The sequence below is a fragment of the Pistacia vera genome, unplaced genomic scaffold, assembly GCF_008641045.1.
Source record: "Pistacia vera cultivar Batoury unplaced genomic scaffold, PisVer_v2 Contig189, whole genome shotgun sequence".
Classification (NCBI taxonomy): Eukaryota; Viridiplantae; Streptophyta; class Magnoliopsida; order Sapindales; family Anacardiaceae; genus Pistacia; species Pistacia vera.
In genome coordinates this window covers 10,030-82,118 of record NW_022195989.1, presented here as the reverse complement: position 1 = coordinate 82,118, position 72,089 = coordinate 10,030, and the positions used below count along the sequence as shown (strand labels likewise).

The 72,089-nt window shown below is 36.6% G+C and overlaps 3 protein-coding genes and 1 long non-coding RNA gene across 4 annotated transcripts; 2 read left to right on the top strand and 2 right to left on the bottom strand.

Moving 5' to 3' along the window:
- The first annotated feature begins 11,184 nt into the window (after nt 1-11,184).
- Nucleotides 11,185-11,541, top strand: LOC116127096 (uncharacterized mitochondrial protein AtMg00810-like). The gene has a single exon (XM_031412768.1). The coding sequence runs from the start codon at nt 11,185-11,187 to the stop codon at nt 11,539-11,541; it is 357 nt and encodes a 118-aa protein (XP_031268628.1).
- Nucleotides 11,542-53,596: 42,055 nt separating this feature from the next.
- LOC116127095 (cyclic nucleotide-gated ion channel 1-like) lies at nt 53,597-54,716 on the bottom strand. The gene is made up of 4 exons (XM_031412767.1): nt 54,711-54,716; nt 54,537-54,620; nt 53,832-54,343; nt 53,597-53,714 (listed from the first exon to the last, which is right to left on the bottom strand). Exons 1-4 carry the CDS (start codon nt 54,714-54,716, stop codon nt 53,696-53,698), a joined length of 621 nt encoding a protein of 206 aa, XP_031268627.1. The 3' UTR covers nt 53,597-53,695.
- Nucleotides 54,717-54,786: 70 nt separating this feature from the next.
- Nucleotides 54,787-55,795, bottom strand: LOC116127063. Its single transcript, XR_004127569.1, has 4 exons — nt 55,530-55,795; nt 55,248-55,448; nt 54,896-55,167; nt 54,787-54,822 (listed from the first exon to the last, which is right to left on the bottom strand). It is a non-coding gene; the product is annotated as an uncharacterized LOC116127063 (long non-coding RNA).
- An 8,421-nt stretch (nt 55,796-64,216) lies between these two features.
- On the top strand, nt 64,217-64,847 carry LOC116127094 (21 kDa seed protein-like). The gene has a single exon (XM_031412766.1). It carries the CDS (start codon nt 64,224-64,226, stop codon nt 64,845-64,847), a length of 624 nt encoding a protein of 207 aa, XP_031268626.1. The 5' UTR covers nt 64,217-64,223.
- Nucleotides 64,848-72,089: the final 7,242 nt, after the last annotated feature.

Genomic DNA, 72,089 nt, shown 5'->3' with positions numbered 1-72,089 from the left:
CATTCTGCTCTTTCAGCTCGACGAGCCCCCCAATGGCTTCCAGTTGGGTCTTCTGTTAGGCCAAGTGCATGGCAAGAGCAAAGACTACATAGCAAAGGAAACAGGGGTTAAATTCAATTGCACTGAAAAAACAAGGGAAATATAGGAAAGTCCTCAATGAGGCACAAACTCTCTTACCTGACTTTGCGCTGAAACGCACTGGTCATCTCGCCCACCGTCTCTTTACCCGCCTCATCCCAAGAGCCGCGGTCTCCCCTTACCCTTTATGCAAGCCCTCAAAGCAAGTGTAATGCAGTCACGTGCCTGGAGGGCCCTCCAAGCGAAAAGCCTAGTAAGGCTATAACCTCCTAGGCTGCATGCCCAAGCCCTTCAGCTCAACTCTGATTCCTCAACCTAAGCTGCTCTTTTTCTTGGATTTTTAGGTCGCAACCTTCTACTTACGACGAGTAGCCGTAGGCTGGAAGCTTCCGTTGGCTGTTCGGTGGGTGTTTGTGCCCCTTCCTATGTTCCTTTGATGGGGGTACTACTGGGGCTTGCCTCGGCTGGTCCCGTGGCACTAACCTGGAAAGATGAACCCCTTGGCTCTTACAACCTGGGCACTTTGGTGGCATGGTCGCTGCATGCAAGTACCGTTAGTAAAGAGTTCGCTACGTGCAAAAATAAGATTAGCTAAGGCTACGGACACTTACAAAGTAAGGGTTCCAAGGTCGCTTCTGAATTAAAAAGGCCGTACTTCTCAATAGCGGTCGTCACGAGCAGTTTTGCATAGCGACTCTGCTTGGCCAGGTGACCAAATGCTGTTATTCAATTAAAGTCAATGAGGCCGTCAACCTGGTCGTCTTGTTTTCTAGCAAAGAAACAGAAGAGTTCTTTAGCAAATTAAAAGGAAAAAAAATTCACCAAGTAAAAGAAGGGAAGCCTACTTGACTCCCTAAAATGGCAAATGCCATCATAATGGAAAAAGAAACTTCGTCTCATATGCCCCGACATTACTGAGGTAATTGAATATGTCCTCCCTTGATCGTGGTCACTTCAAGAGGTAATAAAATCCTTGTCATTGCTCTTTTCAATATACAAGCAAGCAAGCTCTAGCGTAGTCAACTAGCCGAGACCATTCTCGCCACATGCATATAAATAGCCCGACTATCATATCCGCGTTGGGCGTCAACTGTAAAGGCGCGACCCTAAAGTGATCAGGATCGACCTAATAAGGGATGGAGGGGAATCACGCTCCGCATTTGAATATATTCTCGAAGATCAAGCCATTCCCTACGGATTCTGAGTTGAATGCGACCTGTACTAGTAGATGTCTATGCTAAATGCGTATTGGTCTACTGCCTTTTGTATTTCTTCTCGGGTGGCCACTGATAGAATTTCTTGTGAGAGACCCGCTAGGGCATCCTGCACCGGTGAGCTCGTCCCCTCGTTTGTTCTGGTCGTTGAAGTTCCATCTCTTCTACGGTCTAAAAAAGAGCGCCCGCCAGGGATTACTCAGTCTTCATACAAAGTTTCATACAATGACATGGAAGAACAGAAAACCACAATGTGTCTTCCTTAAACCCTAAAAATCCTTGGGGACCACCCCAAAAGATTCATGCCCAAAAGAAACCTTTGCTTACAAAGAAAAAGGAAAGTAATAAGGACTTCCTTCCCTCTTGGATGTGGTTGAACTCTGCTATGAACATCAAATACGCACCAACTTGAAGGATGAAAAATCTAGTCTCGCGAGAGTTTCTTACTTTTTCTGAAAGTGATTGTTGTGACATGTTTAAGGCGAGCCTGGGGTTTTATAGTGGGAGAAATGGCAATTGGTTTTCCCAAAGCCAAGTGACTTTTGGCAGAATACGCCTCTCACCATTGATCGCAACCATGCGTCACCAATCGATGAGAAAGAGTAACTACCACCCGCTTCGAGAAATTCAATCGTCGCTTCCCTCCATTGAAATAAATGAGCGCCGGCTCATTCCCTCCTCCCAATTAACTGCACTCACATCCCATTTAATGCCCTGATAGGGAATGTCGTTTCAGTATGGCTTGCATTTAATGTGCATGGCTAGCATTTAATGCGCACAAGACACGTCTGTCAAAATAAAGGTCGCTTTATTAATGGGTTTGTTGTCTAGCGCAACGGATAACACCTGAAGAGGTTGTTGAATATACACTCTTCGTCGCATGTCAAATACGAATGAGGTGATCCCTTGTCTTCAATAGAAATGCACCAAGTTCTATCAGGTCGCGGACCTAGGTCGAGGTACGAAGCACATTGGTACAGCGCTGAGCAGGGTCAATCCAGGTTCACTGACTTTTGTGGAAGAAGACCATCTTAGGTCACTCATAGAAGTGTGTACCGCGACCTCCCAGAAGTTAGTCGGTTCGACCAGGCATCATTTGGGACATGTCAAATCAAGACATAATTATAAGTTCTCAAGGTTCGATCCTCAAACCTTAAAAACATGTGACCATCCAAACGCAGCCACATCGCGTAATGGCGCAAGTTGCATGCCCCCATCAGTGTAGGGTGAGTACCAGGCTAGCAGGTGGTTGGAAATCGTCCACGTGTCCGAACCCTGCATAAGTCGAGGAATCCCTTGGGCAGGTGAACAATGGGACGCAGAGAAGGATTTGCACCGTACCCACCCACTTGCGATTTAATATCATCACCTTGGTTTCTCCACTATAAATAGAGGCCTTCCCTCTCTTTTGTAGGATGGGCTAATTCTTTTCTCTCTCTCTCTCTCTGTATTCTCTCTAAATCGTAGCTCAGCTCGTTGAACGCTACCTGACCTTTATCCTCTTGTTAATACAATAGCAGTGGACGTATGATTCGCTTTTGGCATCCGAACCACTTTATATTGCCTCTCACTCTTTTTTTAAAATGGGTTTTTAAAACCTTTGGTCTCTTTTTTATTTATTTATTATTTCATTAATATTTAGCAGCTCCACTAATGATCTTTGCACACATTTTACTCTTATTTGGAAAAGAAAAAAAAAAACCCATTTTAGTGTATTAGAATATATCATAATCCAATAAAAATACAATTCCAATGCTATAATATCATAATTCTATAATGAGTAATATTTCTAATCATACCTAGCAAACTTAATCCTAAACTACTCCACTTCTAATAATAACTCTAGAGTAATAAAACTTGACTAAATTAATTAATATCAGAAAAGACCCTACATCAATTTTGCTTATGAATAACATGATCTTTAGACCATACAGGCGGTTGTCTCATCCTCTTTGGAACACTTACATTCTTTTGGATTGTCACGTACTAAAATACACAGTATATATCATAGAAAATTAGAAAATTGGGTAAATTATGCAATTCAAGCTACCCTTGAGGTGGGTGTTTGATGTGGTTTAGTTAATACTCTACTTAGTTTAATGTGTCATTTCTAATCTATTGCAGTAAGAACTTCGACTGATGTAATTGATTCAAACTTTTAATTTTATGGGAGTGAGAATATATATGCATGTAAATGATGAATATGTATTAGCTTGAAATTATATAAAAAATCAATTACAATATTTATAGTTATGAAAAAATAATATAAATTTTATATATTAAGATAGACAATTTTATTATTTTTATAAGCATATAATAATTATTAATTAAATAGATAAAAACCTAAAAAAAGTTTAATTGAAAAGTTTGGGTCGTTAAATCAATTAATACAATAAGCACATATAAACAAGTGAAAAAAAAAAAATTCTATATTACAACATGAAAGAGAGTATACAATCGAAACAAATAAATTATATTTTGTTTGTTATGTATGCTTGAATTTTGTTCTTAGCCCAACACTAAGTAATTAATATTAAAAAAAATGAATACCAACCTCATCTAGTTTTATTAATTAATATTACTTATTCAAATAATTTAATCATGAGTTTGGTTAACTCAATGAACATTTTATATTTTAATCAGAGAATTATATTTTCTTTTATTTTGAGGAGGCCATGTAAAATTTATAAATTATGAAGGGCCAAATAACATAATTTGTGTTGAATATGGTGTATACTTCTCTAGCCTTGACAGATTATGTGCCTACAACGACACATTAGAGGGTCCCGCTCCCCGATGAGTGTGGTGGTCCCACTCGCCAGTGAGTGGGCAGGGGTGAGAGGGCAGCTCCTCCTTCACAGTAAGCCCAATGTTTAATTGGGTTTAGACCTAGGTCGGGTTAGATTCGGGTAAGTCCAATATCTAATTGTTCTTATAAATGAAATTGTTGAGTGGGAAAATTTTGGAGCCAATTATAAGGAGGGCGCAATTTTATTTTTAAATTCACTCCTAAATGTAAAATTAAAACTCTAAACTATTTTCAAGTATCTTTCCTATTTTAATATCTTTCATACTTTAAGTCAATTATATATTTACAATTAATTTCTAAACTATTTTCAAGTATCTTTCCTATTTTAAATATCTTTCCTACTTCAACCTAGTATATATATCCAATTAAATCGAATTCTATTTTTAAGTGTATTTCCTATTTTAAATATATTTCCTATTAAAGTCAAGTATATATTTAAGAAATGAGTAACCTATTACTTTTATTCTGTTTCCTTTTCCTAATCTTTCATCTTCTGTCATTTTTTTTTTTTTCAACATTGTTATCATCTTTCTTTGTTATACGGACAATCATGGCATTGATCGAACTCAAAGATTATCTCCAGAACCAAATACCAAGTCTTTCTTTTTCTATCATCCCATTTGATCAAACCAAATACCAAGTCTCCTCGCCGCTTTTTCCATTTCTCAAACTATATTCTTCTCTTATTACTTCACAAATTTTCTCATCATAATAATAGAGGAAAATGAGCATGGAATAGTGGAGAGAGCTCTCAACAGCCTGGGAAAAGGCTTTGATAACTTCGGATTTTAAGCTACGTATGCAAAGGCAAGAAAGGTTAGTCTTCATATGAAATGCATGACATTAATTTTCCTGATTTTGGATCCATCAAAAATGTTTCTATTAATATCAAATGTGACAAAGGTGATCTTACTCGTTACCAATCCGATATTCTCAAATTCATAAGTATATTTTTATTTGTTTATTTCAGTATATCAACTCTTATCTCCTCATCATTTTCTTCTTCATTGATTGAGAGAGAGAGAAATTAATAAATTCTGTGCAACCAGAAATGGTTTTACATAATAACGATGAATTTTGCCTTGTTGAAAATAATTGTCATGTGTTTGTCTGACATCTTTGTTTTCCTGTGTTTTAGCTACGAAACTTGGTTTGGGCCACTCAAAGCACGATGTCTACCTTATGTCACATTTTTCAGTCGTTCATTGGTCTTGGAGAGCGGGGAAAATTCCATCAGTTATTTCAACGCCATGTTTAACTTGGAGAGCGGTTCATGGGTGACTGATGTAGCCCACACAAAGTATTGGAGACTTGATGGATATTTTATCACACTCTTATTGATCGCTATCCCCTTGTTCTCTCTAATGAAATTCGTATTGAAGTTCCTTCTTTTCTTGGGATCTCCGTGCCCTATCAAGGTAATGTAAGTTCAAATTAGCACAATATTTTTTTTATTATCAGAAAGTATATTTTAGTTTTGATATTTTTAATAAATACTATCCATAGAGTTAGTTTTTTTTTTTTTAATTAAATAAAAAAATACATATAGGTCTACAATAAAGAAGATTAATATTTTTTTGTATATTTAATAAGAAAAAAGGTTTCCTATCGCAACATTTATAACACTTCACAAAATAAAACACCAAGGAGATGACGTTTTTTAGTTTTCTTCTTTATTTACTTTTTGATATAATGAACGTAATAAAGAAAATATGTTTTAATTAAAAGCTTTTCTAGTATTAATGTATATTAGGTTATTGTTTATTTTTTTTTCCTTCTCTCTATATATTTTTATGACCATTTATTTATTATTATTATTATTATTTTTTTTTTTTTTTATAGAATGAAAAAATGATCAAGAAGAGACCATCAACACATGGATGCTTTTATATTTTTATCAATAAATAGCCATAGTAGACTATCTTTAGCTTTTATGTGTTAAACATACATTAAGGGCATTAAATTTTAATGTTGTTGACATTAATATTTAAAATAATCTTTTCTTGATATAATTTCATCTTAAGCTAAATTGATATATAGATTTAAGTTTTGATAATGATAATAATCCACATTCCATTGTGGGGAAAAAAAAAACAATTATTTATAATTTTATTTATTAAATGTAAATATATATGTAAAACTATCAGATCAAATTGTTATAAAATACTTTTTCCATCTTTTAAATTACTAACAAAATACTTTTGCCTATTTTAATATATATATATATATATTATATAAGGACTCAAAATTTGACTTAAATTTTTGTCACTACACTTTTCACTTTTTTACAAAAATATTTTTGCCTATTACAAAATTTGATAAATATATTTATCATGATTTTAACTTCGGCTAAATCATTTTTTTCACTTGAATATTCTTTTCACGAAAAGATTCATCACACTTTAGAAGTACAGACATGAATATTTTTATCATTATTGAGATAGCAAAATATTTGTCACGCCTGTATTATTTGACAATAAAAAATTGTTATGTAAAAATATTTGTATCAAAAATTATTTGTCTGTTATTAAATTTTTTTTAATTATTCCATCATATACAATTTTTGACAAATAATATTGTCATATAATAAACATGTGACAAATAAATGTTGTCATATGTTAGGAAGTAATAAATCTGACGCGTGATTGTAGATGATGTGTCAGGAGTTAGTTTTATTTCTGTTACAGTGCACATGCAAAATACATGCAATGCGCATGTAATATAAAACACTTTACCATGTATCATTAATGATCATCATCAATAATACAGATCTGAATTTCTCTCTCTCTCTTTTGCTCTGTTTTTCCTGCGTTTTCTGTTAGTGTTCTAAGTTGGTATCAGAGTCTTTGACCAACGTCGAAAATGGCCGATCCCTCACCAATTTCTTCTTCCTTTGACAAAGCAAATAAGATTCAAGTCTCAAATACTCTTTTGATTCAGTCAATTTCTCCAATTCTTCTTCTCTCTCTCTTCAACACTTCCGGTAATCTCACCAAAATTGACAAGAGTAACCACCGTTTCTGGAAATCACAGATCCTATTTGCCGTTGAGCTCATGGACTCGAAGAACACCTCACTGGACTCGTATCATGTCCAGTACCCTTTGTTCATGTTCAAGTGGATAGCTCAAGTTCAGAGGTACACAAAAAACCTATTCAGAGTATCTACTTTGGAAGAATGATAAATTGCTGGTGAGTTGGTTATTATCTTTAATATCAAGTCTATGTTTCCTGTGATCTCTAAGTGTCAGTTTGCAACCGATATATGGTCAACCTTGGAAAGGAATTTCACCGATCGAAAGCAAAACACTGCATGTTAGAGTCTACTGCAAAACATGAAAAAGGATAGTTTAAGTATGCATGATTATTTTCTAAAGATAAAGTTATGCTGAGAGTTTGATTGCTAGTGGTGTTATTATCACCGATGAAGAGTTGTTGAATTACATATTGGATGGTTTAGATTCTGAATATGATGCGAGTTGTTAACATACCACTAGGCTTGAATCTAAGGTTGATCCGATAACGGTGCAAAAGCTCAAATTGTTTTCCAGAAGCTGAACTTAGGCGGAGAAAGCTAATAGTACGATGAATTCCTTGGTTCATACTGAGTTTCATAGCAGTTCACAAATATTGCAGTCTATCTACGAACAATGAAAAAACGAAGTTGCAATCTGTACCATAGTTCTCAACTGATCAGCTCCAACCTCACAACCTCCTAAGTTCACCAATCTGTTAACCAATCATACTCTGCACCTAATCAGAATTCAGTGGTGAATGACCCTCTCAGAATCAATTCATGCCACCTCAGAATCAATTCTTTACATCACAATTTGCTGGAGGGTATTCTGGTGGCAGAGGAAGAGGTCGTGTAGGAGGAAGAAACAGATTTATCTGTCAAGTATTGGTAACCCTGGTCATCTGGCATTGAACTGTTACCATCGATTTGATGTTAATTTCTCAGGAAACTCTTCAATGCTAAGGAACAATTTTAATCCTCATGGATTTGCAAGAGCACCTGAACCTTATCATGGGGTTTTTAATCCTTCCATACCTCCTCAACACTACTCACAAACTGCCAATACAGGCCAGCTACTACCATTTCAGAATGTCTATCAGCATCAACCCTCAGTTTTCAACACGCTCCGGGAACTTCCTCAGCAATACTGGTTTCCGTCTAATGTTGGTTCCTCAAACATGTCTAATCAGGTGTTTTGGCTCAGTCTCAGCGTATGATTAGGCACATAATCGACTCCTGCAGCCATTAACTACATAGTCACACCATCCACTGTAAGAATGCTGCATGGCACATGGACTCTGGAGCACAGACCATGTTACTTCTGATTTTCCTAGTTGACAACACCCTCCATTCACAAGAGAGAACAGCTTCAGGTTGGCAATGGTGAGTTGCTAACTATCTCACATATTGGTTCTGCTATATTAGCCTGTTCACTAGGATTTTGTATCTTAGAAATGTTTTGTTTGTTCCTAAATTACCAAATTTACTTAGTGTTTCCAAATTAACTAGAGATATGATGTCTTGGTTGAATTTTAAATGATCATTGTGTTGTTAAGGACAATCCTCCAAAGCAACCCTTCTCCAAGGAGTTCTAAAGCTGGTCTGTACTAACTTCAAACTCCAGTCTGCCCTACCTCTACTTCCATTGTACTTTGTCTCCCTCGTTGTCCTCTTCACACAATGTCCAGCATCAAAGCACCAGCTCTGTGTCATTTTCTTGCTCTTCGAATCAAGGTCTTCTTGATTTGTCTCAACAATCACCTGTGATTTCTTCAACTTTCAATAATGTAATGCAGATTTTACTTTCAATAAGGGCAAAATTGTAGAGAATACACTGATCTTACCATGTATTCTGATTGTCTATCCCAAGCAATGTACCCTGTGCACCTATTATTAATGAAAGTACTGTTTTGCATCTTCTGTTCTTGACAAGTCTGTTAACAACTAGTTAGATAGTTTTCAATCTTTTCCTACTAGAAAACTGACATTATGATATGGCATAAAGGTTGGGTCTCCTAACTTCTTAGTTCTTACTAAAATTCTGAAAAATTTGGACATTCCCTTTCACACAAAAACTGACCTCACATTGTTTCAGCTACCAATATGGAATTGCATCAATCTACCTATCCAAAGTCTACCTTTCAGCCTCTAAACCTCTTGAACTTATTACTCCGACCTTTGGGGACCTTCACCTATCCCTTCACCTAAAGTTTTAAATACTAAATCCAATTCTTAGATGATCATACAGATTCACCTGATTTTTCCTCTAAAAACCAAGTCTGAAACCTACCCATCTTCACTCATTTCATAAACTTGTTGAGAAACAATTTGACACCCCTTGAAATGTGTTCAAACTGATTAGGGGGGTGAATATAGGAGTCTAGTTCCTTATTTTAAAGCCAATGGTATCTTGTTTAGACATCCTTGTCCACACACCCATCAACAAAATAGGAGGGTAGAGAAAAACATAGACAACTAGTTGAACAAGGTTAACTTTTCTTGCACAAGCTAGCATGCCATTAAATTTTGGTGGTATGCATTCCAATAGCTGCCTATCTACAACAACTTCCCACACCTGTTTTGAACAATTTTTCACCCTTCAAAATTGTTTCATCACTGTCCCTAACTACTCTGCCATTAGAGTTTTTGGTTGTGCCGTTTATCCTTTTCTTAGACCCTATAACACTCACAAGTTTAACTTCATACTGTCAAGTGTACTTTCATTGGTTATAGTCTACATCATAAGGGCACAGTGCTTAGCTCCTTCAGGCAAAATTTTACTTGTCAAAGTGTCAAGTTTGATGAGTCAATTTTCCATTTCAAAATGTTACCAATTCAGCTCCAGTTTCATCTATTATATCATCCAGTTCTAGTCATTTCAACCTACTGCTTCATCCTGGTGTGTACCTATTACAATACTTATTCTTCTCCTATATTACCTACAAACTCACAATGTCAGTCTGCCATGATCATTGGAACAAATCAACAACCAGGATACATTCTCCAGTTTCATCTCAGTCCAGTTCACTTCAGACTTCCACACCCTCATCGTACTGATGCCCAAGTTTCTAAAAATGTTGAGTCTTCACCTGTGTCCACAACCTCTAAGACTGAAGAATCCTTGATGCACCTGTAACCATCTCCTCTAAAAACTCCTTGAAACTATACCACTTGCAGTTCACTTGCCTTTAGCAACATCCTTGCCTTTTGGAACAAATACACATCCTATCTAACTAGAGCAAAACCAAGCCCATAACACTGCCCTACTGCACCTCTTCATCGCTTGATACCAGAACCACACCTGTGTCAGAAGCTCTCTCTCATCCATCCTGAAACTGCTATGTAGCGGAGTTATGATGTTTGATATCCAATCAGACCTGGAGCGTTGTTCCAGCTACTCTGATATGAATCCATAGGTTGTAAATGGGTGTTTAAGGTTAAAACTAATCCTGTGGTTCTATACAAAATTAAAGCCAGTGTTGCCAAAGAATTCCAGCAGACCCCTGGTATAGATTTCTAGACATTCATCCAGTGGTTAAATCTCCAACTATCATAGTGATTTTGAGCTTGGCTGTAAGGTATGGATGGGATATACAGCAAGTAGATATTATAATGCGTTTCTTATGGGGATCTTCAAGAAAAAGTCTATATGGTACAACCTGAAGGATTTGTTCATTCACATATCCTCATCATGTTTGTAGATTAACCAAAGCTCTTTATGGACTTAAACAGTCTCCTAGGGCCTGTTTGATGAACTTAAGAAAGCATTCCTTGGGGGGGTTTGTTCATCTCTAGCAGATCCTAGTCTATTTGTGTATCAAAAAGAAAGCATATTGATGTATGTTCTAGTTATTGATGATATTTTACTCATAGGAAATGACTCCAATTTGGTTCAGAAATAGTCTCGATCTTAATACATAGTTTGCATTAAAGGCTTTAGATCTCTCATTATTTTCTTGGGTTTGAGGTGACAAGAAATAAGGCAGGAATTCATATGAATACAGGGAAATATGCAAAAGATCTACTGGTTAAAACAAATATGGTTGATTGTAAGCCTTGTAATACCCTAATGGCTGTTGGACCTAAACTTGCACTTGAGGACAGTGAACCTTTTGATAATCCAGCACTCTACAGAAGTACAGTGGGTGTACTGCAGTATTTGACATTGTCCAAACCTGACATTTCTTACTCAGTAAATAAGCTCAGTCAATTCTTAAAAGCCCCTACACAACTGCACTGGCAGGCCTGTAAAAGGCTACTGAGATATCTTAAAAGCACCTCCAATTATGGCCTTCAATTCTGTCCTAGTCATAGGTTTAATCTAAAGTGTTACACAGATGCAGATTGGGCCTGCAATCCACTAGACAGAAGGTCAACTGGTGGCTGCTGTGTGTTTCTCGGGTCTAATCTCATTCAGTGGAATTAAAGGAAGCAAAAGGTTATGGCTCTCTCTTCCATTGAGGCAGAATATAGGGCTCTTGCACAAGGGTCCACTGAAATAGCCTGGTTCTGTAGTCTTTTTTCTGAAATTGGTCTTAAGTTGACTGAAATTCCTGTTATCTGGTGTGACAACCAGAGTGCAGGTTCTCTTTCCTCCAATCCTGTCTTTCATGGTAGGACTAAACATATTGAGCTAGATGCTCACTATAGACGGGAACAAGTTACAGCAAATACGGTTAAGGTTCAATATGTTCCAACTGAGTATCAAAAAGCTGATATCTTCACTAAGGCACTTTCAACTTCCAAGTTTGAAACACTTCGAGGAAAACTTACTGTACAAGCACCTTTTGGTAATGCAGAATGTGTTATGAATTTTGCAAATTGATATTTGAGAAGTTATGCTACTGTGTTGGGAGTTTGGTAGTGCAGGATCAGAATGTGTTAAGAATGTGCAGGATCAGATGAAGTTCGCCACGAGCTGCTGCATTTGCATGAGACGAGCTGCTTGTAGCAACCAGTTCATCACAAGCTGCTGATGCATGAGACGAGCTGCTTGTAACAACCAGTTCGCCACAAGCTGCTGCTTTTGCATGAGACAAGCTGGTTGTCATGGGCTTTTGCATTTGCATGAAATTGAGTGAGTTTTCATTGTTCGTGAAGTTCACCGAACAGTGTGTTCGTGAAGTGCAGCAAATAGCAAGCAATAAGTGTTCGTGTGTTTGTAACGTGCAGCGAACAGCAAGCAATAAGTGTTCGCGTTTTGTTTTCGTAGCGAGCAGCGAGTTTTAGTGTGTTCGTGAAATGGAGCGAGTTTTCACGAAGTGCAGCGAACAACGAGCAATAAGAGCAATAAGTGTGTTCGTGTGTTTGTTAATCAGTTGAGAAGGTTTTGTTGAAGAAGGGATGTTAGAATGTAATGAAAGAACATAATGAAGAAGTAAAGAAGTGTGAGGTAAAGAAGTGTGGACGTTTTGTTGATGAAGGGATGTTAGGAAGTAATGAAATCTGACCGTTGATTGTAGATGACGTGTCAGGGAGTTAGTTTTATTTCTATGCAATTCAAGCTACCTTGAGGTGGTGTTTGATGTGGTTTAGTTAATACTCTACTTAGTTTAATGTGTCATTTCTAATCTATTGCAGTAAGAACTTCGACTGAGTAATTGATTCAAACTTTTAATTTTATGGGGTGAGTGAGAATATATATGATGTAAATGATGAATATGTATTAGCTTGAAATATATAAAAAAAATCAATTACAATATTTAGTTATGAAAAATAATAATATATATTATATATTAAAGATAGACAATTTTTATTATTTTTTATAAGATAAGTAATTTATTAATTAAATAGATATAAAAACCTAAAAAAGTTTAATTGAAAAGTTTGGGTCGTTAAATCAATAAATACAAAGCACATATAACTAAGTGAAAAAAAAAAAAATTCTATATTACAAACATGAAAAGAGAGTATACAATCGTACAATAAAATTATATTTGTTTGTTATGTATGCATTGAATTTGTTCTTAGCCCAACACTAAGTAATTAATATTAAAAAAAATGAATAACAACCTCTATCTAGTTTATTAATTAATATTCTTATTCAAATAATTTAATATGAGTTTGGTTAACTCAATGAACATTTTAATTTTAATCAAGAGAATTATTTTTCTTTATTTTGAGGAGGCCATGTAAAAATTATAAAAATTATGAAGGGCCAAATAACATAATTTGTGTTGAATATGGTGTAATTTCTTAGCCTTGACAGTTATGTGCCTACAACGACACATTAGAGGGTCCCTCCTCCCCGATGAGTGTGGTGGTCCCACTGCGCCAGTGAGTGGGCAGGGGTGAGAGGGCAGCTCCTCCTTCACAGTAAGCCCAATGTTTAATTGGGTTTAGACCTAGGTCGGGTTAGATTCGGGTAAGTCAATTCTAATTGTTCTTATAAATGAAATTGTTGGAGTGGGAAAAATTTTGGAGCCAATTTATAAGGAGGCGGCAATTTTATTTTTTAATTCACTCCTAAAGATGTAAAAATTAAAACTCTAAACTATTTTCAGTATCTTTCCTATTTTAAATATTTTCATACTTAAGTCAATATTATATATTTACAATAATATTCTAACTATTTTCAAGTATCTTCCTATTTAAATATCTTTCCTACTTCAACCTAGTTAATATATACAATTAAAAATCGAATTCTATTTTTAAGTGTATTTCCTATTTTAAAATATTTCCTATTAAAGTCAAGTATATATTTAAGAAATGAGTAACCTAATTACTTTTATCTGTTTCCTTTCCTAATTTTATCTTCTGTCCATTTTTTTTTTTTTCAACATTGTTATCAATCTTTCTTGTTATACGGACAATCATGGCATTGAGTCGAACTCAAAAGATTATCTCCAAGAACCAAATACCAGTCTTTCTTTTCTATCATCCCATTTGATCAAACCAAATACCAAGTCTCCTCGGTACTTTTTTCCATTTCTCAAAACTATATATCTTCTCTTTATTACTTCACAAATTTTCTCATCATAATAATAGAGGGAAAATGAGCATTGGAATAGTGGAGAGAGCTCTCAACAGCCTGGGAAAAGGCTTTGATTTAATTCGGATTTTAAGCCAAGTATTGACAAGGCAAAGAAAGGTTAGTTCTTCATAATGAAATGCACATATAATTTTCCTGATTTTGGATCCATCAAAAATGTTTCTATTAATTCACAATGTGACAAAGTGATCTTATCGTTACCAATCCGATATTCTCAAATTCAATAAGGTATATTTATTTGTTTTATTTCAGTATATCAACTCTTATCTCATCATCATTTTCTTCTTCATTGATTGAGAGAGAGAGAAATTAATAAATCTGTGCAACCAGAAATGGTTTACATAATAACGATGAATTTTGCCTTGTTGAAAAATAATTGTCATGTGTTTGTCTGACATCTTTGTTTTCCTGTGTTTTAGCTACGAAACTTGGTTTGGGCACATCAAGCACGATGTCTACTTAGTCACATTTTTCAGTGCTTCATTGGTCTTGGAGAGCGGGAAAATCATCAGGGTATTTCAACGCATGTTTAACTTGGAGAGCGGTTCATGGGTGACTGATGTAGCCCACACAAAGTATTGGAGACTTGATGGTATTTTTCACACTCTTATTGATCGCTATCCCCTTGTTCTCTCTAATGAAATTCGTATTGAAGTTCCTTCTTTCTTGGGATCTCCGTGCCCTATCAAGGTAATGTAAGTTCTAATTAGCACAATATTTTTTTATTATCAGAAAGTATATTTTAGTTTTGATATTTTTAAAAATACTATCCATAGAGTTAGTTTTTTTTTTTTTAATTAAATAAAAAATACATATATAGGTCTACATAAAGAAGATATATATTTTTTGTATATTTATAAGAAAAAAGGTTTCCTAACGCAAATTTATACACTTCACAAAAAAAACACCAAGGAGAGTGACGTTTTTTAGTTTTCTTCTTTATTTACTTTTGATATAATAACGTAATAAAGAAAATATTGTTTTAATTAAAAGCTTTTCTAGTAATTAATGTATATTAGGTTATTGTTATTTTTTTTTTCTTCTCTCTATATATATTCTTATGACCATTATTTATTTATTATTTATTATTTTTTTTTTTTTTTATAGAATGAAAAAATGATCAAGAAGAGACCATCAACACATGGATGCTTTATATTTTTATCATAAAATAGCCATAGTAGACTATCTTTAGCTTTTATGTGTTAAACATACATTAAGGGCATTAAAATTTTAATGTTGTTGACATTATAATTTAAAATAATCTTTCTTGATATAATTTCATCTTAAGCTAAATTGATATATAGATTTATAGTTTTGATATGATAATAGATGCACATTCCATTGTGGGGAAAAAAAAAAACAATTATTTATAATTTATTTATAAATGTGAAATATATATGTAAAACTATCAGATCAAATTGTTATAAATACTTTTTTCACTCTTTTAAATTACTACAAAATACTTTTGCCACTTTTAATATATATATATATATAATATATAAGGACTCAAAATTTAATGACTTAATTTTTGTCACTACACTTTTCACTTTTTTAACAAAAATATTTTTGCGCTATTACAAAATTTGATAAATATATTTTATCATGATTTAACTTCGGCGTAAATCATTTTTTTACTAATTAATCTTTCACGAAAAAGATTCATCACACTTTAGAAGTACAGACATGAATATTTTTATCATATGAGATAGACAAAAATATTGTCACGCCGTATTATTTGACAATAAAAAATTTGTTATGTAAAAATATTTGTATCAAAATTATTTGTCATGTTATTAATTTTTTTTTAATTATTTCCATCACTATACAATTTTGACAAATAATATTGTCATATAAATCACATGTGACAAAATAAATGTTGTCATAAGTGAGGCTTAAACCCTAAAAATCCTTGGGGACCACCCCAAAAGATTCATGCCCTAAAAGAAACCTATTGCTTACAAAGAAAAAGGAAAGTAATGGAAGGATCTTCCTTACCTCTTGGATGTGGGGATTGAACTTCCTGCTATGAACATCAAATACGCACCAACTTGAAGGATGAAAAATCTAGTCTCGTGAGAGTTTCTTACTTTTTCTGAAAGAGTGAGTGTTGTGACATTGTTTAAGGCGAGCCTGGGATTTTATAGTGGGAGAAATGGCAATTGGTTTTCCCAAAGCCAAGTGACGTTAGGGTAGAATACGCCTCTCGCCTTTGATCGCGACCACGTGTCACTAATCGGTGAGAAAGAGTAACTGCCACGCTTCGAGAAATTCAATCATCGCTTCCCTCCATTGAAATAAACGAGCGACGGCTCGATTCCCTCCTCCACATTAAATGCACTCACATCCTCATTTAATGCCCTGATAGGGAATGTCGTTTCAGTATGGCTTGCATTTAATGCGCATGGCTAGCATTTAATGCGCACAAGACACGTCTGTCAAAATAAAGGTCGCTTTATTAATGGGTTTGTTGTCTAGCGCAACGGATAACACCTGAAGAGGTCGTTAGAATATAACACTCTTCGTCGCATGTCAAATACGGAATGAGGTGATCCCTTGTCTTCAATAGAAATGCACCAAGTTCTATCAGGTCGCGGACCTAGGTCGAGGTACGAAGCACATTGGTACAGCGCTGAGTAGGGTCTAATCCAGGTCACTGACTTTGTGGAAGAAGACCATCTTAGGTCACTCATAGAAGTGTGTACCGCGACCTCCCAGAAGTTAGGTCGGTTCGACCAGACATCATTTGGGACATGTCAAATCAAGACATAATTATGAAGTTTTCAAGGTTCGATCCTCAAACCTTAAAAACATGTGACCATCCAAACGCAGCCACATCGCGTAATGGCGCAAGTGGCACGCCCCCGTCAATGTAGGGGGTGAGTACCAGGCTAGCAGGTGGTTGGAAATCGTCCACGTGTCCAAACCCTGCATAAGTCGAGGAAATCCCTTGGGCAGGTGAACAATGGGACGCAGAGAAGGATTTGCACAGTACCCACCCACTTGCAGATTTAATAATCATTACTTTGGTTTCTCCCACTATAAATAGAGGCCTTCCCTCCCTTTTGCAGGATGGGCTAATTTTTCTCTAAAATAGCTTACTTTCTCTCTCTCTCTCTTGTATTCTCTCTAAATCGTAGCTCAGCTCGTTGAACGCTACCTGACCTTTATCCTCTTGTTAATATAATAGCAGTGGACGTAGGATTCGCTTTTGAGCGTCCGAACCACTTTAAATATTGCCTCTCACCCTTTTTTTTAAAATGGGTTTTTAAAACCTTTGGTCTCTTTTTTTATTTATTTATTTATTTCATTAATATTTAGCAGCTCCACCAATGATCTTTGCACACAATTTACTCTTAATTTGGAAAAAGAAAAAAAAAAAAAACACATTTTAGCGTATTAGAATATATCATAATCCAATAAAAATACAATTCTAATGCTATAATATCATAATTCTATAATGAGTAATATTTCTAATCATACCTAGCAATACTTAATCCTAATACTACTCCAACTTCTAATAATAACTCTAGAGTAATAAAACTTGACTAAATTAATTAATATCAGAAAAAGACCCTACAGTCAATATTTGCTTAATGAATAACATGATCTTTAGACCATACAGGCGGTTGTCTCATCCTCTTTGGAACACTTACATTCTTTTGGATTGTCACGTACTAAAATATACACAGTATATGATCATAGAAAATTAGAAAATTGGGGTACATTATGCAATTCAAGCTACCTTGAGGTGGGTGTTGATGTGGTTTAGTTAATACTCTACTTAGTTTAATGTGTCATTTCTAATCTATTGCAGTAAGAACTTCGACTGAGTAATTGATTCACTTTTAATTTTATGGGGTGAGTGAGAATATATATGCATGTAAATGATGATATGTATTAGCTTGAAATTATATAAAAACATCAATTACAATATTTATAGTATGAAAAATAAATATATATTTTATATATAAAGTAGACATTTTTATTTTTTATAAGCATAAGTAATTTATAATTAAATAGATATAAAAACCTGAAAAAAGTTTAATTGAAAAGTTTGGGTCGTTAAATCAATTAATACATAAGCACATATAAAATAGGTAAAAAAAAAAAAAAAAAAAAAAAAAAAAAAAACAAATTTATATACAAACGTGAAAAGAGAGTATACAATCGTAACAAATAAAATTATATTTGTTTGTTTGTTATGTATGCATTGAATTTTGTTCTTAGCCCAACACTAATAATAATATTAAAAAAAATGAATAACAACCTCATCTAGTTTTAATTAATATTTACTTATTCATAATTTAATCATGAGTTTGGTAACTCAATGAACATTTATATTTTAATCAAGGAATTATATTTCTTTTTTTTGAGGGGCCATGTAAAAATTTATAAAAATTTGAAGGGCCAAAAAATAAATTTGTGTTGAATATGGTGTATACTCTCTTAGCCTTGACAGATTGTGTGCCTACAGTGACTCATTAGAGGGTCCCGCTCCGATGAGTGTGGTGGTCCACTCGCGGTGAGCGGGCATGGGGTGAGGGGTAGCTCCTCCTTCACATAAGCCCAATGTTTAATTGGGTTTAGACCTGGGTCGGGTTAGATTCGGGTAAGTCCAATTAATTGTTTTGTAAATGAAATTGTTGGAGGGGAAATTTGGAGGCAATTTATAAGGAGGCCGCAATTTTATTTTTTAATTCCCTCTAAAGATGTAAAAATTAAAACTCTATTTATTCAAGTATCTTTCCTATTTTAAATATCTTTCATATTTAAGCAATTGTACATTTACAATTAATATCTCAAACTATTTTTAAGTATTTTTCCTATTTTAAATATCTTTCCTACTTCAACTAGGATATATTATAACAATTAAAAATCGAATTCTATTTTAAGTGTATTTCCTATTTAAATATATTTCCTATTAAAGTCAAGTATATATTTACGAAATGAATAACCTAATTACTTTTATTTGTTTCCTTTTCCTATCTTCATCTTTGTCCATTTTTTTTTTCAACATTGTATCAATCTTTCTTAGTTATGGACAATCATGGCATTGGTCGAATCCTAAAGATTCTCTCAAGAACCAAATACCAAGTCTTTCTTTTTATCATCCCATTTGATCAAAACCAAATACCAGCTCGTTTGGTTCAAAATTTGGGGGTTTTTTGGGAAAGTTTTTTGAAAAAAAGTTAAAAAAAAAGTTGAATTGGGCGGGTATTACGATGAGGATTTATTAAAATAAAAGACCCCCTATATTTGTTTATTACAAAACACACCCTATAATAAAATCTTAAAATTAACAAAACACCCACAACCCAATGTCAAATACGGACAGCCAGCCACCACCGCCAGAGGGTGGCCAGGTTCAGTATTGGCGCATGACCGGCTGGATCTTGCCGGTCATGCGCCGATTATGGCCTTGTCGGCCAGATCACGGGGGATCTGGCGACAAAGGCCAGATCTACGGCCAGATCTGGCCGTCAACGGCCAGATCTGGCCGTATTTTCTCGTCAATGATGACCAACAAAGATCGTCGTTGATGGTCAACGACGACCGTTGTTGGCCGTCGTTATAAACCGTTACGGCCAAAGATCTGGCCGTCAACGGCCAGATCTTTGGCTTAGATCTGGCCTTTTCGGACAGATCCACCGTGATACTGACGGGAAAGGCTAGATCGGCGCACTACGGCAGATTCAGCCGGTAGTGCGCCATCCTAACAGATCCGGCCATTTCCGGTAGTGGGTGGCCGGAATCGGTAATAATGAATTACTGGGGTGTTTTTGTAATTTTTAAAAAATATTTAGGGGTATTTAATAAATATCAAATTTAAGGGGTTAAAAAGTTGAATAATATTGGGAGTAGTATTCCCAAAAATCTGAATTTTGGGTATTTTACTGTTTAAATTTTTGGGAATACTAAAAGTGTAGTATCCAAAAAGAAACAAATGCAGCCCAGTCTCCTCGGTCACGTTTTTCCATTTCTCAAAACTATATATCTTTTTTATTACTTCACAAATTTTTCATCATAATAATAGAGGGAAAATGAGCATTGGAATAGTGGAGAGAGCTCTCAACAGCTGGGAAAAGGCTTTGATTTAACTTCGGATTTTAAGCTCAAGTATTGCAAAGGCAAAGAAAGGTTAGTTCTTCTAATGAATGCATGACATTAATTTTCCTGGTTTTGGACCATCACAAAATATTTCTATTAATATCAAATGTGACAAAGGTGATCTTACTCGTTACCAATCCGATATTCTCAAATTCAATAAGGATATTTATTTTTTTTATTTCAGTATATCAAACTCTTATCTCCATCATCTTCTTCTTCATTGATTGAGAGAGAGAGAAATTAATAAATTCTGTGCAACCAGAAATGGTTTTACATAATAACGATGATGAATTTTGCCTTGTCGAAAAATAATTGTCATGTGTTTGTCTGACATCTTTGTTTTCCTGTGTTTTAGCTACGGAACTTGGTTTGGGCTACATCAAAGCACGATGTCTACCTTATGTCACATTTTTCAGTCGTTCATTGGTCTTGGAGAGCGGGGAAAATTCCATCAGGGTATTTCAACGCCATGTTTAACTTGGAGAGCGGTTCATGGGTGATGATGTAGCCCACAAAGTATTGGAGACTTGATGGATATTTATCACACTCTTATTCATATTGATCGCTATCCCTTGTTCTCTCTAATGAAAATTCGTAATGAAGTTCCTTCTTTTCTTGGGATCTCGTGCCCTATCAAGGTAATGTAAGTTCATAATTAGCACAATATTTTTTTATTATCAGAAAGTATATTTTAGTTTTGATATTTTTAATAAAATACTATCCATAGAGTTAGTTTTTTTTTTTTTTTTAAATTAAATAAAAAAATACATATAAGGTCTACAATAAAGAAGATATATATTTTTTGTATATTAATAGAAAAAAGTTTCTATAACGCAACATTTATAACACTTCACAAAATAAAAACACCAGGAGAGTGACGTTTTTGTTTTCTTCTTTATTTACTTTTTGATATAATGAAAGTAATAAAGAAAATTAGTTTAATTAAAAGCTTTTCTAGTAATTAATGTAATATTAGGTTATTTATTTTTTTTTCTTCTCTCTATATATATTCTTATGACCTTTTTTTTTTTTTTTTTTTTAGAATGAAAAATGATCAAGAAGAGACCATCAACACATGGATGCTTTATATTTTTATCAATAAAATATGCTCAGTAGACTATCTTAGCTTTTAGCGTAACACGTACATTAAGGGCATTAAAATTTTATTGTTGTTGATTATATATTTAAAAAATCTTTTCTTGATATAATTTCATCTTAAGTTGAATATTGATTAAGAGTTTTGATAATGATAATAGATGCACATTCCATTGTGGGAAAAAAAAAACAATATATTTATATTTATTATTAAATGTGAAATATATATGTAAAACTATCAGATCAAATGTTATAAATAACTTTTTTCACTCTTTTAAATATAAACAAAAACTTTGGCACTTTTATATTAATATTATATAATAATATATATATAATAAGGACTCAAATTTAATGACTTAAATTTTTGTCACACACTTTTCACTTTTTTCAAAAATATTTTTGCCGCTATTTAACAAAATTTGATAAATATATTTATCACGATTTTACTTCCGCGTAAATCATTTTTTTCATTGAATATTCTTTTCACGAAAAAGATTCATCACACTTTAGAAGTAAGACATGAATATTTTATCATTATTGAGATAGCAAAAATATTTGTCACGCCTGTATTATTTTGACAATAAAAATTTGTATGTAAAAATATTTGTATCAAAAAATATTGTCATGTTATTAAATTTTTTTAAAAATTATTCATCACTACAATTTTGACAAATAATATTGTCATATAAAAAACATGTGACAAAATAAATGTTGTCATAGTTAGGAAGTAATAATCTGACCGTTGATGGATGACGTGTCAGGGAGTGTAGTTTTATTTCTGTTATAGTGCACATGCCAAATAACATGCAATGGGATGTATATAAAACACTTTAGCATGTATCATTAATGATCATCATCATAATACAGATCTGAATTTTCTCTCTCTCTTTTCGCTCTGTTTTTCCTGCGTTTTCTGTTAGTGTTCTAAGTTGGTATCAGAGTCTTTGACCAACGTCGAAAATGGCCGATTCCTCACCAATTTCTTCTTCCTTTGACAAAGCAATAAAGATTCAAGTCTCAAACACTCTTTTGATTCAGTCAATTTCTCCAATTCTTCTTCTCTCTCTTCTTCAACACTTCCGGTAATCTCACCAAAATTGACAAGAGATAACCACCGTTTCTGGAAATCACAGATCCTATTTGCCGTTGGAGCTCATGGACTCGAAGAAACACCTCACTGGACTCGTATCATGTCCAGTACCCTTTGTTCATGTTCAAGTGGATAGCTCAAGTTCAGAGGTACACAAAAAAACCTAATTCAGAGTATCTACCTTTGAGAAAACTGATAAATTGCTGGTGAGTTGGTTATTATCTTTAATTCAAGTCTATGTTTCCTGTGATCTCTAAGTGTCGTTTGCAACCGATATATGGTCAACCTTGGAAAAGGAATTTCTTACCAATCGAAAGCTAAAACACTGCATGTTAGAGTCTACTGCAAAACTGAAAAGGATAGTTTAGTATGCATGATTATTTTCTAAAGATGAAAAGTTATGCTGAGAGTTTGATTGCTAGTGGTGTTATTATCACCGTGAAGTTGTTGAATTACATATTGGATGGTTTAGATTCTGAATATGATGCGGTAGTTGTAACATAACCATAGGCTTGAATCTAGGTTGATCCGATACGGTGCAAGAAGCTCAAATTGTTTTACAGAAGCTAGAACTTAGGCTGGAGAAAGCTAATAGTACGATGAATTCCTTGGTTCATACTGAGTTTCATAGCAGTTAACTAAATTGCTAGTCTATCTCGAACAATGAACAAACGAAGTTGCAATCTGTACCAAGTTCTCAACTGATTCGCTCCAACCACAACCTCCTAAGTTCACCAATCTGTTAACCAATCATACTCTGCACCTAATCAGAATTCAGTGGTGAATGACCCTCTCAGAATCAATTCATGCCACCTCAGAATCAATTCTTTACATCACAATTTGTGGAGGGTATTCTGGTGGCAGAAGGAAGAGGTCGTGTAGAGGAAGACAGATTTATCTTCAAGTGTGGTAAACGGTCATCTGGCATTGAACTGTTACCATCGTTTGATGTTAATTTCTCAGGAAATCTTCAATGCTAAGGAACAATTTTAATCCTCATGGATTTGCAAGAGCACCTGAACCTTATCATGGAGGTTTTATCCTTCCATACCCCTCAACACTACTCACAAACTGCCATACAGGCCAGCTACTACCATTTCAGAATGTCTATCAGCATCAACAGCCTCAGTTTTCAACAGCTCCTGGAACTTCCCTAGCATACTGGTTTCCAGTCTAATGTTGGTTCCTCAAACATGTCTAATCAGTGGTTTATGGCTCAGTCTCAGGCGTGATGTTAGGCACATAATCAGACTCCTGCAGCCATTAACTACATGCACACCATCCACTGTAAGAATGCTGCATGGCACATGGACTCTGGAGCAACAGACCATGTTACTTCTGATTTTTCCTAGTGACAACAACCTCCAATTACACAAGAGGAACAGCTTCGGTTGGCAATGGTGAGTTGCTAACTATCTCACATATGGTTCTGCTATATTAGCCTTTCACATAGGATTTTGTGTCTTAGAAATGTTTTGTTTGTTCCTATATTACCAAAATTTACTTAGTGTTTCCAAATTAACTAGAGATAATGATGTCTTGGTTGAATTTTAAATGATCATTGTGTTGTTAAGGACAATCCTCCAAAGCAACCTTCTCCAAGGAGTTCTTAAAGCTGGTCTGTACAACTTCAAACTCCAGTCTGCCCTACCTCTACTTCCATTGTAGCTTTGTCTCCCTCGTTGTCCTCTTCACACAATGTCCAGCATCAACAGCACCAGCTCTGTGTCATTTCCGCTCTTCGAATCAAGGTCTTCTTGATTTGTCTCAACAATCACTTTGATTCTTCAACTTTCAATAATGTAATGAGATTTTACTTTCAAAGGGCAAAAATTGTAGAGAATACACTGATCTTACCATGTATTCTGATTTGTCTATCCCAAGCAATGTACCCTGTGCACCTATTATTTGAAAGTACGTTTTGCAATCTTCTTTCTTGACAAGTCTGTTAACACTAAGTTAGATAGTTTTCAATCTTTTCCTATCTAGAAAACTGACATTATGATATGGCATAAAAGGTTGGGTCATCCTAACTTCTTAGTCTTACTAAATTCTGAAAAATTTGGACATTCCCTTTCACACAAAAACTGACCTCACCCTTTGTCAGCTACCAATATGGTAAATTGCATCAATCTACCTATCCAAAGTCTACCTTTCAAGCCTCTAAACCTCTTGAACTTATACTTGACCTTTGGGGACCTTCACTATCCCTTCACCTAAGGTTTTAAATACTACATCCAATTCTTAGAGATCATACAAGATTCACCTAGATTTTTCCTCTAAAAACAAGTCTGAAACCTATACCATCTTCACTCAATTTCATAAACTGTTGAGAAACAATTTGACACCTCCTTGAAATGTGTTCAAACTGATGGGGGGGTGAATATAGGAGTCTAGTTCCTTATTTTAAAGCCAATGGTATCTTGTTTAGACATCCTTGTCCACACACCCATCAACAAAATAGGAGGGTAGAGAGAAAAATAGACAACTAGTTGAACAAGGATTAACTTTTCTTGCACAAGCTAGCATGCCATTAAAATTTTGGTGGTATGCATTCCAAAGTTGCCTATCTTACAAACAGACTTCCCACACCTGTTTTGAACAATTTTTCACCTTTCAAAAATTGTTTCATACGTCCCTAACTACTCTGCCATTAGAGTTTTGGTTGTGCCGTTTATCCTTTTCTTAGACCTATAACACTCACAGTTTAACTTCATACTGTCAAGTGTACTTTCATTGGTTATAGTCTACATCATAAGGGAACAGTGCTTAGCTCCTTCAGGCAAAATTTATACTTGTCAAATAGGTCAAGTTTGATGAGTCGATTTTCCATTTCAAAATGTTACCTTCAGCTCCAGTTTCATCTATTATATCATCCGTTCTAAGTCATTTCAACCTACTGCTTCATCCTGTGTGTACCTACTTACAATACTTAATTTCTTCTCCTATATTACCTACAAACTCACAATGTCGTCTGCACATGATCATGGAACAAATCAAACCAGGATACATTCTCCAGTTTCATCTCAGTCCAGTTCACTTCAGACTTCCAACCCCTCATCTATGATGCCAAGTTCTAAAAAGTTGAGTCTTCACTGTGTCCCAACCTCTAAGATGAAGAATCCTTGATGTCACCTGTAACCATCTCCTCTAATAACTCCTTGAAACTATACCACTTGAGTTCACTTGCCTTTAGCAACATCCTTCCTTTTGGAACAAATACACATCCTATGCTAACTAGAGCAAAAACCAAGCCCATAACATGCCCTACTGACCTCTTCATCTCTGATACCAAAGAACCATCACTGTGTCAGAAGCTCTTTTCATCCATCTGAAAGCTGCTATGGGTAAGTATGATGTTTTGATATCCAATCAGACCTGGGGCTTGTTCCAGCTAACTCTGATATGAATCCGTAGGTTGTAAATGGGTGTTTAAGGTTAAAACTAATCCTGATGGTTCTATACAAAGTTAAAGCCAGGTTGTTGCCAAAGAATTCAACGCAGACCCTGGTATAGATTATCTTGAGACATTCAATCCAGTGGTTAAATCTCAACTATCATAGTGATTTTGAGCTGGCTGTAAGGTATGGATGGGTATACAGCAAGTAGATATAATAATGCGTTTCTTAATGGGGATCTTCAAGAAAAAGTCTATATGGTACAACCTGAAGGATTTGTTCATTCAAATATCCTCATCATGTTTGTGATTAACCAAAGCTTTTATGGACTTAAACAGGCTTCTAGGGCCTAGTTTGATGAACTTAAGAAGCATTCCTTGGATGGGGGTTTGTTCATTCTCTAGCAGATCCTAGTCTATTTGTGTATCAAAAAGAAAGCATATTGATGTATGTTCTAGTGTATGTGGATGTATTTTACTCATAGGAAATGACTCCAATTTGGTTCAGAAAACTAGTCCTCTGATCTTAATACATAGTTTGCATTAAAGGCTTTAGATCTCTCAAGTATTTTCTTGGGTTTGAGGTGCAAGAAATAAGGCAGGAATTCATATGAATCAGGAGAAATATGCAAAAGATCTACGGTTAAAACAAATATGGTGATTGTAAGCCTTGTAATACCTAATGGCTGTTGGACCTAAACTTGCACTTGAGGACAGGTGAACCTTTTGATAATCCAGCACTCTACAAAGTACATGGGTGTACTGCAGTATTGACATTGTCCAAACCTGACATTCTTACTCAGTAAATAAGCTCAGTCAATTCTTAAAAGCCTACCACAACTGCACTGGCAGGCCTGTAAAAGGCTACTGAGATATCTTAAAAGCACCTCCAATTATGGCCTTCATTCTGTCCTAGTCATAGGTTTAATCTAAGTGTTACAAGATCAGATTGGGCCTGCAATCCACTAGACAGAAGGTCAACTGGTGGCTGCTGTGTGTTTCTCGGTTCTAATTGTGAGACCCCTCATCTTGGCCATGGTATCCAAAACTACCCATACTGCGGGCAAGGGGTCTTACATGCAACCCAATTTGGGCCTCCATCAATCCCGGATATCTCCCACCCCTGAAAGGGGGTTTTCTTTCGCCTTCCCCATCTCTCGAACACAGGACTGCAGGCTACGGTAACTTGTGACAAGAAGCTATATCCTGATGGTAACTCACTCTCTTGTCATCAAGTACTTAGCCTGCAGGGTCTTGTGTTTCGAGAGATGGGGAAGGCGAAAGAAACCACTTGCAGGAGGTGGGGATATCCGGATGATGGAGGCCAAGATGATTGGGTTGAACTGTGGAAAGACCCCGTTGCCGCCGTGAGGGTAGTGTGGATAGCCCATGGGCCAAGATGAGGGGGTCTCACATTAAAACGTGTAAAACCCCATCCCTAGCTGGTATTTCCTAATATTCCCTTGGCCATTGAGAACTTAGAAACCGCAGACGCCTAGAAAGGAAGAGTTTATTTTAAAAATCCTCTTTAAAGAATAAATTTGTAGTTATATCTAAACAGCATTGATTTATTCATATTTCTCATTTACACTATAATACGTGCATTGTATCAAGTCCAAAAAGAAATATAGTTCTCCTTTCCTTGAGTAAATTAAGAAATCCATAGTAATACTTCTAGAACTATATACTTTTAACAAATTTACTCATTAATTTGACTTTTCCTTTATTAATACAACATATTTCTACTCCTTATAGACTATGGTACATATTTACTACTACATTATGAAATAATGAACATATTCTACTACCTAAATATTACAAAACTATTCAATAGTCTCGTTAAAAACATCCCTTTCCTGCTCATATAGCGTCCCTCAAATCTCCTCCACTTCATGCCTACATGCTTTACTGCAAACATTTTCAAAACCGTTTCTGTTTGGGTGAGCGACTAATCCGACTCAGTTAATGAATTAGGCCATTTAAAAAAACTTTAGGTTCAGTATACAAGTATATACTTCAGAGACCTTGCCCTACCTATCAAAACACTAAACCTTCAGTCTTTTGACATAACAAAGTTCCATAAAACCTACACACTTGGACTTTCTCATAAACTAAGTCATAACAAACCCTAGCATAATATACATAGAACATATATGACTTAGTGAATATTCATGTACATGCGCTGAATCTTATTCTCTTTTTGTCTTTATCTTGATGGTTTTCATTAGTCTTTGTTATTCCGATCGGATTAACTGTGCACCACTTACTTGTTCTTGGTCGTCACCTCTAAAGGACTCATGGTTTCCATAAAGAATTTCCTTTTCCTACCTGACCTCTTGGTTTATACCTCAAGAGATCATGGAATTCGTTCTGTAACATTTCATAATTTGTTACATAAAACAACTAAATAAGACTATATGCATTACCCTGAATGCACAACATATGGACTAAATCGTCCATGCTCCTCTACTATATTCTCCTACAAACTCTAACTATATTATTCAGCATGTCTGAACGCAATACCAGGAATTTTAGTAGTTAAGAATCATTGGGGGTTATTAGAATAGAAACAATGGGAAATTTCCATATGAAGAGGTGGATGCCATTAGATTTTCACTTTCAAGAAATTTTTTGCCCTATCTTCCAATTCGAAGTGACTTTTGGGTAAAACAAAGTTTTAGGTATATTTCTCCGACTTTTTAGCACGTCAGAAGCAACTCAAATCGACGTTCTTACTTTCAGTGATGAGCGATTCAGTGAAGCACAGTTTACAGTATAAGTCAAAAGCAAATCACTACATTCTATTCATTTTAACCATGTCACTCAATTTTGCCCTTCACACCATCAGTTTGCCATTCTTATAGGTCATAAAAAGGCCCTAAAAACCTCCTTTTTAACAGAACCAAAAGTGCCAAGAAACACATCGTCAAACTACAAAATCTCTTAATTGGCATAATCATCCTCACTATTCCACCGATAACACACCCATGTAAACCATCCCTAACCAATAAATAGCTCACAACTCATCTAACATAAAAATGTAAGTCCATAAACCCTAGTTTTTACAATTGTATACATAAGGAGAATTTTTTTTTCTTACCTTAGTATTCAAAGGCACAAGGACACTCCTCCTAGCTCCAAAGGTATCCCCCTTTCTACCTTACACACATCAACCCTATGAATGTTCTCTCTTTTAAAACCTAAAAAGACAGAAAACTAGGTTTTGAAACTCACCCCTACCCTGAAATTGGAAGGTCTTTAAGGGTGGATGGTAATCCCTCTTTTGAAAATCAACTGAATCTATGAAAATTGTGAGAAGTAAACTGCTTGGATAGTGGCTTTTAGTAGATTTGAGAGATGAAGAAAGAAGATGATATTTTGGGTGTACAAGGCCGACTACTCTCTCTTTAAAAACTGTATAATTCAATTCAATTGTTGCTCTAGATGTGTTGAGTCCAATAAAAGTTAGTATAACGGTCATTTGGATATAAATTTTTCATAAAGGGGTTTGGTCATTTTCCCCACCATACATAAAGATTAGCACTCATTTAATGCCATTGACTTCTTTACAAACACTATAACAATTAAGAAATCCATTGAGTAATATGACTAACTTACCTTGGTGCACTTTATTATTGGAATACTTATTTCAATATGGATTTGTATGAAAAGAACCATTTATAAACCCTTGGTACCGTTTACAGCCATTAACCATATCAATTAACTTTATGACCATTCAACCCTCATGGTTTCTCCTTCAATGACATCATCCCTTACAACTTTATACTTGGCCACACTCATCGAAGATATGTAAATTGACCATTTTTACAATGAAAACTCCACCCTCTTCAAAAAACGAAGAAAAATTACTTGAAAAGGTAAATTTCATACCTTAGGGTCCATCGGAATAATAACGTGGGGTTTAAATAAATCATTTCAGTGGCAATTCAAGGCAGCAAAAGGTTGTGGCTACTTCTCTTTCCACTGAGGCGAATAATAGGGCCTTCTCTTTGCACAAGGTCCCACTGAAATAGCCTGGTTCTGTAGTCTTTTTCCGAACATGTGGTCTTAAGGTGACTGAAATTCTGTTTATCTGGTTGTGACAAACCAGAGTGCAGGTTCCCTTCCTCCAATCCTGTCTTCCATGGTAGGACTACATATGAGCTACGTAACATGACAAGTAAATTTCGTCACTATTAAATTATGAGAAATAATTAGTCAATTTTTACACATATTTGACAAAATCAAATTTGTCATAATATATTATTTTACTCACCATAAAGGTTAGCATTTGGTCTATAAAATGTAACTCACTTGTGACTAGAGCTAGACAAGGACCGGTCCCTTGCAGGCCCAGGCCTGGGGCGTTTGGGACTGGTCCCAAATGGGACCAGCACACTCATGGGCCTAGACCGGTCCCAGGCCCATGAGAAAAACCAGGACCCGACAGGCCCTAGGCCTGGTCGGGACAGTTCATGGGCCCAGGACCAGTCCGAGGGTTTGGATAATTTTTTCCCCCTTATATTTTTTTATATTTTGGGGCAAAAGAATTGTTTTATAGGGGGTTTTAGTATTTTTAGGGTGATTAGTAAGTTTCTAAAAATTTAATTAATTTTAAAAAATAAAAATTAAAGTTAATTTTAATTTTTAACATAAATGTAATATTCACATTTCACACATTCACGCTTCACAATAAAAAATAATAATTTTTTTATTAAATTTATCTTTCAATTTCATCATCAACACTAGGACATTATTCAAATCTATTCCTAAAGAGTTCAAGAGGAGGGATCTTCAGGGTGTGTTGTAGTCTTCTTTTTTGCATGAGTCCAATCGAAACACGTTATCACTTCAATCATCTCATCGGTTAAAGAACATCTTCTGTCTTCACAACACGCCCACCACTCGTTGAAAATGTTGACTCGATGAATGTAGAAACTGGCACAGATAAATGTCAGTGCCATTTGGGATATAATGGGGAATGACTTTCATGTTGGTTCACCATTGAAGAATATCCAGTCAAGTTGCTCCTTCATCGTCATAAGGTAGGTCCACCTGTAGGTAGCGAGTACTCATTTGGTCCATGTATGTACGAGTGGAGCTCGCCACGTTCCACATACGCCCACTTGGCTCTCTTTAGGGGGGGTTGCATCAAGGCTGATCGCCTCTCCTAGACGTTCACTTCCACTTCCACTTCCATTGTACCTGGTTCATATAAAGAAAAAAGCCTATCCAATTGTGTTTAAAGTCAATCAAATAAGACGTATAATCATATCCTAAATGCGGCCTAATCAGTAATACACCATAACTAGGATAATTTAAACCTAGGTCTAGAAAAGGCCTAATCCATATAAGAATGGAATATCTAACCAATACTCTTATATTTTTCTTCCTACTTAAACAATTTCACTAAAATGTTATCATACTATATTGGCAAAGTTTTAGCAATTTGAACTAAAATATAACACTAAATTAGTAGTTGGATAATATAACCACTTAATGTATGTTAGCATCATAAAAAATTTAAGAAATGAATAAAAAAGTTCACAAACGCCCAATCATCATAGTTGACACTTCCTCTGATGTTCTTCCGGTTGAGAAATCTTAATTTGTTTCGCGGTTGGCAAAGCTTTTCCAACCTCCAGTAGGTAGAGTTCCAACGGATAGGCATGTCTGTACATAACTTCAAGGTCAAAGGTGGCCTCTCTTGCTTACATATTTGACGTACTCGCCCTCTTTTATTGCTACCCGACGACTAAATCTGATAGCTCTACGCACCCTCTCCATCTTTGAATGTATAGCATCTAACCTGCTTTAACTATCAAATTGTGATGTGACAAGCACTCGGTGATAAAATTACCTTCACCAAGCGGATCCAATTCTTTCAAATAAGAGATTACGCGTGTGTTAGCGCGCATTTTAACTCTAGTTGTCGCTAAAATCTTATCAATTAATAAATATTCTTGCAAAACTTCAGAATGTAAAATAAATGTTTCAGCACTATGTTTTTCATATAATGGTTTAAAAACTATCAATTTTTGTTGTAAACCCCAATTATGATCTAAGAATGTACTGTGACAGTTAAAAAATCGTTTTTGATCTACAAGCCCAATGTCTGATGTAGTGCAATAGATATTTCTAAAATTTTGAAATTTGTTTAAGTTTATTATTTATGTTTGATAAAGTTTTAGTATATCTCTTCTACTTGTACTTCTACTAACAGGGGTATATGCTGGACAAAATGCAGTTTTAACCATATTAACAAAAAAAGGATTCAGATAAACAAATGGGAGAGTCCGTAGCAACTATATATCTTTTATTTCCTCTCGTGCAACATGTGTATTGTTTGCCATGTGAGAGAGTTGAGGATTGTGGATTAAAATTAAGTTGAGTTTGAATTTGTCTACCTGATCCGCTTAAAGATGCATTTATTTGGGGATCTTCTTCTCACGTGTTTGCATCGTCGAAGTCCCCTTCTCAGCGCCAATAATGGTTCCACATAATTACATACCCACACGATTCTCCCTCCATTTGTCTTTGCGTTTTGATTTGGTGAAGTATCGCAGACACATCGGACACGACCCTCTTGACGGTCGGGGGGGTTGGGCTATGCTCGTCCCGTTGACTCGCAGCTCGATGTGTTTGGCTACACCTCGTCCCGACCGAATGTGGTTGTGGAATTCAGCTGCTTTCTGGAGAAATGTGAAATGGATTGAAGCTTCAATTTCTTCGGTGGATGGAACGTAAAAAATTTGGGGAAGCATTTGATAAAATAATAAATAATAAAATGAAAAGAAATTATAAATAATATGAAATTATGATGATATTGAAAAATAGAAAAAATTGAATAATATAAATAAATAATATGAATAAATTATAATATAAATTGAATGAGAAATTGATTGGAGATTTGGAGTAGAGGATTGAGAGAATGAAATGGAGATTGAGTGTTGTGTGTAATAAAATGAAAGTTTTAGGGTTATTTAGAGGTAGTTGGGGGGGGGAAAATGAAAAAAAAAATTATAATTATAATATTTAACGGGCTGCTATGACCGTTGGCGCCAAGTATAAAAAGTTAAATTTTTTTTTTTTTTAAATAATTTTGTAAAATTTATTTTTAGCCCTGTAATTTACTATTTAAAATTATAAGGGGTTATTGTTTTTACAAGGCACTAAAAAGATAAAATACAAAAAAAATTTGGACGGGCCCTCATCCTTAGGCCTGATCCGTTTGGGACCAGGCCTCCTAGGACAGTCCTCTCAAGGGACGGGTTTTGGGGTTGGGTTTTTGGGACCCATCCCAAAATGCCCAGTCTACTTGTGACACAATATTACTTGTTGTGGTAAAAAATTGTCTTCTAGTGTACCAATAATTTATTCACAATAAACTAGTTTAAAGTGACCAATTTATTGTCACAAAAATTATTAGGGTATGGTGACCAAACGCTCTTTTCGTCACCATACACTTAAGAGTACAAGCTTATATGACAAATTCTGTTACCAATAAATTCCTCACATTAGCAATTGTCACAATTGATATTATAGTGACAAACTATTTTGTTACGAGAAGCCTGAAATTCTTGTAGTGTCATCGCCCTTATACTCGTGTTAATACATGGCAGTGGAAGTAGGATTGCTTTTGAGCATCTGAACCTTTAAACATGCCTCTCACCTAGTAACTTAATCCCATATCACGTGGGACTTCAAGTGCGCTTAGCATTTCACCGTGCGAGTAGTTGGTGTCTAAAATCGAGCATCAACAATTTTGATAAATGGGTTGCTTCTTGCAAAACCAACTATTTGCAATCCGGACTCAAAAAAACAGAGGATCATCATCAAATAGCATAAATCTCAATGACCGCCTTCAAAAATGTTGAAGAAAGTGACTACTTTATTTATGTAGCTCTTTGAGATCCAAATGTTTGCCCCTTTTACTTGTATTTTCATTATAAATTGAGTTAATGAATTAATTCTTAAGTGGGTATAAAATAAAAAAAATAAAAAAAATAAAATTTGAGATTTGCGATTAACAAAAGTATCCTGCTATTAAATTTTAGAGGTTTAAAAAATGTTAAAGATAATTTGGTAATATTATTAACATAGATAGTGAAATTTTAACGACTCCCTCATGATTTAGAACAGAGCGAGATTTTCATTGTTTCAGAAACCTTAGAGAAACTTTTATTATTATATTATATAGAACATAACGGTGGTTTAAATTATATGATTCTTGAATTTTATTTATTTTATTTAATAAATTTATAGGATAAGCCTCAAAGATATACACACCGAAGTTTTTAATTAATGTTGCTATTGAAAAATTTAGCAGTGTAAACAAAATTATGATTGGTTGCAAAATTGAAAACTAGCCCTCTACTCTCTAAAAAACGCCACCCCTTTGTGAGATGAAGATTTTTCTCTCAAAGAAATTCTACAAAAAATAGTTCCTATAGTTGAGTGATATCTAGCCTAGAAGTCTCAATGTAGTAGTCCTGCTTCGTGTGGATACCAGGAGTGCACTTCTACTTTGAAGTGGTTTACGAATCCATCATAAATCAAAGGAACCTTCAACGCTGGTATGATATGTTATATTTGGTTTGATGTTTTATATTAAATAATGTAATGCATAAGAATCATGGGTTAGTGTTAGCGGATCTTAATAAAAATTTTAATTTCCGCTGCCATCAAGAGATCTGTGACACTACACAATCTACGCAATGGGGTTGATGGTGTCATCAATAACACAGTGTTTTTCCAATAACAGGTCAACAAAATTTTGGCTGAACTTTTTTAGACTCCTATGACAAAATGTCATCGTGGTTGGACAACATTGCGGCAAATCACCTTGATCGGCAACGCGAAGTGTAAGGTATCAACAGCATCAACATAACTCCCTGTTGGCAAAGCTAGTTGGTGACTCCACAGTAGTTTCAAGTTTCTGTTTTAATTTTTTAATAAAAGGAATTCATAATTAAGTTTACTTTGGGGTGTTTTGTAATTAACTCTCCCAAAAGCAACTTTTGAAATCTAAAGTTCAAAGTGCTCCTTTGAAGTCCTTACTAAAATAGATTAGTAACAATTCTTTTTTTATAATCATTTTTTAAATGTGTTTACAAAACACATTTGAAGTAATAGTGATTATGAGAGAATATAAAAACCCCACAACTTATATTAAAAATGTATACTGTGTCTTAATTGTTGGGTAAAAATGATCATTAGAGAAATCTGCAGTCTTTTAAAATGGATCTTGATGGGTGAGAATTCTGATCAGCATTTCTAGCGTAAATTGTTTTAAATATTCTCAGCAAAAAATATCTTTCTATGACCGAAAAATAGAAAGTTTCTTAATGCTCTGGTCAGTAATGCACATGGTTAAATAATGAATTATCAAATGAATTATTATAAATAGCAGCCACCATTCAAGTAAAAGCCAACAATTTTTGTTAAAGAAAAATAGCTCTTCACACACACACACACAGTTCATTTATTTCTGCCTCCATTCTACGGCATTTAGAGACTTAAATAAACAAGATGAATTGTAGAATGTGTTAGAGTTGGTTAACTCTATTTGGTATTAGATTACCCATTTTTAAGTGCAGCAGAATAGTTTTACCAAATTGATTAAGGGTCTGCTTGGGAGTTTTTTTTTTACTGGTTTTAAAGGGTTTTTAATTAAACTGTTTTGAGGTGTTTAAAAACCCCTACTTGCTAGATTTTTAATCGGCTGGTTTTGACTGGTTTAAAAACCTCCCAAAACCAGTGTAGTGTATTTTTGAGGGGTTTATAAAACACCCCAAATCGGGGTGTTTTGGCTAGTTTAAAACTTTTATCCCAAAAAAACCCCTTTCCACTCCCTTTGCTGCACACAAATCTCTCTCTGCTGTTGACTTCTCTCTAGCACCCAAATCTCTTACTGCTGCACACGAAGTGAGTAAATGGTTTTAATTTGTGAGTGAATGGTTTTAATTTGCTGCACACAAATCCCTTTGCTGCAGTTGTCATGTTTCATTTATTCCTTTCATGTAGATGCGTTCATGATTGATTAAATCCTTCTCACAGTGGTAGAATTTGGTTCTCATAATGACTCGACTGTTTTGGTAAAAGAGTAACAGGACAACGGGGTTGACATTTGTTGTCTCAAAGGGGCATGCAAAACAACAGCTTTGCCAAAAATTTACCAAACTTTTCTTACCACATAAACCAAACATTGGCAGCAGTATATGGCTTTATAAATGGGAAATACATCCTCTTGTTTTAGAACGATGAAGCCAATCTTTCCATCATGTTGAAATAAAATTACTTAAAGAATTTTGAGCATTCTATCATTGGTCAAGGGACTACAGTCAAACTTTTGGTCACGAATTCACGATCTAATGATGGTTGTTACTTTTGTACAGTAACAATTTTGCAGCTCTGTACAGTAAAAAAATCCGGGGATAGCCTCTTGTTTGATTGGAGAGAAAAAAATAAAAACAAATAATGTGGGCATTATCTATATTTATCAAAGTTAATTAAGCAAAAGAGAGAGTGTTTTAACTTTATGGGCCTTTATGTAAATTTATCATTTAAAAAAAGTGTCAGAATCGTTGGAAAATAAACTCCCAAGCACAGGTTGGGTGTTTTAAAAACCGTTATTAAAAACCCCTCAAAACCGCTACGATGGTTTACCCTCAAAACCGCTACGATAGTTTACCTTCATAACTGCTACTATAAAACTCCCTAGCAGACTCTAAGAGATTTCCGATTTGAACACATCAAACACAAGTATGAAAGATAAAGAACACAACCATATACATGGTTTGGCTAAAATCCATTTTTAGCCTACATCTATGGGACCTTGTCCAAATTGAAGCTAATCCACTAAGTCAACAAACATTACAAGATATCACTCAGAGTTGATTAAAGTTACAGCAAAAAGAACTCACTGTTCTAGTCACAGTTAGCACCACTCTCTGAATCCCTAACGTTGTTACTCCAAGGATCTTCTTCACACTAGGGACACACCTGAGGAACACACTCGAGGAACACACCTGAGGAACACTTGAGCTCTACCCAAGCTTCAATCACCGAGCCATCCTCCAACATCAACATTAATGGAACCAAATTCTAGCAACTATTCAATCAGGTATACGAGTTATGGTGAAGGTTTGACACAAAAACGAAGTTGAACCTTTCAAGAAAAACTCTCTGAAATTTTCAGAGCACAAGCAAAACAAATATCAAAATGTTAGTTCACAAATGAGCAAGAATGAAGATGATATAGATCAATTGCGTGCTCCCCAATTCTTGCCAAGTGGTCCAAAAATGGAAAAGATTCCATCTATCTTTTGGGACCACAAGAGGATATTGGGACACTTGTAGGTGGTCCTCATGATAGCACAACAAATGAACAAAAAATATCTTAGCTGATAAAAATAAAAACGTAACCTGTGAAAAATGAGTCAAACATACGATGCTAGCACAGCAGAAAAATATGCGCACATACAATGTAAATCGCAAAATAAAATGCAACAAGCAAATATCTGGGATAAGTTTGCAAGCACACATCCATTGTGCACACCTATGAAATGAAAAAGCTAAAGGCATAAGCCTAACACAGCAAAACACGTGGAGGACAAAAAGGATCCAACTTTTTGTTGGATGACAAACATATCTTTTCTCTTTCTTACGGGACCACATACAAAGCCTTCCAACCTTTTAGGACCACATAAGGAAACTGTGACACATGTAAATTTAGTTCATACAAGAATATCATTAATCAAAATAAGCTTGATTGGCAAGACAACAAAGAGAAAANAGCTCTGTACAGTAAAAAAATCCGGGGATAGCCTCTTGTTTGATTGGAGGGAAAAAAATAAAAACAAATAATGTGGGCATTATCTATATTTATCAAAGTTAATTAAGCAAAAGAGAGAGTGTTTTAACTTTATGGGCCTTTATGTAAATTTATCATTTAAAAAAAGTGTCAGAACCGTTGGAAAATAAACTCCCAAGCACAGGTTGGGTGTTTTAAAAACCGTTATTAAAAACCCCTCAAAACTGCTACGATGGTTTACCCTCAAAACCGCTATGATAGTTTACCTTCATAACTGCTACTATAAAACTCCCAAGCAGACTCTAAGAGATTTCCGATTTGAACACATCAAACACAAGTACGGAAGATAAAGAACACAACCATATACATGGTTTGGCTAAAATCCACTTTTAGCCTACATCTATGGGACCTTGTCCAGATTGAAGCTAATCCACTAAGTCAACAAACATTACAAGATATCACTCAGAGTTGATTAAAGTTACAGCAAAAAGAACTCGCTGTTCTAGTCACAGTTAGCACCACTCTCTGAATCCCTAACGTTGTTACTCCAAGGATCTTCTTCACACTAGGGACACACCTGAGGAACACACTCGAGGAACACACCTGACTAACACTTGAGCTCCACCCAAGCTTCAATCACCGAAGCCATCCTCCAACATCAACATTAATGGAACCAAATTCTAGCAGCCATTCAATCAGGTATATGAGTTATGGTGAAGGTTTGACACAAAAACAAAGTTGAACCTTTCAAGAAAAACTCTCTGAAATTTTCAGAGCACAAGCAAAACAAATATCAAAATGTTAGTTCACAAATGAGCAAGAATGAAGATGATATAGATCAATTGCGTGCTCCCTAATTCTTGCCAAGTGGTCCAAAAATGGAAAAGATTCCATCTATCTTTTGGGACCACAAGAGGATATTGGGACACTTGTAGGTGGTCCTCATGATAGCACAACAAATGAACAAAAAATATCTTAGCTGATAAAAATAAAAACGTAACCTGTGAAAAATGAGTCAAACATGCGATGCTAGCATAGCAGAAAAATATGCGCACATACAATGTAAATCGCAAAATAAAATGCAACAAGCAAATATCTGAGATAAGTTTGCAAGCACACATCCATTGTGCACACCCATGAAATGAAAAAGCAAAAGGCATAAGCCTAACACAGCAAAACATGTGGAGGACAAAAAGGATCCAACTTTTTGTTGGATGACAAACATATCTTTTCTCTTTCTTGCGGGACCACATACAAAGCCTTCCAACCTTTTAGGACCACATAAGGAAACTGTGACACATGTAAATTTAGTTCATACAAGAATATCATTAATCAAAATAAGCTTGATTGGCAAGACAACAAAGAGAAAATGCCACATGACAAAATGTGTCAAACAACAGATGCTTGCACAGAAGAACAATGTGTGCACATATTTGTTCAACAATTCATTGTCCACCATAACATAAGTTTGACAAAAATATCAACAGAATGTTTATTATCTCACACTTGAAATGTCATAAATCAAAACTCATTTGACTAATCTATTGTCCTTCAGGATTAATCTCTGGCTTTACTTACTGATGCTTGTGCTTAATGAATATTTTCTTCAAGTCAAAGGCAGTAAGAAGAAAGGCCTCCACATTCATAAGCGCCTTGACAGTTTTGGTTGAGGCTGGGAGCCTGGATGTTTAGGAATCAGCTTGAAGGCACTTAACCCAAGTGACAAGTTCTTTCCTAAAGAAATCACCATCTTCCAAATGATCCTTATTGTTCTTGCAATGATATGTGGCCCTGGAGATGTATGTCCATAGTTCACCATTCAGCAAGAAGAGAATCTCGCTAATTGGATCTCCTTCCCGGACAATAAGAGTGCGATCACATAGAAAGTTAGCTTGATATGAGAACATAGTTACATTTGTTGGGAATTGGTTAAGACCACTTTGGTCTTGGATTACCCATTTTAACGTGCAGCGGAATATTACCAAGTTAATTAAAAGATTTCCAGTTTTTAACCACAACAAACATAAGTGTAGAAAGTAAAGAACACAGCATATACATGATTCGGCTAAATCCACTTTTAGCCTACATCCATGGCACCTTGTCTAGATCGAAGCAATCCATTAAATTTAAAAACACATTACAAGATACAGTTCAAAGCTGATCTAAATTACAGTAAAAAGAACTCTCTGTTCAATTTTACACTTAGCACCACACTTTGAATCCTTTGTTAGAGTAGATGTCCTAGAGCCAATCAATTATTGTAGAATTGATTCTTTGTAATAATGTTCATTGATCAATAAAAGGCATTTTATTCTATATCACGTAAATCATCATTGTATGTATTGATATATGTCCTTAGAATGGTAGAACCGCGACGAGGGTATCAAGTGATTCAAATCTTGATAATGAGAACCCTATGAGCACATATGGTGGCCATTCTAGAAACGTCCGTAGCCCCAGTATTATTCTGAAGTAAGGGCACAAATAATACGGTAAGGCTATCATAGTGTTGAACGACCCTGTCGAAAGGCAGTGACTGATCTCACTTGTCGAGGTTGTTTGGTGACAACCTGGTGCAACACATGGGTGCTTGCTGTAGGCGAATACCCCGCAGCAAGTTCACTGGACTGACCTACCAGAGGATTCCATATAGATGGTAACCTTAGTGTCTACGGAACAAATCCTCTAATGAATGGTGGTCCATATGATCCTTAGGCTTGAGATCACCAGAGCGCCTTATGCATCGATTGGTGTAGTTTGACACTAGCCTAACGCAGTTCTATTCAGAGCTGTCAATACGTTGGTGATTGGCTGCATCAAGGAGTGTATTAAGACTATGGTGGATTGACAGAGGATTCATCACTCCTAGGTATGGGATAAGTTATCTCACGACGCAATTCAGTATATGGCAATGACACTAAAACTGTGGCCACAATGGGATTGAGTTGTCGCTCTATCCAGTTTATAATACAGGTCATTGGTCCAAAAACTGAATACATAATATCGAGAGTAACCGAAGGTTGACACTATTTCTATGCCTTCGTCTCGTCGAGATAACGTATGATGAAAGGATCAAATTGTACGGTAACCATATCATTAAAAGGTAGCTACTTTGCTGAATCTGAATCTATCGGGTGGTCATGATGCCTTACTAGGGGCCAATCTTGGTCTGTGTATTAGTGAGACGGTTAATTGGTGTTAATCACGATACTATACACTACCGATATGATGAGGAGCCTATGAGTCACACACATAGAAGATAATTTAAGACTAAGGAAGAAAGAAGGGCGTTTTCGTCTTTTTAGGCAAAAGGGTATTTTGGTAATTTCACAATGCAATTAAATTTGCTGAGGTCGTAGCCTTTATTTAATTTATTAGAAAAATTAAATAAGTGAAATTACGTTTAAATATGTGTTCGCATATATTTAATTAAATCATCATTATTGTTAAATATTAATATATATATTAATTGATTTTAATTGAGATAATGATGAAATAAAAATAAATATCTAATTGGGAGTGTTTGGTAACATGGGGTGTTTGGATTGGAGCCCAAGCCTATTCCATATGGGAATAGAGCAACTAAGTTTTCAATATAAAAGAAAAAAGGTGTTTGTAAAATAATTCAATTTGATTCACTGTTCATTTTTCTTTGAAAACCAAAACACAACAGGCCCAAATTCTCTCCCACGGCAGGATTTATTTTTGCCTAAAATCAATCTATTTGATTTTCTTCTTTGATCTTAAAGCTAAGGAGGATCTAGCAAATCTCTCCTTAGTTCTTAGTGATTGTCTTCGAGTGGACTACGTCGGTTCGATCCTACACTTGAGTCAATAGCAAAAACGTTCAAAGACAAATTTGGAGGAGCCTCTAAACGTGCATATGTTTTTCTAACTCATGATTAATTTTTGCAGATTTCTACTTGAACATAAACTGTAAAATTATACCTTTGATCTTGGCTCTTTGGAACGATCCTTGTGTTATGATTTTTTGTTTTCCGCTGTGTATATGGATCGTTTCCTACACAAAGCACTTCATACCCTTATTTTTCATTTCTTTGTCTTTCGAAAATCTTTTTGAAAAGGTATTAGGGGTTTGCTGGTCATAAAACATGTTTGCAAAAGGTTTTCTACCATTTCCAACCTCAAAAGCCTTTTTCATGTTTTTCTTCAAAAACTTTGCAAAATTCTTTGTAAGTAAAGAACAACCTTCATCAGCCAAACCACTTGAATCCACTTTTTCAAAAAGTTCAGAATCTACCTCATGTTTGAGAGCCAAACCTTTGCTCGATTACTGATTGTCCCATCGTTTCAGATTTAGCTCAAAGGTTTGAATTGAGCCAATGAGTTCATCAATGTCCATAGGGTCCACATCACAACATTCTTCTATGGTAGTCACTTGTGACATGAATCTGTTGAGGAGAAAGCAAAGAACTTTCTTGACAAGGTCAGCATTAGAATAAATTTTTCCCAAAGCAAGACATTCATTTGACACATCACAAACTCTACCATAAAAATCAGTGATAGACTCATCTTCATGCATAACAAAATTTTCAAAATCAGTCACAAGTCTTCTAAGTCTATTTCATTTAACAGCACTAGTGCCTTCAGTTTTTACTTGAAGCCTATCCCAAGCATCCTTGGCAAGCTCACAATTAGCTATGACTTTCATTTGGTTCACATTAACAGCATTAAAAAGAGCATGAATGGCTTTAGAGTTATAATTTGCAAGCGTTAACTCAACCGTGGTCTAATCAACAATAGGTTTTAGTCTATACACATCATTTACAACAATAATCGGGGCTGTCCAACCATTCACAACTGTGGACCAAACTCTTTCATATGGACTTAAGAAAAGCACGCATCCTAGGTCTCCATGTATAATAATTAGGACTTCCTAACAGAGGTGGTCTATGAGTTGACCCTCTTTCAGTAAAGAAACTCATGACGGTAAATACTCAGAGAGACATGAGCACAACAGACTGATGTGTACACGCTAAAAAACAACAGATAAAAAACAAAACACATCAACATACCAAATTTTGACCAAACACAAAACCAATCAGATGCACACGAAAGCAAACAAAATAGGTGAGGATCAACTGAAAGAACTTATCAGAACAAGCTCTAATACCACTTGTTAGAGTTGATGAACTTTATTTAACATTTGGGTACCCATTTTTAAAGACGCAGCGGAATGATTTACCAAATTGTGTTAGCACAGTCAAGTTTACAACAAATCAATAATAATAACAAGCTATAAATGTAAAGCACACCAGCATATACATGGTTTGGCTAACTCCACTTTTAGCCTACATCCATGGGACCTCGTCCAGATCAAAGCAAATCCACTAATCAACAAATATTACAAGATATAGTTCAAAGTTGATTTTAGCTACAACAAAGACAACTCCATGTTCTAGTTAAACTAAACACCACCCTTTGAATATCTAATACCTTGTTGCTCCACAGATCTCTTCACACTAGGTTCACTCTTGGAAAATGCTTGAGCTTGACCCAAGCTTCAGCCGCTGAAGACATGCTCTAGTATCAACAAAGGAACCACGTTCCAACCGTAATTCAACAATGAAGATAAACAAGAAACTTTCTAGCACAAACCCATATAAAAGAACCTAACCAAGAACAACTCTCTAAAAAGTTCAGAGCACCAAAGAAATAGACATTCAGGTTCAAAAAGATAAACAAACAAGGAAAAAGATGAACTTCCTTTTAACTCAACAAAGATGAAGGATGATAAGTGTTTGCCACAAAAACATATGGGGAACCTTTAAGGAATAAGTTCTCTGAAAGTTTCAGAGCACAAAGCAAAAACAAACATAAACCCAAATTCGTGCACTCCAATTCTGACCAGGTCAATAGACAAAGGCTGACATGTGTTAGTCCAAAAATAGAAATGTTTTCAGCTTTAGTTTAGGACCACAACCAAAAATGGAAAAATGTTGATTTTCCCTAGACCACTAATGGATATTGGGACATCTGTAAGTGGTCCAAATAACAACACAAAAGATGCAAAGAAAATATCTTAGTAGTTAAGTAAAAAACGCAACATGTGCCAAAGTAAGTCAGACATGCGATGTTAGCACAGAAGAAGAGTCTGCACACACTCGAAGATAAAACGCGAAAAAATCTGAAACATGCAAATGTCTAACTTACATGTGCACACACACAACTGTAGTGCACACACACAATATATATAAGTTTGACAAAAATATTCAACGGCTTCAAATAGTACTGGATCCTTTGCCGATTGGCACATATTTTAATTTAACACAATTAGGCTAAGCAGAGCGTATTTAACGACTGACTAGTGGATGGTGAGTTGATATATAAAGCATGCATAAGCTTAGAAGGGAGCACATGGAGAACTTGTTTAATTAATTTGATACGTTTCGCTTTTCCTTGGAACTCTTTAATTCAAAGATTGATGGAATTTATTTTTGACATAAAGGACTTGTCACTTTTTCCTTTATTAATGAGTACAATATTAAAGGATGCAACAAGACATTGTAGTTCCTGGTCATATTTTCACCACCTTTATAAGATTTTTTATTTGTTTTAAAAGTGTTTATTATCTAATTAAATATCACGTTATTCTCTTGCTCGTAGTCTTTAATTTCCTTTCCCCACCTATTTTCACAAGAAAAATCTGAAAAAAATATGGTAAATTCCTTGTAAAAGCATTCTTACTAACATAGGATTTGATAAGTACTTAAGCATATAAGAAGCAAATTTTAGATTTGAGTAGGTTGATTAATGGACCTGTTATTATGATTATATATATATATATATATATATATATATAGCTTAAAATTATTTAGAATTTGTTGAAGAGCTATGCAAATTGTAGCATCAAGAAATTTGATGCTGTAGCGATGGTGAGTTAAAGCAAGAATAAAGTGATTGTATAATAATTGCTAAGATTTTCCATCGCAAAAAGAAGGTTGAGGGATAAGCCTTATTAAAGCAAAAAGCATGAAAATGTTTTGTCTCAACTTATTTTATCATGCTATTTAATTAAGCAAAAATGGAATGTTTGATGTTGTGTGTGATTTTGCCATAGAGCTTACAGAGAGCAAGTTCGACACAAATCAGTTCGATTCAGAGTAAGCTTGACCAAATTGAAGTTTGTCACAACAACCAATCCTAACAGCTATTCAATAGAGTCAGAGATAAACTTCAATCTCGGATATTTCGGAAGGGATAAGATCAACACACTGGCAGCACAATTACAACGCTCCATCGCAAAGATCACGGGATTGCAAATCAACTCTGATTGCAATCCTGAACTTATCTCTCTTTCCTTTTATCACAACTTGTATAAAAACTCTCTCAAACGATGAGAAAGGGGTTAGTAGAATTTTTTAGCCATAATATATTCGTTATTGTAAGCTCTCTAAAGCAATAAGATAACAGTGGATGTAAGCTCAGGTTCTAATTTGTCGAACCACTTTAAAAATATTTTTGTGTTCTTTATTTTAACGCACCTTGACATTACATTGCTGGTTTATCTTAAATCACACACACATCGGTTTCAATTCCATCAAGATCAATTGGTTCTCTCAAGTTGGTGCAATTTTTGTATCAACATTTTGGCGCTATAAGGAGGGCCTCCGCCTATTTCTTCTATTTTTGGCAAAAACAAAAAAAAAATATTTCAATGAACAACTAATCACTAGAAATTCCCAATGGCTCATACGAGATCCAAAGCAACCACCAAAAACCACGACAATGTGGAAGCCACCCACTAAGAGGTGAATCAGACCATTGGTCAAGGCCAACCACCAGTACCACCGGCACAGCAAGTCACCAATCAGCTAGGGGGAGGAACCTCTAACCCCAAAAATGGCCAACTGATGGAGATGATAAGGTCACTAGTTGTACATGTGATGTAACAGAATGTGGCCAAATTGAGGAACGAACAATAAGCCAACTAGAACCTCGATAAGCCACACTTCACAAAGCCTACATCCACCAGGCAGAATAACTCTACTAGCGACTAATCTAGCTCGTCAATACTAGGAATGACCATCAGCCTCGACGTTAAGAGGCGGTTTAAAAGGCTGAAGGCGAACTCAATCCAATCTTGGTAATAGTTCTCCTCGCTCTATCTCTAGCAATTCCAAGCGAGGAGACCATTTGTCATGCCGCTCAGTTACATGAGCAATATTCGTCAAGAGAAAGATGAATCTCTGACCTCGTATTTATCAAGGTTCCAGAATGAATAGTCCAAAGTTGTGGACGCTCCAAAAGAATGAATTTGAACCTTATTGATCGCAGGAAAAAGGCCGCAGACGGAGTTATGAAAAGAACTCCGTAGTGAAAACCATGTAAGTTTTGCCAAAATCTACCCAATGGCAGCCAAACATCAACAAGTTGAGAGCTCACTAGCAGCTTTAGCCGGTAGCTCCTCAAGAAAAGCCTCCAACTAGCGGCAAGACTTCCCATCATAGAAAAGGAGAAGGTAAGATTGAGGTGGCAAGGATTGAAATAGGTACCAAAAAAGGCAACGAGTAAGTCCTCGTCGGGAGAGACAACCTTGTCGTTGGTATGCTAAGTATACCCCCCTAACAGAAGAAGTGGCTCACATATATGAAGTCTCCTACGAGACTAGGAAGCTTCATAATACAAATGAGTGTTGGGCTTTGAAAGATTCCATTGAAGACCTGATAAAGAGGGGGCATCTGAAAGAGTACGTAAGAGAAAATCAAGCTCACAACAAGTCGAGCAACCAAAATAATCAGACCCAACAAGTCCAACCAGTTTATGATGTCCTAGTGGGGATGATTTAAAGGGGACCCAATGTTATAGGAAGTTCCAGGTATGCTCACGAGCAATATGCTCGAGAGGCTAGGACAGACTCGATTCACCAAGTAATTAATTACTAAGTAAAGCCTCCAAAGCGACCCAGAAAGGAAAGTGAGGTGATAGGCTTTACTAAGGAAGAATGCGACCAACATCCTAGCCACAACCATGATGCGATTGTAATCATGGTGAGGATTGGCAATGCCCGAGTTCTTTGGATAATGGTCGACAATGGCAATATAGCGAACATCATCTTCTTGGGAGCTTTCCGAGAAATGAGGTTCACCAACCAGAATTTGAAATCATGCATGTCGCCATTGTGTGGATTCACCGGGAATAGCCTAGTCCCCAAGGGAAAAATAGAGTTGCATGTGATTCTTGGGGATAAGCCTTAGATAATGACAATGATGGCGGAGTTCTTGGTGGTCGATTGCTCGACCACTTATAACATCATCTTAGGAAGGCCACTGTTGGATGACCTGAATGTGGTCACCTTAATGCAGTGTGTCAGGTAATGAGATTCCTAACTCCGAACGGAATAAGAATAATCAGGAGTTGCCAGAAAGATTCAAGGGAGTGTTATAACCGAGCAATAAACATAGCACATAAACGGGCATTCCCGAAGACCATGATCATTACTAAGTCTAAGTCGAAGCCTAGACCATTGGAAAACATCATTGATCCTTGCATTCATAAAGACGAGCCTGTAGCGAGGCCAACAGAAGAGCTGCGGGAAGTGCCTGTCAGGGAAGAAAACCCAACACGTGTTTTGAAAATCAAGAGTAATATGAGTAGCGAGTTGGTAGAAGTTTAGTAGGGTTCCTGAAGAAAAACCTTGATGTGTTCGCTTGGGTGCATGCGGACATGGTGGGGATGAACCCCAAAGTAATGTGTCATAGACTGAACGTCGACTCAGAAGCTTACGCGATAAGGTAGAAGAGAAGGTCTATGGACTTTGAGTGATCTAAAGCACTCAAAGATGAAGTTGATAAGCTCTTAAACATCAACTTCATAAGAGAAGTGAAGTATCCAGATTGGCTCGTCAACCTGGTCTTAGTGAAGAAGTCGAACAGCAAGTGGCAGACTTGCATCAATATCACAGATCTCAACAAAGCTTGTCCCAAAGTCAGCTTTTTGCTACCTCGGATCGACCAGTTAGTAGATGCAACAGTAAGGAAGGCACTACTGAGTTTCATGGATGCATACTCGGGATACAACCAAATCCTGATGTATCAGCCCAATAAAGAGCACACTTATTTTATTCTAGGGGTATTTACTGTTACAAGGTTATGTCGTTTGGACTGAAGAACGTGGGGGTGACCTACCAGCATTTGGTAAATCAAATGTTTGCTGAAAAAATTGACAAGACCATGGAGGTGTATATTGACGACATGCTCGTTAAATCAAAGGTTGCCAAAAGCCACATCGAGTATCTGGTAGAAATGTTCGGTATCCTCAAAAGTACCAAATGCGATTGAATCCCTTAAAGTGTGCTTTCGAAGTAAGCTCAGGAAAGTTCTTAGGTTTTCTGGTAAACTAGCGAGGTGTTGAGGCCAACCCAGACAAGATTCAAGCTTTATTGAACATGTAGAGTCCAACCAAAATAAAGTAGGTTTAGAGTTTAACAAAACGAGTGGTCGCACTGAGCAGGTTTGTTTCCCGAGCAACTAACTGATGCCTACCATTCTTTGAAACCTTGAAAAGTAATAAGGGTTTCAAATGGATAGAGAAGTGTGAGAAAGCATTCCAGGAGTTTAAGAGGCACTTAGGGCAGCCTCTTTTGTTGTCAAAGCTCGTCTCGGGTGAGCCCTTCCTGTTGTACTTATCGGTATCCAAGTCCATGATCAACACGACTTTGGTACGCAAGAAAGGGGGAGTTCAATGGCTATTCTACTATGTGAGCAAGCGACTGCTCAACGCTAAAACGAGTTATCTAGAGATAGAGAAGCTCGCTTATGCACTCATCATAGCCGCTTGGAAATTGCGGCCCTACTTCCTGGCACACTATGTGCATATACTCACCAATTTTTCGCTGAGAAAGGTAATGCAAAAACCCAAAGCATCAGGGAGATTGATTCAGTGAATTATCAAGCTGAGTCAGCGTGACATTAAGTACTTGCTGAGAACAGCGATCAAGGGCCAAGCATTAGCAGATTTTATTTCAGAGCTCTCATATCAACCTAAAGAGGAGTCAAGCTCGCCTGAAGCAAGCACTTCGGAAGAAAACAGTTCAGTGGAATACAAGCTCAACAGCTTGTGGCAATGGACTTTGTATATAGATGGGTCCTCAAATGAAAGGGGTCGGGGGACAGGCTCTTGCTTGAAGGTCCTGAAGGGGATCAAATCCAGGTTGCAATTAGGTTCGATTTTGCCACCTTGAACAATGAGGTAGAATATGAGGCCATGCTCACGGGAGTCTGCCTGGCCAAAGAAATAGGGGCATAATCGATCAGAATCTACAGTGATTCTTAGCTCATCGTCCATCAAGTCTCTGGGGAATACCAAGCCAAAGAGGACAAAATGGCATCCTATATCCAGAAGGTAAAATCTAAGCTTAAGCATTCCAAAGTTTATACAGTGTAGTAGATTCCCAAGGAATAAAATTCAATAGCTGATGCTTTAGCTCGCCAGGCCTCGGCGATGAGCAAAGAAACTATGGACTCCATCCTAGTTAAATTTCTGTCAAGTCCAAGCATCCTCGCATCTAAAGAAACGGTCTTGGCAATAGGGCAAAGATATAGCTGGATAGACTCAATATCAGCATACTTAAGAGATGGAACAATCCTTGAGGGAACAAATAAAGCTAAAACCCTTCGAGCAAAATCAATACGCTTATCAACGAAAGGTTGTATAAACGTGTGTGTAGATCATGAGGACGCGGAGTACATTCTGAGGGAAATTCACAATGGAATCTGTGAAAACCACACTGGGGACCGATCTTTGGCGTATAAGGTACTTTGCCAGGGATACTATTGGCTAATAGTCTTTGATGATACAGCCAACTTTACGCGAAAGTGTGACAGGTATCAAAGGTTCGTAGATGTTTCGCAAGCTCCACCTCAAGAATTAACAACTTTGACAAGCCCGTGGCCATTTGCAATTTGGGGGATCGATCTAATAGGCCCGTTACCTCAAGGAAAGGGAGATGTAAAGTTTGTGCCATTTGCAATCTAGGCTATGATCGTCATGGACTATTTCACCAAGTGGGCAGAAGCCGAGCCTTTGGCAACAATAACATCGAACAAGCTAAAGCATTTTTTCTACAAAAGCACCATCTTTAGGTACAAAAGCACCATCTTTAGGTTCAAAATCCCTCACACCATTATCACTAATAATGGAAAACAGTTCAACTGCGAAGATTTCCAGTCATTTTGTGAGAGGCTCGACATCAAAAAAAGCTTTTCTGCCATCTATTGACCTCAAGCCAACAAATAGGTCAAAGCAGTAAACAATGTCATCAAGCACACCTTAAAGAAAAAGCTCGATCACCTCAAAGGAAAATGGGCTGACGAGATACCCGAAGCACTATGGTCGTACAAACCACGACCAGAAGCTCAACAGGAGAGACCTTGTTCTTGCTTGCTTATGGATGCGAGGCAATGGCCCCAGTAGAGATTCAGATTAGCTTGTTTCGATGAGAGGTCTTTGACAAAGAATCAAACAAGGATCTGCTTCTTCTAAAGTTAGACTTGATGGAGGAACTTCGGGCTAAGTCTCAGCCAAGAATAGCCTTATACCAATAACGAGTGAAGAGATACTTCAACTCAAAAGTTAAGAACTGGGGCTTTAGGGTAGGCGATCTAGTCCTAAGGAAGATCGTTCCCGGAGCACAGAATACAAACTAGGGGACACTTGGACCTAAGTGGGAAGGTCCCTTCTGGATCTCAAAGAAGCTCGTACCATGAACTTTGCACTTGGAATATCTAAACAGCGCTGCCGTTTTGTGAGCATAGAATGTCGAGCACCTGCAGAGGTATTATCAGTAAATAGCTCAGGTTTCAGTTTGTTAATGTTAAGCTTTTAATTTTACTTGGCATGAGTTGTAAGGCCATCTATGGTTGATAAATTTTTTGATATATGATAAGTAATATTCGGTATATTTTTTGTATTCCTACATGTCCATTAAGATCGCAATCAGAAAGATCATTGCTAGAGAAACTTGAAGTCTGAAGCTCAAAAAATGGCCTATTTATCTAGCCAAGCCATAATTCGAGCTCAAGGGTGTATTCCTTGTCTTGACGAAAAGCAACTCAGAAAACAACTGAGAAAAGCACGTCAATGAGAGACGTAATATAACTTATCTACTAAGACTCGAGACAGGCAACTAACCCTAACTTGACATCGTCGTGAGAAAAGACTCTCAAGGTCTGGTCAAAAAGTCCTTAAGAAAGCAGACAACGCACAACTTAAGAGCGAAATTCGACTTTGTCAACTAAGTTTGATAAGACAAACTACTATGACTTTGTAGAAAGAATTATAAAAGCAGTAAATGAAATATCAAAGAATGTGATCGAACAGTTTTTTCTTTTCATTGATTGATTTGTGAACATTACAAAAAAAAAAAAAGAAAAAAAAAAAAAAAGAACAACATTCAAGAATACCCATCGGCTTCATTGGCAAAAGCACCATCGCCCCCAAAGCGATAGAATAAATACTCGGAATCATAGTTTTCGAGCTTCTTGGGGACGTTGATCAACCCATCCAAATGGGCCGTCCTCGCTTTGGAAAGATAGAAAGTGTCACCCTGGCCTTTCTTCAATCTATACAGGTGGATGAGCTCCTCTACAAATAGCTCGCCAATCTTTTCTAATGCATAGGCAATGTACATTCCTACCATTATTATATAAGAGTTCCCCGTCAACTAAAGGGGAGCGACGTTAAAGCGATCTATAACGTCGAAGATGAATTGGCGAGGTGGGATTGACATACCACACCTTAGGAGAGTTTCGGAGATCACCACACAACCTGCGGGGGGATACTTTCGCAAAGTATCTCCTGGAGCAAGAATATGATATTCATGCGAGATCGCATAACTCTCCCTTATCCGCCTTAGGTCAACCTCAGTGATCAAGGAGGTCTAATCTTTCCTAAACCTAGTTTGACGTAGGGGGCTAGCGCTAGGGTTTTTCTCACCTTGGTTTAGCAAGTTCTCAACCCCACTGCTCACGTTCCGCTCAAGAGCCACGGCAATGAGCTCATCCTAAGCTCTCTCCCCGCTACCAACCAAAGTTGATGGGGAGCCCTCTCCGAACAACTCTTCACTACTAACGTCACAGGAAGAGATTTCTGACTAAGCTCGCTTGTGGATACCTGAAACAAGAAAACAAGTGTCAAATGTTAGAGAACAAGCGACGTATCCACACTTGCCTGCAGTTTAGGCATCTAGAAAGCTCACACAAAAAGAAACACGAGCAAGCTATCAAGATTCACAGCAATCAATGGAGAATTTCAGCAAAGGATTCCGGCAGCCGTCATCAAGACGCTCTTAAACCTGGGGTTAGAGGTTTTTAAAAACCCAAAAGAATTAACTTGGCTGTGATAACAGCCACCCCAACAGTAAAAACTTCAAAAAAATAAAAAGTGGGTATAAAGAGAACTTACTGGAATGCAGGTGATGGAAAGTTTCACCGGAGAGTCACCGTGAAATCAAAACACAATGTTAGTAGAGAAAGGAAGAAGTAAGTGAAGTGAAAAGGCACTCAAGATTACAAAAACGAGAGATTAAAGGCAAAAGCTCATTTTATAGTGGCGAGCGGGAAACCAAAACAATGAGATTCAATCTAGGCCATTTATTTGCAACGAATCTCAACCTTCCATTAGCCAAGCAATCCTGACCAATCAATGGGTATAGGTGGCAACGATCTAGGAAGGGCGATCAACTGTCGAATCGAGCAATGATAACCATCGGCACATGTCACTTCGACTCCGCGAGTAGCAACACACATCTTTTCGCTTCCATGCATGGCTAGCTATAATAGTCCACGCGCGACGAAAAGTAATTGCCAAAAGTCATCTGCATTTAATGTGACATGTCAGGTTCGAAATTACCCTTGTGCACCTCATTTCAAATTTCAAATTCAACAGCATTGCAACAAGAGGCCAAGTCTCAGGTACGTCAGGTGAAGCTAAGGTTGAGTGCTGAAGCTCGGATAAACTCAGCGATCAGTGTGCGAGTTACATCGGAATGAAGGAGTTCGATCTAAGTGGCAAATCAAGCAACTTTAGTCTTCAAAGCTCGATACAACCTCCGAACACTAGGGGGCAGATGTTGTGTGTGATTTTTCCATAAAGCTCTCAAATCTTAGAAGCTCGCAGAGAGCAAGTTCGACCCAGAATCAGCTCAACCCAAGAGCAAGCTCGACCGAGAATCAATTCGATTCAAAGTAAGCTCAACCCAATCGAAGTTTGTCATAGCAACCAATCCTAACTGTTGTTCAATAAAGTCAGAGATAAACTTCAATCTTGGATATTTCGGAAGGGATAAGATCAACACCACTGGCAGCACAATTACAGTGCTCGATTGCAAAGATCAAGAGATTGCAAATCAACTCTGATTGCAATCCTGAACTTATCTCTCTTTCCTTTTATCACAACTTGTATAAAAACCCTCTCAAACAATGAGAGAGGGGTTAGAAAATTTGTTTAGGCATAATATATTCGTTATTGTAAGCTCTTTAAAGCAATAAGATAACAATAAACGTAGACTCAAGTTCTAACTTGCCGAACCACTTTAAAAATCCTTTTGTGTTCTTTATTTTAACGCACCTTGACATTACATTGTTAGTTTATCTTAAATCATGCACACATCAGTTTCGATCCCGTCAAGGTCAATTGGTTCTCTCAGGTTAGTGCGATTTTCGTATCAACATTTGAAGATATGTGGGATTTTATATCATGTTCTGAAAATAACAGTAAAAAAAGATGGAGACAACTTGAATTAATTTAGAAATCTTCAATTGTCTCGATCATAGAGATGAATTTTTTGGTAAAGTTACATCTCCTTGACTTTATTGAAGGTCTGTTCTTCTATAATTTACAAATGAGGAAGAATAAATAGAAAAGATATATAAAGCTTTACTGTGTATCACAAGCCATAATTATATATACCAAAAAGGAAAGTTTAGATCAAAATATGCCCTGGCTACATAGAAGCCAAGTGATAACGCCTTCCAATTCCAAAGCTGTACCATGATTTGTTTGGATCGGGCTATGAATTATTGTCTCTGTTTTGAGCTCATATATAGTCCAAGCTTGGAAGCGTTCAAAGAATTTCTCTGTTTCTGTTTTCAGAAAATAATAAACTTAAAATGAAAATGAGAAATTCAATTTTATATATTTTAATGGGAAAGATTAGTTGAATGTACAAGATTGGTTGTGGAATGTTTCATATCTCATACCTGATAAGTTGTGAATGGATACATCTGATAAATCTAATGTTCATCAGGATTGATCTCAGGGTTTTCCTTGGTGGTGGTTCTGGCTTATTAATGAACACGTCTTTCAAGTCATAGGCCGTAATAGCGAAGGCTTCCACACGCTTTAGCGTTTGAACAGTTCTGCTTGAGATTGGGAGGCGGGATGAATGAGGCTGAGCCTGAATCCAACTGACAAGTTCTTTCCCAATGATATCACCATCTCCCAAATGAATATCTTGGCTACTGCTATGATCAGGGCCACTGGAGGTGTATGCCCCAATGATATCACCATCTCCCAAATGAATATCTTGGCTACTGCTATGATCAGGGCCACTGGAGGTGTATGCCCATAGTTTACCTTGCAGCACAAAGAGAATTTCACTAATCGGTTCCCCCTCCCGGACTATGAGAGTTCGGTCACCATAGAAAGCTGGCTTGATACGAGAACACAGCTCTTTCAATAATGCTACTTCCCAATTTCCCAAATCTTCTACCTTGATATGCATTTAAGAAGAATGAGAATACATCCAACATCCAACCAATGCTTGTGGATTCAAATCAAATGCTAAATTATTTTGCCTTAAAGTCAATAGAGTTGCTCTATAAGATTTTCTAAATGTCTGTGTTCTATGAGAATAATTCAGTAAAAATTTGGAGTTGAAGGAGGCTAAAAAGAAAGGTACTCACTTTCTTCAACCATTCTAAGCGTTCTTCCATCTTCACGTTTTTTATGATATCCTCTGGTTTTTCGCTTTCGGATTGCAGATATGTCTGTTTCACAGGAAGCATTATTCGTATATAGAAATTAAATTTAATGTGCTTAATCATAAGGATATTGAGATAAATAGAACATTTACCAACCTGCATATTTCCAATTAAAAACACAAATAGTAGGGTGGAATAGATGATTACAGAAATCACATAGATATTTTCCAACGGAAAAGTACTTGCTTCAAGATTTTGACCGAAACAACTGCAAAAATAAATAAATAAATAATGTAGTCCACACTCCACATATCAATTTAGTTTAAAAGATACGCACAAACCTGAGAACTTGCAGACCCCATCGTAAACAGAATAAATATTTCTTCGGAAATGATTTCATTTCCACAATTCTATATTGAAGAGCATCCTTGAATATTCCAAAATCTGTATTATTTCCACCAGCTTGTGCCGTTCTAAGACAACTTAGCTTCTCTAAATTCTGATTACCACAAACAAAAGAACCAAATTTCAATGTATTCTTGAAAATATACTCATCCCTCCAACATACGAGAACTCTGTCGATGGCAAAACAGTACCAAATTGCTCCAAATACCTAAATTCAGAACCAGAAAGTCAGAATTTATTCATCAATTACAACAAATAAGGGATGATTGAATTTGAATTAAAACTTACATGACCTCCATGCAAGTAAAGGAAAAGATTGAACACTGCTTTTGCTCATTTGGCTTCAGCAATGAAACCTGTACGCTTGGAGGCATTTCTAATAGTTATCGAGAGTCCAATAACCAGAAGCATGTATCCGAAAAGAAACAAGTTCGTTGTAGTCAAGAAAATCCTGTCTGTTGTTCCCCTTGTCAAATCTGGAAGTATAGTCTGCATAGATTACAGCACAAAGTTTAGCCAGAATCTGAAATTATTCATTAAGAAACGAAATCGTGAAAGATTTGAGCTTACCAATGTCATCAACAAGACGGGTACTTGAGTAAACATGAAATGTTCTATCCCCTTCTCTTTAGTAATAGTTCCCGCAAAGATTTTTCTGATGACATTTGGAACGTATAGAAGCATGTAAGTATTGAAGAAGGCGACGACGGCAAACGTGGCGTACAATTCATTGTCGATTTCAAGGCAATTTTGTTGGGGATTGATCACATAAGAGTAGTAATGCAAAGGATGCATGAAGATGACAATCATATAAGCTGTGAGAAAAGTCCCGTATCCCCAACGAGAGTCCAGGTCAAATTTTTTAATTACTACTTTCAAACTCAAGCGTTTCCAAATCCCTTTAGGATCATGATCTTCAATTGGAATTTCATCTTCTTTCCTACCTTCCTCTACATTCAAGGCCTGAAGCTGAGCCGACGACCTGCACAATACAAAGTAGTAGTTTAAAAACAGCTAAACCGAAGACTTTCACTGACTTGCTAAAACTTATTGTGTAGAATCACTTACATGATGAAGAAGGCGAAAGTCTTTGGATTTTGATCCGCAAATTTGTCTGAAAAATAGTGCTGCAATCAGGTTAGGCGAATGGGATTTAACGAATATTGATCAATTAGCTGGATGGCATCAGATGCTAATTAGTTGCTTTAATTTCTCCACCAGTATGTGTTTTTTTTCAAAAAGATGAAGACAACTTTTTGCTACTCCAGATTGGAGCCCGACGACTGGAATCGATTTCAAATTTCAAATAGTAAATTACTTGAATGTTCAATCAAGCAAGTTTATATGTAAGTGCAGGAACATCCTTCAAAAATCAGAGCTTATGGAAATTAAGATGGAGAATTTTGGAGGTGGCGTGGTGGTGAGTTAAAGGGATAACAAAGCGATGATATAATAATTGGACAGCAGTGAGATTCTAGTATTAAAGCCAAGTCTCAAATGATTATTCTTCCTTGTTATCTAAGCAACAGGGAGGAGGGGAGAATTATATATTATTTCTGGTACAAAACACGGGAATTTGATAAGACTTTTTGCGATCCTCCATATCTAGCAAAGATCTTTCATTGTGTTATATTATAAGGTAGAAGTGTGGGTAAACATTAAATGAAAAAAGATAAAGTTTTAGGTTTGGATACATGGAATCAATCGTGCACACCTTCCGTTACCCCAAAAAAAAAATGGTTGACAGGGATAATATTGAAGCCAAGTGATAATGCCTTCCACTTCCAAGGTGGTACCATGATTTTTGTCTGCAATAGGCATTGAGCTCATACTCCAAGCTTGAAAGCATCCATAAAGTTTTTTGTTTTTATTTTATAGGAATAGGGTGATGCACTGGTGAGACTCCTCTAAAGTTTTCAACTTTTTTATTGGACCGACCTGTCTGTCCACTTTGGTTTCTTCCCATTTACTTGGACTGAGATTCACTGGTTTGAGTATAAAGATTTACTGCTGTAAATTAATAAGGACATCCTTCCACCTCTGGTAACATAAAAAGCAAACACACAAAGATGATTTTCTAGCTGGTATGTACAAGTGAAATTTTACTAAATAAATATAAAGTAACCGAGCTTGAGCAGATTATGATTTTGAACACCTATAAAAAGCTCGTATATATGAAAGTAAGAAAGTATCTGAAGATTAAAATATGAAGATAGGTGACTGGTTGTGTTTTTCAAAATAGGACCAACAACACAACCAAATTAAAAGCGGAAGCACTTGTGGGTAGAGATTCTTTTGGTTTGATTTTCTTTGTATTCTCATTATAGACGCGACATTCATCATTCTCACTTCAGCAAAAGTTTTAATTGTTTATCTGCATTTGATCACTTAACTAGAACAACAACTCTACCGTCACTAGGACGAGAGTTTTGCATATACAAACTAATTTACATAAACTGTGCTGTTCTGCAATGTTTTTTCCTCTTTGTCGGGTTGAACAATTCAATTTTTTTCTTTTATACAACAACAAAACTATCCATACATATAGCTAAAGACAATTTACCTATTGTTCTTCGGCTGTAAAATCAAGCTCTGCTGGCTTCTGAAGCAGCATGGGTGGTACCCTCTCCGGCACCCTTGCCTTACGAGTACCATTACGGCGAATTGCACGAAGTGCATTAGCAGCAAATCTTGAGGCATAAATGGTGGCTCCTGTTGTGTGTGATTTTTCCAGAAGCTTGGAGATCTCAAAAGCTCACAGAATTGTAGTTCGACCCAGAATCAGTGTGACCCAAATAAGCCCGACCCAACAGAAGCTCGTCGCAACCAATCTTGATAGTTGTTCAATAGATCAGAGGATAAGCTTTATCCCTTTATATCTCGAAGGAGATATTATTTGCATTGATAACAGTGCAATCTTAGCGCACAATCACTGAAATCACGGGATTGCATGCCAAGTTTGATTGCAATCCCGAATTAATCTCACTTTCCTTTGCAAAGTTTATATATAAATACCCCCAAAAACAATGAGAAAAGGTTGGCAAATTGTTTTAGGCTGAAATTACTTCTCTTTGTAATTTCAATATTCAATAAGAAAAAAAGTGGACATAAGCTCAAGATTTAACTTGCCGAACCACTTTAAAAATTCTTTTGTGTTCATTATTATCATTACTCATTGCTGATTTCAGTTAATCACACACACACCCGTTCTGATTCCATCACAGTCGATCGGATCTCTCTGGTTGGTGTGATTTTTCGTATCAACATTTTGGTGCTAAAAGGAGGGCCCCCGACAAGCTCTCTTATTCCTAGCAGGAAAAGACAATTTCAGTGACAACTGTTCACCTGAAATTCCCTATGGCTCGTACAAGATCCAAGGTAGTCACCGAAAACCACGATAACGTGGACACAACCCACCAAGAAGTGAGTCAGACCGCTGCTCATGGTCGTCTACCACCAATGCCACCACCACAACAGGTCGCAGGGACCTCCAACCCAAAGAATGGTTAGCTGATGGATATGATAAGGTTGTTGGTTGCACAAGTAGTACAACAAAATGTGGCGGAATTGAGAAAAGAGTAGCAAACCAACCTGAATCTCGACCAACCATATTTCACTAAGCTTACCCCTAGCGAGCAGAATATGCCAGTTAGCAACCAATCTGGTTCATCAGCAACAAGGGGCAACTGTCATCCCCAACGAGAAAGGGCACATTCCACTCATGAGTGCGAAGCTCTGGAACAAGTTAATCCCGAAAGGCGACCAGGCAAGAAGCCCATGGGGGAGAACGAGAATAACGGTCACCGTGGGGATGTTCAACCGAAACAATGAAATGCCTATCATCAACATGCCGATTTTAACCCACGGCAAAGGTAAGCTCATACTTCGTAGGCACACGAAAGTAGTCATGCACACCAATTTGATAATAACAACCAACGTTCTGATTTTAACCAATGTCGCAGGCAAGAAGCTGAGGAGCACGATAGTACATACTATCCCAGCTATCATGATTCCAACTCATACACAAGCGCACAAGACAGAATCGGCTTGTAAGCAACCAATCTCAGAACTCATCTGCTTAAGGTGAGACTGAACAGAGCTTGTGTACAGAACCCTCCAAATAATGTAGAGTTAGATCAAGTGCAAAGAATGCTCAATGATTTAAGAATCTGCCAAAATAACACGATGGAAGGGATAGTAAGTTCTCCATTCTTTGAGGAGGTTCGTCAGGCACCACTTCCCTAGGGATTTAAGGCACCAAAGAATAAGTTCGATGGGAAAGGAGATCTCAGAGACCACTTGGACACTTTCAATGATTTGATGGAATTGCATCAGGTCTCCGACTTGGCAAAGTGTTGTTGTTTCATAGTAACTTTAGTAGGAGAAGCCAAGAGGTGGTACAAAAGACTTAAGGTGAACACGATCCAGTCATGGTAGTAGTTCTCCTCGTTGTATCTCTAGCAATTCCAAGCAAGGAGATAGTTCGCCATAGCTCTCAGCTACCTAAGCAAAATTCATCAAGAAAAAGATGAATCTCTGACTTCGTATTTAATGAGGTTCTAGAAAAAGCAATCCAAAGTTGCGGATGCACCAGAGGAATCGATCCAGGCCTTATTGATCGCCAGAATAAGGCTACAAACAGAACTATGGAAAGAGCTCCAAAGTAAAGATCATGTGAGTTTGGCTGAATTCTATCAAATGGCAGCCAAACATCAGCGAGTTGAGAGTTCACTGGCAGCCTTAGCCAGCAACTGCTTGAAAAAAGCCTCCGACCAGCAGCAAGATTGCTCAATCAACAAAACAAGAGGTCAAGATCGAGGTGACAGGGATTGAAGTAGGTTCCAGAAAAGGCAACGAACAAATTTTCGCTGGGAAAAAGAGCCTTTTTCCTCAATTTGTAGAGTATACTCCTTTGGTAGAGGATGTAGCTCGAATTTATGAGGTCTCTCGCGAGGATAGAAGATTGCCTCCCCAGAGAAAATGAAAAGGGCATAAAACAGAAGGGATCGGCAGAAATATTGCAGATTACACAAAGATATTGGGCATAACATAAATGATTGCCGAGCCTTGAAGGATGCAATCGAAGACCTAATAAGGAGAGGTCATCTAAAAGAGTTTGTGAAGGGAAACCAAGCTCGTTAAAAGCAGAAAGTCTAGAACAATCAACACCAGTAGTCCCCACAGCTTGATGACATCATGGTAAGAATGATTTATAGGGGACCCAACATTATAGGAAACTCCAAACACGCTCATGAATAGTATGCGCGAGAAGCCAGAACAAACTCGGTTTCCCGAGTTATGAGTTTCGAAGCAAGGCCGTTAAAAGTGAAGTAATAGGCTTCACAAAAGAAAAAGGCGACCTGTTACCTCGCCCTAACCGTGATGCGATCGTAATCACGAGGAGGATTGGCAATAGCCAGGTGTTCTAGAAAATAGTTGACAATTGCAATGCGGTCAACATTATCTACTTAGGGGCCTTCCAAGAAATGAGGTTCACCGAGTGGAATCTGAAGCCATGCTTGACACCACTGTATGGATTTACCAAAGACAACCTAGTCCCCAAGGGAACAATAAGCCTACCAATAACTCTTGGGGAAAAGCCACAAATAGTGATAGTAATGGTAGGAGTCTTGGTGGTTGACTGCCTAACCATTTATAATGTCGTTCTAGGGAGGCCACTCTTAAACGACTGAAATGTTGTCACCTCAGTTCACTACCAGGAAATGAAGTTCCCTATTCCGAATGGAATCGAAGTAGTCAGGAGCTTGCGGAAAGACTCTAGGGAGTGCTACAATAAGGCATTAACCACCGCCGAAAAGTGGCCACCTCTGAAGACCATGGTAATTGCGAAAACAAGGCCAAAGCTCAAGCCACTAGAAGATACAATCGATCTTCATACTCATAAAGAAGAACCTTCAGCTGGTCTAACAGAAGAGTTATGCGAAGTTCCTATTAGCGAAGAAGATCCAACTTGCATCTTGAAAATCGAGAGTAGCTTGAGCAGCGAGTTGTCAAATAGATTGGTGGGGTTCTTGAAACAGAATCTCGATGTGTTTGCCAGAGTTCATGCAGACATGGTGGGAATAAATCCCGAGGTAATGTGTTACCAACTGAACATCGACCCTGAAGCCCGACCAATCAGGCAAAAAAGAAGGTCAAAGGATTCTAAGCAATCTCAAACGCTCAAAGATGAAGTTTATAAGGTCCTAAAAATCAACTTTATAAGAGAAGTGAAGTATCCGGATTGGCTTGCCAACCCGGTTTTAGTGAAGAAATCGAATGGCAAGTGGCAGACTTTGTCAGTTTTACCGATCTCAACAAAGCGTGTCCTAAAGACAACTTTCCACTACCCTGGATTGATCAGCTAGTAGATGCGACAATTGGAAATGCACTACTCAGCTTCATAGATGCATACTCGAGATACAACCAAATCCTGATGTATCAGCCCGACAAAGAAAACACCTCTTTTATTATTAACCGGGGTATTTATTGTTACAGGGTTTTGCCATTCAGACTTAAGAATGCTGGAGTGACCTATTAGCATTTAGTTAACAATATGTTTGCTGAACAGATTAGCAAAACCATGGAGATATACATCGATGATATACTCATCAAATCCAAGGTCGCAAAAAGCCATATTGACCACTTGGATGAGATGTTCAGTATCCTTAGAAAATACTGAATGCGATTGAATCCTTTGAAGTGTCCTTTTGGAGTGGGCTCGGGAAAATTCTTGGGATTCTTAGTGAACCAGCGAGGTATCGAGGCCAATCCAAACAAAATCCAAGCCTTATTGAACATGCAAAGCCTGACATAAATAAAGCAAGTTTAGAGCCTAATAGAGCGAGTGTTTGCACTCAGAGGTTCGTTTCTCAAGTAACCAATAGATGTCTACCATTTTTTGAGACCTTGAAAGGCAATAAGGGGTTCAAGTGGATAGCGAAATGTGAGAAAGCCTTCCAAGTATTGGAAAGACACCTAGGATAGTCTCTACTACTATCAAAGCCCATCTAGGGCAAGCCGTTCTGTTGTATTTGTTGGTCTCTCAGTTCGCAATCAGTGCAGCCTTGATGCGTGAGGAATGGGGAGTTCAATGGCCTATCTATTATATAAGCAAGCGGTTACTCGATGCTAAAACAAGGTACCCGAAGATGGAGAAGCTTGCTTTAACACTCCTTATGGTAGCCATGAAGTTACGGCCATACTTCCAAGCACATACTATGCACGTGCTCACAAACTTCCTACTCAAGAAAGTGATGCAGAAGCCTAAGGCATCGAGAAGATTAATTTAGTGGGCAATGGAACTGAGCCAACATGATATCAAGTACTTCCCAAGAACAGCAATCAAAGGCCAAGCACTAGCGGATTTCATCTCGAAATTTTCTTATCGACCCAAGAGAGAATTGAGCTCACCTAAAGCAAGCACTATTGATAAAAGCAGTTTAGTGGAGGAAAAGCTCGAAAGTCTGTGGCGGTGGACCTTATATGTGGACAATTCCTCCAATGAAAAAGGAGTAGGGGCAAGGCTAATACTCGAAGGGCCCAAGGGGGTTCCAATTCGGGCTGCAATCAGATTCAATTTTGTAGCCTCCAACAATGAAGTAGAATGTGAGGCCATGCTCACAAGAATCCATTTGGCCAAAGAAATGGGGGCAGAATAGATCAAGATTTACCGTCTCAGCTCATCGTGCATCAGATCTCCAGGGAATACCAAGCTAAGGAAGAAAGAATGGCATCTTATCTCTAGAAAGTAAATTCTGAGCTTGAGTCCTTTAAGAGCTACACAGTGCAACCAATCCCTAGAGAACAGAGTTCAATGGCCGATACTTTAGCTCACTTGGCTTCGGTAGTGAGTAAAGAAGCTACGAGCTCAATTCCGGTTAAACTTTTGCAAAGCCCTAGCACCCTCACATCAGAAGAAGCAATAATGGTAACGAGGCAGAGATACAACTAGATGAATCCTATAACGGCTTATTTAAAAGATAGAACAGTTCCCAAGGGTAGATCCGTGCAAAGTCAGCTTACTTCACCCTTATAAATGAGAAGCTCTATAAGTGAGGATACAACATCTCACTGTTGCGATATGTTGACCATGAAGAAGCTGACTACATTCTGAGGGAAATCCATGAAGGAATCTGTGGAAATCATGCCGGGGGACAATCTTTGGCATACAAGATACTCCAACAGGGATACTATTGGCCGACTATTTATGATGATGTAGCCGACTTTTTTTGGAAATGTGACAAGTGTCAAAGACTTGTTGACATTCCACGAGCTCCACCCCAAGAGCTTATGACTCTGACAAGCCCATGGTCGTTCACAATTTGGGGAATTGATTTAATAGGCCTACTAAGATTCCATTATGAACTGAACTTTACCTGACCTTTAGTTGATTGTATGACTATAACCAGTGTAAATTTGTGGGGGTCGTGAGATTCATCTTATTTCATCTCAACATCGTTAACGACTCATTGATAAACAAATCCCTTTTGCGCCAAGAATATTTGCTTTTGGTAACAAAGTGGTTCACCTGACGGAGATAATCATAATTCATGTTGGATATGGTATATATTTCTCTTAGCCTTGATGGATTGTCTACCTATGACGACTCATTCTATTATGAGTATTTTGTAAAAATGAGAAGTCTAATATGAAAAGTATAGAGAGTGAGAGTGAACTGTCATTGTAATTGCTGCAGAGTTCTAATACTCAATAAAAATTCTCTATTTGAATGTTAGACATACTTCTTTAATTAGAATGAATAAGACTAAATCATATATTTTATCTTTTATTTATATTTTACTTGTGACATGTTTGGTTTTCGGTTTCAACAATTCATAACACTTATTTATTTTGGGAGAAATGCTAACCTTACAAAGAGAAATACAAAGACAGGTATACAAAGACAAATCTTATCCTTAAAAGAAGGGAAAGAGAGAGAAAAAAAAAAAAAATTCATGAAAATTAAAGATAAGAGTTGTCTTTGTATACCCCTCTTTGTATTTCTTTTTGTAAAGCTAGCATTTCCCTTATTTTGATAACCACTTCTTTCACAAATCCCCAGTGGGGGACAAATCACATATATAATGAATTGGCAAGGTTGACTTCGAACACAAATTGACCAAAAATGAAAACAAAAATAGTGTATTCAACATGAACTATGTCTATTCGTGCAACAAAATATCAATAACCTATCCTGTAGCCCTATAAAATTCAAGCAATTCTTGCATTAATTTCTACACATAACCACCTTTCAAAATAGCAATGAAGAGTCCACGACTAGAATTCTCCTTCCTTTTCTTTGCCTTTATCACAAAACAATTATCAGCTGCTACTATTCCGGTTCTCGATTTCACTGGTGAAAAACTCCTCACAGGCACCGAATACTACATTCTGTCGACATTCCAGGATCCTGCAAAGATTTGTAGTGGTCTCAATATTTTCAATGGTACAAGCAAAACCTGCCCACTGAATATTATCCAAGAACAGTTGGAATTTCAAAAGGGTGTTGCATTAACATTTTCGCATGCTGATGATCAAGAAGGTGTTGTTTACGAATCCCTTGATCTAAACATCAAATTTTCGACTACGGAAAGTATATGTACCCAGCCAACAGTGTGGAGAGTTGGTGACTTTGAGATTTCAACAGGACAGTGGTTTATAACTGGTAATGGAGTTGAAAGAAACCCTGGAGCTCAAACATTGGAAAACTGGTTTAAGTTGGAGAAGAATTCTGTAAACACATACAAGATAAGACATTGTCCTTCAGTGTGCAGCTCTTGCGTAAATTTGTGCAGCGATGTTGCCATTTATTCAGGCGGTGGTGTGAAACGTCTGGCTCTCAGTCACACTCCATTAGCAATCACGTTTATCAAGGGAAAGAAGTAATACAAGCTAGTTTTGCTTGAGCGATCTAAATTATTAAATTATTGATCCAAACCAGGTTATGTTTTATTTTCGAAAAAATTTCCCTATTTATGAAACTTTCATATATAAATATAATCCCCATAAAGCTCAGGGTCTGAGCAAGATTAATTTGATCCGAAAACCTCTCATATAATTTCCGGAAATTCAACCAGTTGAACTAGTTAGTTTCCACATGTACTGTTAGTACAAAAATATAGAATCTCTTTTATCTTAGTTAACTTGGTAGAACATAGGTCTCCAGAACCTATTATGGTAGGTTCAAATCCTACATAGCTTTGATTCTAAAATTAATTGACTATTAGTCTATTATCAAACTAGCTAGGTGAAATTTTTTTCTTTTTTTGGGAAAAAAACAACTAAAAAAGAAAAAGCTGTATATATAGCATCTATTTCTTGTTTAATTCTGAACGAACAACCACCAACTAATATTTGGACATTAAAATTAAGATGTCTCTTAATCTGAATTTTTCATGACCTTTATTGATGTTGCGATTTGTGGCCAGTATAAATTTAGGGTATATATATATGATACATCACAGAATCTTAAATGACTCGTTTTATTTATACAAAAGCAAGTCGTTTACAATTTTTGAGAAGAAATCATGGCTTCGGCAGCGAGGAGTTCAAGCACATAGAGTTGATCAGATTTCTCAAAAGTTATTTATTTTGTCAATTACTATTCTGTGAACAAGGTTCAAGAATCCCTTTTAGAAGTGTCCCAAGATAACAAAATCCTTGACAGCCTCATTTGAGTGAACTATATATATATTGACAAAACACATGATATTGGAAAATGTAAATTCAGCTTGAATGAAAATTCAATTAGTAATTATGTTGGCTGATCTTTTACCAATCAAAATTATTTTAATTAACACTTCGCTCGTGCCCTTCAGTCTCTTCTTAGTTCAATCCACTGCTTTGCCGAACTTTCTACATAAAATGCTCTCTAAAAAACTCAAAATGGTCTGACGGTCAAGAAAATTTGCTCATTTCTTTGAGTTTTTGGGTTCAAACCTTAGAGCAACCTACCATAATAATATTGTGGTTTATCTAATCCTTTGGGCTTGTAGGGTGTTTAATGGATGCCGATAATTAGTTGAAGTGCATGCAAGCTGGCCCAAACACTCCAATTACCAAAAAAAAAAAAAAAAAAGAACTCACCACCCTTGGATAGCTTAAGTGGTCAGACGAATATTGGGATGTGGGGTTAAAATGCATAGTTTCAGACTCAAATCCCTTTAATTCTCAAGATTTAAACAAGTGATTATGATAGTCTCATGTTCGAATCTCTATAACTCCCAAAATTTAAGTGAATGATTATAATGGTAGAATGTTGTGCCCCAAACACCCTTTTTATACAAGGGATTGTGTGTTTGCATACATTTCAATCATTCCAACCAAGTTCATGTATTCAACTTCTATCAGTACTCCAATACGATAAGTTCATTTATTAAACATTATCTTTATTTTAAGTTCTAGAAAGAACAAATATATTACCTAATTAATTAAATCTTTTACCTCTTTGGATCGAAAAAGCATTTCAATACAGTTTTGTTTTTTATGATCACAGAATTAAGAATATATACACTTTGCACATGATAAGGTTTTTCGGTACAACTAATTGATCATATAAAAATGAATCTAATTGGGTTTTCAACACGTGTACAACTACCCATAACTCAATTTACATCCACTATTTGCTTTACTATACCTACCATAAATTTTACGAACTAATTTCAATCATATTTTATCTTCAATATTCTTATCTTATATTATAAGTTTTAATTAGGGAGAACAATATTTTCCCACCCAAGGTTTGACGAAACGATACTTTTTCACCCGTCAAGTTTCAAAATGACACTTTTTCACCATTCGTCAAGTTTTGTTAGTAGTTTCTTTTAATATTTGACTGAAAAGACAAAAATACTCTTAAATAGTTTCTTTCTTATTAGTTTATTATAAATTAAAATTTAATTAAATCAAAGTCTTTACTCAATTATTTATTAGTTCAAGTGTAAAAATACTTTGTTTCCTTTTATTTAATTAATTAGAAATATTGATTTTCTATGTTAATCGGTAAAAATGAAAAACATTATAAATTTAGTAGATTATTGAATAATAGTGATGAGATATAGATGACATTATAAATAAATAAATAAATATTAAAGTCATTTAACGTTAAACAATTTCATAGTATTATTCTTAACCTTTTAGGTGAGGCTAACTATTTTTTCTTTTTTGACTTTTTGGCTAATTAAAAAACAAAAAATTATAAAGTCAAAAATTTAAGGGTATTTTTGTCTTTTCAGTAAAATATTAACGGAAAACATAACAAAACCTAACGAAAGGTGGGAAAGTGTCATTTTGAAACTTAAAGGGTGGGAAAGTGTCGTTTCGCCAAACATTGGGTGGGAAAATGTCGTTCTCCCTTTTAATTACTTCATATATTATTGGGTTTGATTTTTGTAGGCATTAGAGCATTGAGAGGATCCTTTTCTAGTACAAGAATACCGAGAAGGAGACATCTCTAGTGTACCAATTATCGTGCTTATAGTAAACGTTGGGTAACCAAGTGCGAAGTAGATAACTGTTAAAAGTATCTAAATAGTAAGCTCACCCCAAAATGAGTACTCTCCTATTCTGACTTCCCCAAAGCCTCCGCTAGCACAACCGAGAAAGAGATGAGTTCTCTGCCCTGCAAGGATGGAGTGACCATGCATCATTTATTAGATTTAATCGATTTATAGTAATATTCTTTTCAAATGTTAAGCATAAATTAATGATGTATAATACATATGGTTATATATAAATGATATGATAGATTACAATCACTAGCTTGTGGTCCAAAAAGGCAAGTAATGCCCACATTTTTATCTTTCTTTTTAGCTAATATATATTGGAAGATGCTGGAAATGGTCACGACTCACGTGCCTTATGATCTAAGTAGCTTGTAGAACCTGCAAGGGCAAGAGCTCTATTATCATGGTTTTAAAACCCAGATTGGCCCGGCCGGTTTAACCCGTTGGACTGAGACTCGGGGCCTTNAATGAGTATGAAAATATGTTGGAATGAACATAAAAGCCTTAATTAATCGTTCAATTATGTGCTGTTTAGAACCCGTTTTGCTCATAATATAATTAAAGAAGTTTTGGTTCACTTTGATGGAACATCTCCTAAATTAAACCTGGATTTCAATTCCTACGTAGAGTGACTTTTGAATCTATATATAATGAAATGCATGGAACTCAATTTCTTAATGAAATGTCATAATATAATTGTTGACTTTTGACAGTGATTGTGTGGAATTATTTATTTTGGAACAAACAGCAGCCACCTAAAAAAATTTGACCTTTAAGTTAATTAGTAGATATTAGATAGGCGGTGGGTTCATCATAGAGGAGTAAAGTTTGCAGTGGTCGTAGTCAACTACTTCACCAAGTGGGCAGAGGTCGAGCCTTTGGCGACAATAACGGCGAACAAACTAAAATACTTCGTCTACAAGAGCATCATCTGTAGATTCAGTATCTCACATACTATCATCACTCATAATGGGAAATAGTTTGATTGCGAGGATTTCAAGTCGTTTTGTCAAAGGCTCGTCATAAGGAAAAGCTTTTCAGTCGTCTATTGACCTCAAGCTAATGGCCAGGTCGAAGCGGTAAACAAAGTGATCAAGCACACTATGAAGAAAAAGCTTGATTCCCTCAAATGGAGATAGGCGAACGAGCTACCTGAAGTGTTGTGGTTGTATAGAACCACGGCCAGAAGCTCGACAGGAGAGACTTCATTTTCGCTCGTTTATGATGCGAAGCAATGGCTTCGGTGGAAGTTGGAGTTGACTCGTTTTGGTGAGAAGTCTTCGATAAAGATATTAATGAGGAGCTATTACACTTAAAGCTGGATTTGATCGAAGAACACCGAGCTAAATCCCAATTAAGAGTAGCCTCGTATCAATAGTAGGCAAAGAAATACTTAAACTCAAAAGTAAGGAATCGTGATTTCGAGGTAGGGGATTTAGTCCTAAGAAAATCGACGCAAGCTTGGGGGCACTTGGGCCCAAATGGGAAGGTCTTTTTTGGATATCAGAAAAGCTTGCTCCAGGAACTTTTCACCTAGAGTATTTAAATGGCATAGCAGTTTTGCGAGCATGGAATGCCGAGCATCTTCAGAGGTACTATTAGTGATTAGCTCGGGTCCAATTTTTGTTTCTTATTTTATGTTCTTTATTATTACAAGTTGTAAGGCCATTTTTGGTTAACATTTCATTAATATAAAGCAAGTAAGTATTATTCTGCAACCAAAATTTGTTTTTGATTTGAAAGTCTATTGAGATCACAGTCTAAGCGGATACTACAGAAGAAACTCAAAGTCAGAAGTTCAAAAAGGCGGCTTTATAGCCATGCCATAATTCGAGCTCAACAAGGGTGTACCCCTCAATCTGGCAAAATAGCAACTCGAAAAATAACCGAGAAAAACACCTCAAGGAGAAAGTCAATTATAACTTGATGACTAAGACTCGAGATGGGCAACTAACCCTAATTCAACGTCGTTGCAAGAAAAGACTCATTGTTTTTCGAAAAAGTTCTTATGAAAACGGACAATGCATAACTTAAGAGCAAAAATCAATGTTATTAGTTAGTACGGTTAGACGGACTAAAACAACTTCAAAGAGGACTTACAAATGATAGCAATAAAAGTTGAAATTATACTTGTGAAAATTTTCATTTTTATTGATTGTTCGATTCGCATTACCCAAAAAAAAAAAGGCAAGCACGTTCGAGTCTAATCTAGAATCGGAGATGAAGGAGGGTCCTTTGTTGGCTCATCCGAGGCAAGATCGTCCTTGGCGGCCTCGAGAACTTCAATTGGAACCGAGGCTAGAGCATACGAGCTGATATCTGTTAGGAAACGATCCGAGTTGCGTAGCGAAAAAACAAAAATTTTACAATATTGGATCGTTCCTTAGAACCCAAAATCAGGGCACAGAAATTACAGTTTATACATATTACAAGAATCTGCAGAAAATAAATCTAAAGTTTAGATCCATACCCACGTTAGAGGCTCCATCATTATTGTCTCTGAACGTGTTTGCTACCGATCCAAGTTTAGGATCGAACCCAAGAAGTCCACACGAAGATAATCACAAGGAACCAAGAAGGGATTTGCTAGATCCTCCTTGGCCTTAAGAAATCCAGAAGAAAACTTTGATTTTGGCATAAACCAAAATGGCGTGGGAGAGTGTTTTTCTTTGTGTTGTGTGTGTTTCTTTTCCTCAAAAGGTAAATTAAAAATCATATAAAAATCACACACACACTTTTTCTTTTATAGGCAAACTTAGTTGCCCTATTCCCATATGGAATGGGCTTGGGCTCCAACCCAAACACCCCATGTTGCCAAACACTCCCAATTAGATATTTTAATTTATTTCATCATTATCTCAATTAAAATCAATTAATATTTAATTAACATTTAACAATAATGATGATTTAATTAAATATGTGAGAACACACATTTAAACGTAATTTCACTTATTTAATTTTTCTAACAAATTAAATAAAGGCTACGACCTCAACAAATTTAATTGCACTGTGAAATTACCAAAATACCCTTTCGCCCAAAAAGACAAAAACGCCATTCTTTCTTTCTGAGTCTTAAATTATCTTCTATGTGTGTGACCCATAGGTCCTCATCATACTGGCAGTATATAGTATCGCGATTAAGACCAATTAATCATCTCACTAATACACAGACCAAGATTGGCCCCTAACAAGGCATCATGGCCACCCGATAGATTCGGATTCAGCAAAGTAGCTATCTGTCAACGATATGGTTACCATGCAATTCGATCCTTTCATCATACTGTATCTCAACGAGACGAATGCATAGAAATAGTGTCAACCTCCGGTTACTCTCGATATTATGTATTCAGTTTCTGGACCAATGACCTATATTATAATCCGGATAGAGCAACAACTCAATCCCACTGTGGCCACAGTTTTAGTGTCATTGCCATATACTGAATTGCGCCTTGAGATAACTTCTCCCGTACCCGGGAGTGATGAATCCTCTGTCAATCCACCATAGTCTTGATACACTCCTTGATGCAACCAATCACCACCGTATTGACAGCTCTGAATAGAACTATGTTAGGCTAGTGTCAAACTGCATCAATCGGTGCACAAGGTACTTCGGTGATCTCAAGTCTAAGGATCACATGCACCACCATTCGTTAGAGGATTTGTTCCATAGACAATGGGGTTACCATCCATATGGAATCATCTGGTGGGTCAGTCCAGTGAACTTGCTGCAGTATATCCGCCTACAACAAGCACCCATGTGTTGCACCAGATTGTCACCAAACAACCTTGACAAGTGAGATCAGTCACTGCCTTTCGACAGGATCGCTCAACACTATGATAGTCTTATCGTATTATCTGTGCCCTTACTTCAGAATAATAATAGGGCTACGGACGTTTCTAGAATGGCCACCATATGTGCTCATAGGGTTCTTACTATCAAGATTTGAAACACTTGATACCCTCGTCATAGTTCCACCATTCTAAGGACATATATCAATATATATTGCAATAATAATGATTTACGCGATATAGAATAAAATATCTTTTATTGATTAATGAACATTATTACAAAGAGTCAATTCTACAATAATTGATTGGCTCTAGGGCATCTACTCTAACAATATCCCCTAGTTTTGTTTCTTCGTCACCCAAGACACCACCGCTTGAATCCCCCTTAGACTTAGAGTTGTCCAGATAGACAAACTCCAAGCTTGCGGCCTCGACCTTAATCCTTTGAACCTCCGTTTAGTAATCTACGGGAAGGAATGAGAAGTTGCATGTGGGATCATTCTCCCACATGAACTTCACCAAGTTTACTGATGTCTCCCAAGCATGGGTCTCTACGTCGTTTGTCAACCAAACAACATTCACTGCCACCTTATTATAGTCTTGGCAAGTAGTTACCAAGTCAGTCTGGCAGGACGCCAATTGATGCGTCACATCTTTAAGGTTGGCCTAAGCAAGTGAAAGCTCGGATGTCAGTTTGTTGTTGAGATCTCGTAGATGGTCTCGCTCAGTGGTCACCAAGCTCTTGGATTCTTCGACTTGAGAGAGCTTATTAGCGAACTCTCTTTCCTTGAGAGCCAGGACTTTGGCTTGCTCCACTTTGTGCTGATTAAGCTCG

What these genes read in the sequence shown, in the direction of transcription:
- LOC116127095 (XM_031412767.1), bottom strand. An exon ending in GCTTAGAATGGTTGAAGAAA is followed by an intron (nt 54,344 to 54,536) that starts GTGAGTACCTTT and finishes ATGCATATCAAG; the next exon opens with GTAGAAGATTTGGGAAATTG.
- LOC116127094 (XM_031412766.1), top strand. Translation starts at nt 64,224, where the DNA reads ATGAAGAGTCCACGACTAGAATTCTCCTTCCTTTTCTTTGCCTTTATC.
- LOC116127096 (XM_031412768.1), top strand. Translation starts at nt 11,185, where the DNA reads ATGGCTGTTGGACCTAAACTTGCACTTGAGGACAGTGAACCTTTTGAT.